The 62,628-nt window shown below is 41.0% G+C and overlaps 1 protein-coding gene across 2 annotated transcripts; it reads right to left on the reverse strand.

Annotated features, from left to right (window-relative positions):
- Positions 1 to 8,418: 8,418 nt before the first annotated feature.
- On the reverse strand, positions 8,419 to 49,917 carry MALT1 (MALT1 paracaspase). 2 transcript variants are annotated; one of them, XM_072992879.2, is made up of 17 exons: positions 49,610 to 49,917; positions 43,399 to 43,565; positions 40,000 to 40,121; positions 37,505 to 37,655; positions 34,854 to 35,032; positions 33,628 to 33,724; positions 33,048 to 33,080; positions 32,656 to 32,682; positions 29,478 to 29,510; positions 26,107 to 26,310; positions 22,527 to 22,704; positions 21,196 to 21,270; positions 19,257 to 19,384; positions 16,257 to 16,406; positions 11,182 to 11,339; positions 10,589 to 10,714; positions 8,419 to 9,759 (listed from the first exon to the last, which is right to left on the reverse strand). In XM_072992879.2, the coding sequence occupies exons 1-17, from the start codon at positions 49,768 to 49,770 to the stop codon at positions 9,304 to 9,306; spliced, it is 2,445 nt and encodes an 814-aa protein (XP_072848980.2). In that variant the 5' UTR covers positions 49,771 to 49,917; the 3' UTR covers positions 8,419 to 9,303. The 2 variants fall into 2 exon arrangements, with proteins under 2 accessions (XP_072848980.2, XP_072848981.2); XM_072992880.2 differs by lacking the exon at positions 33,048 to 33,080.
- Between the last annotated feature and the right edge of the window lie 12,711 nt (positions 49,918 to 62,628).

The following is a 62,628-nucleotide window of genomic DNA, read 5'->3' on the forward strand; positions in this document are numbered from 1 at the left end:
ATTTCAGATCCCTTGACAAGCTGAGGCACCTTTGAAGTGAAGTGATGGTGTTTGACCATTGTAGCAAAAACAACAAATGCAAACATTTTATTAAATAGGTTTGGTGTTTTGATTTGCAACCGACTTCATTAGAAACCTCTCCATATCTGCTCTTTGCTGGCACACAGATCCTGGTCTCTCTTAGATGTTAGCAGCTTTCCAGCATTTACAGTAGTTGAGCGTCTATTCAAGAGTCAGTAGACAATTGTATACTATTCTTGGAACTGTGGCTATTCTTGCAACTATTATAAAGATAAAAGTGGTTGCAAGAATAGTTACAGTTGCAGGAACAGCCATAACGGTAAATCCCTGGTCATTCAATGTATAGAATCACAGGCTGGGCTTTTGAAGAGTCATCACACATAAACTGAAACATAGCACCTTGTGAGATGGTAATGTGATTCTCTAGCTAGAAGTAGAAAGAGCACCACTGAAAATAAAAGACTATTCTGACAGGCATATGCCTCAAGGCATTTTAAGTACAGTAAATTAGATGCTTTTATTTTGCCAATGGCCAATGGTGAGACAGTATGGCTTTGACTGTATGCCTGATGTCTCAGGCATTCTTTCTTAGGCATCCTTCAGTCTTGAAAGACCATGGTAACGTGCTCTGTATGAGTGTCCTCTCCAGCGCTCCAAGCCTGGGTAGAATAATATGGAGGATAGGCTGTTACCCAAGCAGCAAATCCCCCCTCTCCACATCACTGAAATACAGTAGTCCAATGGAAAGGCAAGAGCCAATACAACTGGTTCCAGCGATATCACAGGAGTTGCCAGAACGACACGAACTGCCTCCAGGACTCTGGCTCCAGATTTTGCCTTGAGGTTTACTCCTGAAGCCTTTTCCATCAGTGGATATAGCCACCACAAGGCAATGGAGGTTTGAAATCGGAGTTTTCCTTCTCCTACATGGGCTGCCCTCCAAGGCTGACGAGCCCCACCTACCCGGTGGATTATTAGGCATCTCAAGCATATAGTATGGAAATGTTTGCAGTTCCTGCAAGGACAGCATTCTAAGAGAAAATAATATATGGTCTCTCTATCACGCTAGTGTCATAAGCACCCCAAGTATGATTTCCTAAGAGCTGTGAGCAATTGCACGTCATTGCAAGGAGAGGTCAGACAAAGAATAATTGCAAAGCACTGCTAAAAAGAACAAACACCTGCTGAGTCTAGGTTTCTGTGTAACAGCAAAACTTCCCTTTTAGTGGCCTGGTTTTTCAGAGCAGCTGTGCAAAAGCCTATTGGAGCATCATGTTTCGATGCTCTGAAAAGCTGGAGGATGATATTGAGTATGAGAAAATGATGGCAGTGGGCTGAATTCAGTGCTTGGAAATGTTACTTTTGTGGACTACAGCTCCTAAAAGTGCCCCTCACCCAAGGGAGCATTATCAGGATGAGCCATGCTGGCTGAGCAATTCTGGGAAATGTAGTGTTAAATGTAAGGCTTCCAAGCACTGCCTTGGTTCATGTTTGGGGGAAGGGGATGAGCGCTTTGAATGAACAGGCATTTGCAAAGCAAGGCAACATGACTGGCTGAAATAGTTTGGTCTTTAAAATATATGAAGATCTCTGCTAGATCAGGATGATGGCTCTGTTCCAGTGTCCTGTTTCATGCAGTGTCCAGTCACTTTCCTCTGGAAAGCCTATTGCCAGTGTCTGTTTTCCAAAAGACTTGGAGAGATGCTTTCATGCATCACTATCACAACATGTAGTAGTTTACTTCTAAAATTAACCGTGTTTCGCGTTTGCTTTTATTTTTAATTAAATATACATCCTGCCTTTCCACTAAAAATAATGCTCAAGCAGCTAGCAGTAAAATGCAAATAAAATAAAAATAATAAAACAGCAATATTGAATCCCATCAAATAAAACCAAATCAACCAATACTATGTCATTACAAATGAATTACCCTTCTTTACTTTGCTCGCATACATGTACATACACACAACAAATGGAAATCTATGCCAGTTTCAGTGAAATCATGTAGGTCTCAGTGTCAGACTGCCACTGATTAAGAAGCATCCTGTGGGACTAAGGACAGGAGGTAGTGCTTCATATTTTACACAACTGCATCAAAGATGATTTTAAAAAGAAGAACAAGTAGTACCTGGGAAGCCCATACAGCAATCATCCTTCTCTTTCTCTCTGTCTCTTACACAGTCTCAATCCTAATTGGTGACTACCTTTTTGACCACGAGTATCTGGTGTGGGGCTACTCAGCCTCAGGGAGGAGGAGCTCCTGGCTCAGTCTCATTGTCGTTCAAACAAACATACAATTCACACAAACAACCCTGCTTCAGGCCAGTTTTGCCCATTTGTCTGAAGACAGGTCAGCTGCCTACTTTTGAGAAAACTGTACTGTTCCAAAGTCACAACAGGAAACGAGGAAATCTGAAAAATCACATGGATTGACTTCAACCTCTTGGACTGCAACGTCCGTCAGCAGAACCCATGCTGAGTAAGGTTTTGAGTTGCATTCTAATACTTTCTAGAGAATTGTACTTTGCCCATCCCTGCCCTTGACAAGTACGTGGCCAGGAAGATAACCCTTCAACATTCATATTTCTTTACAAGCAGCAATACAGTTTTCCCGCTCATAATGGGCATCTTTCATAATAATTCAAAGGCCAAACTTGATTGTAAAGTCAACGTGTCATTAGAAGCCGAGATCGCTTAAGAGGAAAAGATGCACACCCAAATCGGCTTTTGGTAAATTAGCCTGTTTTAGTTTTGCAATTGATCAGTTGGGGGACACCATGGCTTCATTTACATGTTTGATGTCTCAGACATGCCTGGAGAAATAAGAGGAGGAAATAATGCATTTCTCTTAACATTTGATCTGACCCCGCAGCCTGAATCCAAGACAAAGATGAACATCGTGCAAGCTTTCTGGAACAACTGATGTGCAATAAGCGCTCTCTAGTGGAAGTACTGAGGAATGTGCCTCATAATGACTACATTGGTACAAATATTATCTTTTAAATGCAAATAACATATGCACACGGACATCAACATTTAAATATATTTAAAATATGCTTTTTATGCATGCATGCGTGTATGTAATTTCCATGCTGCCTTTCTCCTAGTGAAGGGACACAAGGAGGTTTTGTAGTGAAGTGTCGAATAAATGAGGTTTTCTCCTTTCTTGGGCTTAAAAAAAGAAACAGTTTGGAGAAGTTATTTTTGACACTGTTTTTGCATGGGCAGGAAGATGCCAGACTGGCTCCTGGGGTGGTAATCTCATTGCTACTTATGCTGTGCAGAGGCCACCACCCGAAGACCACTGTGCTCAGGAAGCATTGTGGTAGATTCCTCCCAGGGACTGAAGGCTTAGAAGAAGACCTTAAAAAGAGGCCCCAGTCTTGTTCAGGGCACTGAAAGGAAGCTGTCTTCAAGTATATGTTTTATAGGCTGGAACTCCCCGAATTCTGTCTGCAAAAGTCTGGGATTTGAACCGCAAAAATGCCCAGATAACATGCTCCTAGTGAGAACACCCCAAAACAGCTCCTGCTGACAATGGGAAACCCACCACCAGAACAGGGATGTCTTTCCCATTGCCTAGCTGGTGTGCAAGGAAAAGTGGCAGCACAAAGAATGACTAATAACATTGGTTACTTTTGAGCCATTCATTGTCTGATCATGTTTTTACATCAAAGCTCTGCAATATTCCTTTTCTGGACAACAACCCCCAGAACCCTCCAGTTGACATTTCTAATGACCATGGTTTGCCAGGGAGTGTCTAAAAAAGTGACATTGCCAAAACAGATTCTACGATCCAAAATCCTATTCGGTATTAAAAATTATGCTATTTGTAGAAGGCAAACAGCACAACTTGCAGCAGCTTCTTTGTGCTAATGAATAAACCCTTGCATGAATTTTTGGGTGTGTGCTAGTATGGTAGGTTGATATATGCCCCAAAATTCATGTGGGTCCATATTACTTACAAGCGAGAAACTGTGGCAAGTTGTCTTTTGCCTTATGCAGGCATAATAATGCAATAGGATTTCGGCAGCATTTTGTACCATGGGAGCAGAGACCAAAAATACGCCTCATTCAATTGGGAGGGAGTTTGTTCTTTTCAAAATTGATATGTCATATGGTTTTGTGTTAGTTTGTGCATCCCCACGGAAGCTGGCTTTCTCCAACCACTAGGAACTCCATGGAGCTGAGAGGGAGAGTGTTGTGTTTTGGTGATGGGGAGTGTCCAGGAAGTGACATAAATCCAGGGAACAGAGCAAGTTCCTGGCAAGATATGAAGCCCCCTGAGCCCCCTGGCAAAGAAGGCAGACCCAGGGCTCACTTCACTATTGTACCGGTACAAGAATCAAGAGTTTCAGCCCTGCTATGGGAGTGAGAGTGGAGGCAGCAGCCTGTCCCCATTCTCCTCACATTTTTAAATATTAAATATTTTTTGTATAAGTTTTGAACTGGCATAGCGCTAGATTGATTCAGAGCTAAAATAGAAATGATTAGGGGTAAAAGGGAAAGTTTGGACTGAATGTATCCTGCAGTCCAAAACTTGTGCTTGGCACCAATTTCAGCAAAGCCCACAGACCTCAACATAGAATCATAGAATAATGAAGTTGGAAGGGGCCAAAAGGCCATTGAGTCCAACCCTCTGCTCAGTGCAGGAATCCAAATCAAAGGAGATAGTTGTCTAAATTACTCTTGAAGGCTCCAGTGCTGGAGCACTTACCACCTCTCGAGGTCATTGGTTCCATTGCTGTACTGCTCTAATGTGGGTGATCATGGAACAAAAGGAAGGCAATTAGCCTTAGAGAAACTACAAAGAAGAGTCGACAACAGATGTCTGAGCCAGTGGAGCCTCAAGGCAACGCCCTGAGAACTCTTTTGATTAACTTAGCATGATAACATAGAATGTTGTGAGAATTCAGATAGGTTACTAGTTACCTAATCGCCACTAGGATTGGCTGGAGAACCCCTTTGATCTAACTCTAAGCAACAGGGCAGAATGAGGGCTTACCTCCCCCCCCCCAGGAACTATGGTTTTTCCAGTAGCAATGTATGGAAGTGAGAGCTGGACCATAAAGAAGGATGACTGCCGAAGAATTGATGCTTTTGAATTGTGGTGCTGGAGGAGACTCTTGAGAGTCCCCTGGACTGCAAAGAGAACAAATCTATCCATTCTGAAGGAAATCAAGCCTGAGTGCTCACTGGAAGGACAGATCCTGAAGTTGAGGCTCCAATACTTTGGCCATCTCATGAGAAGACTCCCTGGAAAAGACCCTAATGTTGGGAAAATGTGAAGGCAGGAGGAGAAGGGAACGTCAGAGGACGAGATGGCTGGACAGTGCCATTGAAGCTACCAACATGAATTTGACTAAACTCCGGGAGGCAATGGAAGACAGGAGGGCCTGGTGTACTCTGATCCATGGAGTTACGAAGAGTCAGACATGACTTAATGACTAAACAACAACAATCAGTACGTGGATGTGTAGGGTTTTTTTAAAAATTAAGATTTAATCTCTACTTAGAGTTTTCTAATTTCACTAAAAAGCTTCCAGTAATTCTGGAAAAGTCCCCAGTTCCAGTATGAAAAGAAAAACCCATGAAAATAGGAGGCGGTTTTGTGTCAATAATCATCTATATTGTACACCTCCACTCCGGTCTGCTGCAAGCTTTCTTAATACTGGTATCAATTTTCAAGAGCTTCTCTAGATTATTTGTTGAGCATGCATGCAAAATACTCGTGTCTCTATAAGCAACAGCAATTTCTATCCCATGACAGTAAATAAGAAAAAGGCAGTTAATCAACCGTCAGTTAGTCATTGTGAATTATGATGAACCATGCTGAAGAATGGGCAATTAAAAATGCTAGATATACATTTCTCAGTGGATTACATATTAGCACTTGATTTCTTCTTGATTTATCATTCCTTTTTTCTTGGGGCATCCTGGGATTGTGAAGCTTGCCCAAGACCACAACAGGGTGACTGTTCTGGGATGCACAGTGGGGAACTGAACCCCCAACCTCTGGCTCCACAGCTAGATACTGAACTCACTCAACTATCCACCAGCCTCCCTCAAAAAGCTGGACATCACTTTGCTGGAGAAGGCTTCTCTGCCACACCTCTGTGTGTGGAGAGGTCTCTAAAATATTACCCATCCATTTGTGGCTTCTACATTTATGTTTTAGACTAGTCTGGCTCCTAAAGCAGTTTGCAAATTACAACCAAGGTAAAAAAAATCTTGAAAACCCTCAGTTTGCCCAAGCGATGAGCTAATTGCAGAGCTACCTAGGTTTACTCTGTTATTGAGATCAACAGAGACTTGCCAAGTTATTCTAGTGTTTGATTTATTAACAAGTATGGGAATGTAGGTGGATACAATCAGCATAAGGGTTCACCCTATGTTGACGGGCTCACTACTTCCCCAGAAAAAGCGGCATCCACTTCAAGGGGTGTTCAGAGCTCATTGCTAGTTTCCCTCTCCACCTTCAAACTGTACAAACCTTACAAGGCATTTCATTGTTCTCACATTTCAGGGACGACCAAGAAAGTGTTCTCGTAGCACTTGTTTTCTAACTATATCGTGTTTTGGACTCTTGTATTTGTTAGCACAACCCTGGGTTGTTGTTTATCTCCCAAAGAGAAGGGATAGAAGGAAGGATGGTGCTGAGGGTAAAGATGCTAGTCCACAAAAACAGTTCTTCCGTCCTCTTGACTGTTCGTGATATAGTTCAGATTCCAGGCATACACACAGAAGTAAGAATTGTACTACTTGACTTTTCTATCAGTAGGATGGGAATTCAGTGGGTGAGGGTCAGGGATCAGTAGCGCTATTACTGAAATTACCCCCTTCTGTTCAGTAAATGGTACAAATGTAGCATGGAAGAAGCTGAACAATTATTTGAAGACACCTATGGTATGTGAATGATTTATTTCTTAGTCTTTTGCTCAGTTTTTACCTTTCTTGCCCTTCCAACATATGGTTCTCAAATGGCATATGGACAAGTATATGGGACAATTGTGTTCAAAAACGTGTTTTCAGTATTTACATTTGTGACACACCAAGTCCTGTCCTTTACCAGTAAAGAGTAAAAATGAATACAAAATACATTTACCAAAGAGACTCAGCTGACCATGACGTTTACTGGTATCAAAATTCTCTAATTTTCCTACTGAAATAATAATAATAATAATAATAATAATAATAATAATAATAATAATAATAATAATAATAATAATAATAATAATAATAATAATAATAATTATTATTATTATTATTATTATTATTATTATTATTATTATTATTATTATTATTATTATTTAGTCTTACAGGTGTCCCAGTACTTTTGTTTTTGTTAAAGTAGACTAACACTTTGAGAGTCGCTGAAAGATGGCGATTTGATTAATCTCCAAGCCCCAAATGAATTCTTTGGATCACAGCTACCTTTTAGGAAGGAAATTTCATTTCATGGATGACGCATGATGCAAAAAAGCAAAAGGAAAGCAAAGTGTGCTGCTTATATACCGCCCCATAGTGCTACAAGCACTCTCTGGGCAGTTTACAAGTTAATTATGCAGGCTACACATTGCCCCCCCAGCAAGCTGGGTACTCATTTTACCAACCTCGGAAGGATAGAAGGCTGAGTCAACCTTGAGTCGGCTCCCTGGGATTGAACCCCAGGTCGTGAGCACAGTTTTGGCTGCAGTAGAGTGGTTTAACCACTGCACCACAAGGCTCAGGAATTATAAATGCCTGGTTTTGTCTTCAACAAAAATCAAAAAGGGATTGGGCTACCTTACTCCTTAGACACATCCTTACACTGTGATGGCTAAAAGTGGTTGGCATAGCGTCTCCTAGGGAGTGATACATGCAAAGGATATCAAAGCATGAGGAGACCCTTGTGTTGTGGTAGAAGAACAAAGGAGAAAGCAGACATATAGTACAGTACCTGTTTTCCTTCTATACACTACTCCTGACAGTAGATGGGGCTCCATTCATCCCTGACAGTTTCTCAGATCTCCATCGCAGGCTGTGTTGTCTAATTTTCCTCACACAATGTTTGCTCCTGCTTCTCCTTGGTACAGGGCACGTCCGCAGCATCTCACAAACTGTCTGAATCACCTGCCAGTAATAACTCACCAGTTGACTAATGGCTTCTGTGTCATAATTCCCTTATATATCTGTCTCACATCACATCCAATATTCAACAGAACAAGGATAAATTCAGAATCAAGTACCATGATTTCTGACAAATCAACCTCCGTGCTTGCCAGATATTTGTTTTCCTGAGAAATGCAAACAGTGCTCCTTCTTTAGTACACTACATATCGGCAGTTTCAAAAGGACACTGTGGCACATGTGAATGGAATGCACATTTTTTTTTAAAAAAAGATACTGTAGGTTGGATGAGCAGTATTTGCAGAAATATATTTCACTTGCTGACTATTAAAACAGTCTGAAGGTGCATACAGAAATATAAATTAAAAAGCCTCTATAGTTTTTTCTTAACTGACTGCAAACAGCGTTCTTGTACTACACAGCTACCTTCCAAGTTAATAAGGATTAAGAAAATTCCTGCAAAACTTTACATCTAATCACAGGATGTTTTTCTAGCACTTGGTACGACAGCAAGGTTTCAGCATCTCCAGAAAATAGAAATAAGAGTACCATAAGAAGAGTCCCACTGGCTCAGGCTTGTCCAATCTAGCGTTCTGTTTCCCCGGCCCCACCATCGGGACTAGCACAATCTGTCCTGATCGATCCCACAAAGACTTCATTCTGTGCAACACCTTGTTTTTAAAGTGGTCGGCCAGAGGCACAGAAGCAAGGCAATGGCCCCACTTTGTTTGTTTGTCCCAAATACCTGTTAACACGCATGTTAAACGAGGATATCCACACTCATCACCCAGCTACTGAGTCTGCATTCAGGCAAAGAACTGGTTTAGCCCATATTTTTTTCTGACAAAACTATCCAAACCAACATAACCAACAATGTCCTTATCTATAAGTTAACATGGGGGAACATCTGAGAACAGAGCAGTCTCTTCATGTTGCCTAAAGAAGCACTCCTGTTTCTTCAAAGCATAGGCCTGCCTGTAATTCCAACAACTTGGATCCAGTCAAAGTATGAAAGCATGAAGCATTCATTCATTTTAATGGGACCGAAGGCTGGCCAAACTCTTTCTGGATCTAAGCCAATGTTCTCAGCAAATGGCAAACCTAAGATGCCCAAGCAATCACAGATGTCTGCCAGAGGAATGTTACCAACAAGCTGTCAAGTCCAGACTTTGGCTACTGTTGATGAGACAATCTTAAGGTTCTTGAGAAATCAGATTCCAGTTCGTCTGTTGTCTCCACAGGTACATTGCTCTGATTTGAACCGGATGAATATGGCCATGTTGATTGCCATGCCATTAACCTGTTCAGAGCCGTACTGCAATGGCATCTTGCCGGGTGCAAAACATTATCTGATTGAGCAGAGCTTGGCTGGGGAACACCTCCATAGGAATGTGGCTGATGATTGTTACGAGAGGGACAGTATACATTCACTCCTGTGTCAGGCAGCTGGGTAAAGCAAGGCCCATTTGGCACACAACAACTCTGGAAGCCGCTGTTATTCCTGAAACCTTGATGAATGCATAATTTAGCAACGAGAGGTTTGCCAATGTTAACCACTTTCTTTTCATCCACAACTTCATCTACTCCAGTGTATTCATAGTGCAGGCGAACAGTGAAGTTTAAGTCTTCCTGCAGATTAAAAAGAAAAAGAACAATAATGGGCAGCACTTATTGCCTAAACAAGCGGAACAGCATTCAGTTCAAACATAATAGGATGGTTGTGATCAACCACTTTTGTTTCAAATTCATGAAACAGACACGCAAACCTATTTTTAATGTTCATTGTCAAGATGTTACGCCAGATTTTAGAAACAGCTATTAACATCTATAGAGCAAATTATTCCTCATTTGAACGCATAAGAGTTTGTTCTGAGATGTATATGCGGAATGCAAAATAAACACAAATGTATGTATCACAAAGAACAAAAATAATAATTTATAGCGACTGAACTAAGAGCATGGGAAGGACAAGCGACAGTGGGACATGTCTGCCCCAAGTATATTAATTTTAGCACATGCTAGTTCAGTGCAATTTAGGCTAATTTATAAACCAAGGAATGCCACATGTTCTTCAGTATGCAACATATATAAGGCCCTCTATTGCATATTTCAGTGTTGTTATTTGAGCCCCAATTTATTTAGTTTCTAGCCTTGTGGTGCAACAAAAGAGCAAAATAGTCGTTGTTCAACAACCACACTGCTACTTGACCTCACTGCTCATTGAGCTTCCTCTGCAGCTTAGTGAACTTCCTCTACAACCAAAGAATCCATGCTAAAAATCCAACTCAAAAGTTTTCAACCGCTACATCCATAGCAGGGTTTTGCACGTGCTGGGGTATTTCAAGAGTGCAAGTAATAACTGAATGCTACCAATGTTGTTGTGGGCTTGTGAAAAGTTTCCTCCTCATGTGGCTAACTAGAAAAGTAAGCTTGCAAAAGAAAAATAGCATGAAATAACCTTTAGCTTTTGTAGCGAACTTATTCTAGTGTACAGGCAATGCTTGGGCAAGTCTTTTGAAAGCAAATAGCTGCCAGTTTCTTCTGGAGTCCCTTTATTGGCCTCTTTAGGGTCCACATCCAAGTCCTGTGGAAAGCAAGAAAGCAAAAGTTAATGTGTACGTTTACCACAAGTGTGGCAGAAAGGATCTGGACCTACTGACAGATGATTTTCAGAATGTTAACAATAACTTCTCACTCCCGATTATTTAACAGGAATAGCAACAAAATGCATACTCCAACCCAAAATTTATATTGCTGAACCTGGAATGGCAAGAGATAACCAGGGCTGGGTTTGCGTGTGGAAGATCTGCAAACGATGTCCAGTTTGAGTACTCAAAAACAAATCCTTGCACACGTTCCTGGATTCTTCCCTTCCACCAACAGATTCTGCAAACCAGGAAGTCTGGTTCGCCTGGTGTAACCGTAATGTGCTGGGGTTTCTCCCACCAACACCTCCTGCCACCAGAACCTACATTTGTACTTTATTGCCAATATATTGACTTGCACATCTTGTAAAGAAGAAACTCATGAAAACTCCAGTCACCAACTTACAAGGGGGAAATCCGTGACATAAGCTTTGCAAACTGTGATTTCGGGTGGTTTCTTTATTATCCTCGTATAAACGATCATGACATTGGAGAATTCGGCTGCAAAACCAAGCTGAATCTGAACGCCACAGTTAAACTGGAGACACATACTTTCAGGAAGTTCTGGTAAGGGAATATTTTGGTTAGTAGTAGAACAAGACTGTTTTTCTTCGAAACTAGCTGGGCTAATTGCATCCTTCATTAACAGAACATTAGTGAACAAGATTAAAGGAGGCTGGGAAGATGTTAGCTTGTTTTTGTTCACAGGGCAAAAGCATTAAAGCAAGTAAGTTGCCTCCACACTAATTTTGCTTCAGTGGCTGATATCCAGGATTAAAACTGACTGGACCAAGAGTAGTTTAGGACAAGGAGCACCAAAGCACAGGCATGGAAGGAAGGATAGGTTTCAGCTCCTCCTGTTTCCCACACTTTTCTGCTGCAGGATGACCTCTTAAGGGAGGCTGACAGGGGCAGATGCACCCTGTTGGTACTCCTAGATCTCTCAGTGGCTTTTGGTATCATCAACCATAGTATCCTAGATAGGCTCTCTAAGGTTGGGATTGGGGGCTTAGCATTGAGCTGGCTTTGATCTTGCCTCAAGGACCATGTCCAGAGAGTTCAGCTAGGGGAGGAGGTATCAGTACCTTGGACCCTATGGTATGGGCTTCCTCAGGGATTGGCACTATCCCCAATGCTATTTAATTTCTATGTCAAGTTGTTGGGGGAGGTCATCAGGAGTTTTGAAGTAAGGTGTCATCAGTAAGCTGATGACACACAACTCCATCTCTCCATTACCACCTCTGCAGCGGATGCTGTCCAGATGCTGGAGCTTTGTCTGGTTGCAGTACTGGAATGGATCAGGGATAACACACTCAAACTGAACCTGGACAAAACAGAGATTTTGCTCCTGGGGGGGGGCGACACCTCTGACAGGTTAGGGGGGAACGATCCCTAAGGCTGGATGGTACTCCCCTCCAATTTAGGGACCAAGTGCATACTTTGGGCGTTCTTCTGGACCCAGCTCTTTCTTGGGAGTCCCAGATTGCAGCCATGTCCAGATCAGCCCTTAACCAGCTTCGACGAATCACCCAACTTTGCCCCTACGAGGACTCCCTCAGGGCTTTGGTGTAGGCCCCAGCCCTCTCTTGGATTGACTACTGCAATGCCCTCTATGTGGGGCTCCCCTTGAATCTGATCCGTAGAATTCAGCAGGTCCAGAATCTGGCAGCCAGACTGGTGGTTGGTACAAGCAAATTTGACGACATCACTCCAGTTCTGGCTCGCCTTTACTGCTTGCCCATGGCGTCCCAGATCAAGTTCAAGGTTTTGACACTCACATACAAAGCCCTCCATGGTTTGGGCCCGTGTTACTTGTTGGAGTGTCTCTCCTTAATGTCATCTGCATGACCCACAAGATCATCCTAATCAAGGCTCCTCTGGGTGGCCAACCGGAGGGAGGCCCATAAATCCTCTCCAAGAGGTAGGGCGTTCTTTATGGTCGCTCCAACTTTATGGAACCAGCTTCCAGAGTTGCTCCACCTAGCCCTGTCCCTGTGGATTTTTAGGAAGCAATTAAAAGCGCTGCTTTTCACAGAGACTTTCCACATCTGATCACCTTCCCTCTCTTTTTTCTTCCCTTCCTCTTCTTCCCTCCCCTGTTTTCCTTCATCCACTTTAGGATTAGTTGGTGCCATCTAGTTTTTTTAAAAAGGCTATCGCTATTGGTTTTAATAGTTCTATTTTTAATTTTTGTTTTCTGTTTTACAAGTTGTAACCTGCCTAGAGTAGTGCTGTGACAGTAATGGGAGCAAGATAAAAATTGAATGAATGAATGAACAAATGAATGAATGAATCCCCTCCATCACATTTAGTGTTGCCCTTAAATATTAAAAATTAGGTGCTAAATAATGATTTTTAATCTATTATTATTATTATTATTATTATTATTATTATTATTATTATTATTATTATTATTATTATTATTATTATTATTATTATTATTATTATTATTATCATCATCATCATCATCATCATCATCATCATCATCATCATCATCCTAGGGCTGAGTTCAAGTATCTGGCTGCTGAGCTTGAGGCTGGGAGTTCCGTTCTCCACGGTGCCTCCTAGAACAGCCAGCGTGTGTGGCTTTTGGCGAGCTGCTCAGTCCCAGGGTGTTTCCAGAAGAGAACAGTAAACCACTTCTGAGTATTCTGTAAATAGAAAACCCTGAAAAAGATTGCCATGAGGCAAAATTGGCTTGCCAGCACACTATTATTATGATTATGAACATGATTGTGATTACAACTACTACTAGTGGTAGTGAGGGACGTGGTGGCGCTGTGGGCTAAACCGCAGAAGCCTGTGCTGCAGGGTCAGAAGACCAGCAGTCGTAAGATCGAATCCACGTGACGGAGTGAGCGCCCGTCGCTTGTCCCAGCTCCCGCCAACCTAGCGGCTCGAAAGCATGCAAATGCGAGTAGATAAATAGGGACCACCTCGGTGGGAAGGTAAACAGCGTTCCGTGTCTAAATCACACTGGCCATGTGACCACGGAAAGATTGTCTTCGGACAAACGCTGGCTCTATGGCTTGAAGAGCGGGATGAGCGCCGCCCCCTAGAGTCGGACACGACTGGACAAAAATTGTCAAGGGGAACCTTTACCTTTACCTTTACTAGTGGTAGAAGTAGTATTTTCCTAAGGTTTCATTAAACCAGGCTGATGCCAAATGATGGCAGCATTTCATGCACTCTTGTGAACTTCCTTCCAGGAGGCAGTGCCGGCAGCAGCTCCTCCTTCCCGCTGGTTTACTTGGAGGTTGAAAAAAAGGGATACATGGGAAAGCCTCTGAACTTGTATGGAGGTTTCCCGTGGGTTCAGCCTATGTGCCTGCCCAATTGCTTCCTTAGCCAACAGGCTGCCTCTTTGTCTGGTGCATTCCCAGGTGCAGTGGTGACCCAGGGTGGAGTGGCTGTTCGGGGTAGGGGCATGGAGCTCCAGCCCTGAACTGCCCTTTCTTCCCTGATTCTGGGCATGGGGTACCTTTCCCTTGTGCGCGGCTGTCCAAAGACAGGGGCGGCTCATCTTCCTTCCCTAGTTCACTTCCTGCCCTGCTCACCTGTGCCTTCAGTCCCAGGCAGGCAGGTGGGATCCCTCCACCTACTGAACTCCCTCCAGGCTGCAGGACCTTAGAAGGAAACAGAGCCAGAAAGGATGGCTGCCTGCCTCCACCCTGGCAGCTCAGTCCCTTTGCCCGCTGCAGGGGGTAGGTGGAGGGGTGTGGACCTTTCGTGAGAGTTGCAACAACAGTGGTATTGGAGGGAATGGGGACAAGGCAGCCCTGGGGGCAGCCAGGCAATGCAGTAGGCAGCCTGGGAGATAGCTTCCCTGATCCTGGGAGACAGCCTAGCCCACCCACAAGCAAGCAGCTGGGGCAGCACCAGCAGCACCAGCCAGGGTGGGCTGACCAGGCCAGGTGAGAGCAATGCAGCCCAAGGAGGCAGCCACGATCGGGATGCCGGGCAATGCGGAGCTGTGGCCGGAGGAGGGGAGCAGAGACCTTCCTCCATGTTTCCTTCCCTTCCCTGCAGCTTCAGCGGCACACACTTTGGGAAACATTGTTTTTCCATCTTATGCATAGCGTTCACTATTACTGGAGGTTTTCAGCATCTGCAGGGGGGCTTGGGACCAACACCCCACAGATATGCAAGTCCTACTGTAATGCAATCACTAGATAGACAGGGGGGGCAGAAAGGCTAGAAAGGTCGATATATAATGATAAAAATAATTGTGTGATGTCAAGGATACTAGACTGGATAGCTCAGGGGTTTAGGTATGTGGCTATGGAGCCAGAGGTAGAGAATGCAATTCCCCATTATGCCTCATTGACAGGAGAACTGATACAGTCCCTTCTGCAGTTCTAAGAATTCTGACATATGGCAATTCTTTTTGGGGTTTCCAGATAGAGAGTACTCAGAAGTGGTTTACCATTCCTTTCTCCAGGGGACATGCTGAGACTATGTGGATTGTCCAAAAGTCCCACAGGCTTGCTCTTCCAGCATGCACAGCGGGGAACTGAACTCCCAATCATGACTAACTCATTGAGCTAAACAGCTAGTGGATGTAAACACTGCTATAAAAACTGCAAGTATCAGCTTTCTAGCTGTTTTTGGAAAATCTTGCCCTAGATTGGGAAAAGAAATCCTTGGCCCAATTGTCTTGCATATTTGCCACTAAGAAGGAGATTGTTCTGAATAATATTCATAGTTAAGCAAGCACAAAATATGTAAAAGATAAGAAGGATTCTAGGTATAGTCTTAAAATTCAGTCCCAAATGGTCTATGTTAATATTATGTTATCTTCATTATCTCTCTGAAAAGAAACAACATTCCTAATTGCATGTTAACAGATTAAGGATATAGAACAACACACTTTGATGGCCTTCCCCTCTCTTAATTTTCCAGTGAATTATGATGAAATCAGCAAGAAGTTGCATTTGAAATAGAGACAGGGGCAAAAGAGTTAGATAGAAGGTATAGTTGAATTTCTCTGGCCCTTTGAGTTATATTTTTGCATTGTTTTGTGATTACTATATTTTGAAGTTTAGAGATGTCCATAACACTGCATTTTCTCTTCTTGTTACATAGGCCACTATAGCGCCCCTCTGAAAATATACTAGCAGAATATTATACAATATATAGTGTGTGAATCAATAATTTTGATGTGATTGCTCTGAGGGCAGATAAAGGAGTTGGAAAAGTCTTGCTGTGAGGTACCAGTGACATCTCACTAATGCAGGGAAATAAACTGGAGAAAGGGAAGCTAATGTGTTCCCCTTCAATCTGATTTCCTTTCTTCTACCCACAAACATGCACGTTTTCCACCTTCACTCCCCCTCAACTGTCCAAATGCTAATCCATTTCAGAACTGGTGATCTTATTACTTTAATATATGCATAAGGCTGTTATTCATCCATCACCCTGAGACATGAGGGGCCACAGGTTAAAACTAATTAAACTGGTGCATTCACATATTTCCTGTACCATGAGCTTTTGCCCACTGCAGATTCCGTGCCAAGGCCGCTGCTGAGGCAACTGTTTGCTGAATAGGATCAGTTAATGCTCGCTTCTCAGATAAACTGCTGCGAATCTCCAAAGCTTGCTTGCCTTTGGTAAGGTGACACTTGCCCATATCTAAAAATAAAAGATACAAACATTTTCTAAGAATCAAAGCTGCTGAAAATTCTAATTAAAGCACCTACATCCCAGCAGTGTCACTGTGTTGCTATGGTTATAACTGTCAGTGTTTCCATAAGAAACTAGATTTTGAGGGGCATTTAATGTTCAACATTCAGTACAGACTCTAGAACACAGAGTGGAAGTTCTTTTTTGCTTGAAAACAGCCCCCACCAACATTTCTTAAGTATCATGATTAGTTTCTTGCACAATATTTTATTGTATTTCTCTCACATGCATACATAGCCGCACTGTCTCTATTCAATAAAGTCACCTCTTGGATAAACATATTTTTATTCCTATATTTCACTTGGACGAATGTATGTTCTCAATGTTTTATTATAGAGCAAAACCTCAATGATATTATTTTCAAATGGTGGTTTCTTTTAATTTGGTGTAATGCATTTATATTTTCTGATTGAAAACTATTACCGGTAAATGAAGTAGTGATGTATTTTTGTGCTCCAGATGCTCTTTACATTCTTTTAGTTGTATTTTGAAAACTAGCATCTTCCTTTTTACATCACTGTCTCTTTTTTTGTTTAAAAAAAGTCTGTAGTAATAATATTTTTAAAATACTGCACCTACTATAATGAGTTAAAAAACAAAATATATTCTTGGTTACTACTTAAGGAGCTCTCTTAGAATTAACCTGAATAGTTTTGTGCATATTGCTTTCTAGCAGTGTGAAAATAAGTGCATTGATCACTGGCTGCCTAATGGAGAAGATCTGTTGCACAAATCCTTATGCATTGGCAGGATTGTCACCTCCAGGGATTAAGAATGCACTGGGATAACTTGATTTGTCTGCCCTGCCAACAACAGGCATGGGGTGATCTATGAATTCTTAATATGGGCTAGAAAGCAGAGTCCACTCTGCAAATAGCCGTCCAATGGGAAGGGCTATTGCTGGAAGAACATTAATTGGCCATCCTCTGTTTGTCAGAATGCTGAGAGCTCACTATAGGACAAAATGTGTGAGCAAATACTTATCTATCCTTCTGAATGCCAGAGTGAAGTCTTCCTCCAAGCCTAACCCAGAAATTATGGTGCCCTGACATAATTAATGTTGAGAAGTGCCAGCCTATTATCTGGAACCAAGTCTTCCTCAACCCTGCTTCTCAAGAGCTTTGTCTTCCAGGCAGGGAGAGCATGTTAGGGGAAAAGCACATGATAAAACACACATGTGGAATTAATACCATAGATTCAAATGCAGTGCGGCAGTATTTTGTAGCACTGTTGTTCTTCACAAAGCACCTCTTCCTTTTCCATGGATATGAAACTATTAATTTCAGGGAAGAAGACAGCACATATTCCTGCGATGGAGGCAACTGGAACAATAATCATACTTAACTACAGTACAGTGGGGTCTTGACTTGAGAACTTAATCTGTATTGAAAGGCGGTTCTCAAGTCAAAAAGTCTGTAAGTCAAGTCTCCATTGACTTACAGTGCATTGAAAACCGATTAATCCCATAACAGGCCGTTTTTGTTCCATTTTGGTTTTTTTCTGGTCTGTAAGTCAAATCTCAGTCTGCAAGTCAAACCTAAATTTTGCGGCCAGAGAAGTCTGTAAGTCAAGCCGTCTGTAAGTCAAGGGTCCACTGTAGCTCAAAGAAGAAATGGGTGGGCACCCAACTGCAAAATCCATGGGAGGAAAAGCTATGCCCGTGGATGACAACAGGGATGTATTTCCTCTTTGGAGGAAGAGCAGTGGGGTAGCGCTGGCTTGATTCTAAATCTTAGCTGATTCACGACACCAACAGCATCATGTTTACCATGTGTTCTCCAACTATTTGAGATCATGTAGTGAAGAACTTCTTTTAAAATAAAAAAAATGGCACCAGGAGTAGCAGACCAAGGCCATGGTTGTGAATGGATGTGAAAACATATGAAATGAATAAAATAGCAAAGATAAAATTTTAAAGGGCATTAACCTTCCCTTCTCTTAGAACAAAGCCTATCATCAAGAAAATCTAACAAAGTCAGCAGCACTGACGCTCTAGCACAGTGGTTCTTAACCTTTGGTACTCAGATGCTTTTGAACTGCAACTCCCAGAAACCTCAGTCAGCACAGTTGGTGGTGAAGGCTTCTGGGAGTTGCAGTCCAAAACTCCCAAGTAACCCAAGGTTAAGAACCAGTGCTCTAGCGGACTTGTCTTTAATAGTTTTAAAGGAAAAACGAGGTGTGGATTTGAGCAGAGACGTGACTGTCTGTGCACATGCAGATTTAAACATTTTCTGTAAACCAGTTTTGTGACAAAAACTCTTCTATTCTCACCAAGATGTTTTCCGTCATGGGATTTTGGATGGATATTTAAAATATCGTTCTGTTCTCTCTTGTGAAAGCCAGCTCAACATAGTGAATAGGTTGTCAGACTAGGGCCCAAGACCCCTGGGTTCAAATCACCACTGAGCCATGGAAAGGTACTGGGGGGTGGCAATGGCAGACCCCTTCTTGACCATCATGTGCCTCAGAAATCACCAGGGGTGCCATAAGTTAAAAGTGACATGATGGGATGTAAGTACAAAAATATCTTCAAGCAGTAACAAGCTGTTGGCGAAACTGATTCTGAGTAGGAAAAAAACTAGAAAGGAAAATATCAAGATAAATGGGCATCTCTTTAAAATCTCCACCTCCACATTCCAGGGTTTGGTTGTTGGAAATAAGGACACCCATTTCAGGCTGTAGAGATCTTTTTTTTTTTTTTACAGTGAGCTACAGTTCCACGTCAACTGCAGCTAACAACAATCTCAGGTGGGTTTGCACCCGGGAACAGAACTTTTACTCCTTGCATGGTTCTCTCACCTTCTGCCACACCATCAAGCAGCACAGTAATCTTTTTATCCTCTAGCAAACGTTCCTTCAGAAACTTCATAAAAATCCCATTGGCTAATCCAGACTGCTGAATTTCAAACGCTTCTGCTCCTTGGCACCTTTAAAATATGTTAATAACAGAAATAAGCATGCAGGTGAGTGGAATATGTACAGAACAAATGCAAATATGTTAATTTGTTTTTTTTTTAAAAACAGTTCAAATTAAACAGAAAAGTATATAAATAAATGTTAATAAGAAACATTTCTATTTGGTACAAATGTACATTCTGATTCAAGATTTCTGTTTATATACACTCAGAAATTCTCGTATTTGCTGACAAATCTATCCATTAATAGAATGATATTGATTTTCCAAGAAGTAAACCTTTATAGCCTATGAACTTCAATAATTCTCTTTCAACAAAAGGATACTCTATGTTCAGTAGAGTAAATATAGCTGCAATCCTTTTGTATTTACATTGGAGTAAGACTCATTGCATAGGGATGTTGTGGTGCTGTGGGTTAAACTGCAGAAGCCTCTGTGCTGCAAGGTCAGAAGACCAGCAGTCGTAAGATCGAATCCACGTGACGGACTGAGCTTCAGTCACTTGTCCCAGCTCCTGCCAACCTAGCTGTTCGAAAGCATGTAAAAATGCAAGTAGATAAATAGGTACCACCTCAGTGGGAAGGTACGGGTGTTCCCTGTCTAGTCACGCTGGCCACGTGACCACGGAAACTGTCTTCGGACAAACGCTGGCTCTATGGCTTGGAAATGGGGATGAGCACTGCCCCCTAGAGTCAGACATGACTGGACTAAATGTCAAGGGAAACCTTTACTTTTACCTTACTAAGACTCATTGAAATCATAGGTCTTTCCAACATGTTTAGAACTATACTGCACAAAGACTAGTGCTCAACATTGCCATAGAGAGACATAGAAATTATAAGGTCACCGTTTTTAAAATGGGATACAGACATACATCTTCATCAACAAGTCCCATGATGGTTTCTGAGCCATGCATGTTATCACCACCTGGTCCAGCTCCTAGTGTCTATGCCCCCTCAGTCATCTGTACACTCATTTCACATGAGAAGGTTCTTGATGCACACACTAAGGGGAGCATTTCCATGTAAGGTAGGAATCTTGGATCAATCAGAGAATGGAGCAGCTCTCTACCCATGTATGCTAGTATCTATGCAGACTACATGGATCATGGGTGCAAAGAACATTGGCAGCAAAGTTTTTTTCTGGACTTCATCAGCTTCTATGTATATGAGAGGAGAAAACAACTATGTGGCATGCAAAATTTACTGCCCTTATCAACCTAAATTTGCCTTTAGAACTGGACTTAAGCAGTTCTACTCTAATTTGTAGTCAACCATGGTACAGCTCAAGTCTTCCTTCACTTTCTCCTATGATGATATGAAGAGAGGGAGGCATACGTGCACACATGTGCACATGCGCACGCGCGCACGCACACACATACTCTCAGAAGGCTGAAAATCCTATTTATGACTGAAAGAAAGCCCATGGTGCCTTCAAGAGCAGGAAAAATGTAGCACACTAGATGTTTGTATTGCAGTGCCAAGCACTTTTTACCATTGGATATGCTGCCCAGGGCTTATGGGATTTGTAGTCTAGCAACCTCTTGAAGGCCACATTTTGACCACCCTGATTTAAGTGATAACTACGAAAGAACCTACTTTATCTAAAAATGCAACTGTGGATTTTAGTGAAGCCAAGGAAGTTTGTAGGCAATAACAGTCTTCTTGGACAAAAAGTAGATTGTTATCCATATATTACCCACTTGTCTGTTAAAGGACAAGTGACTTTTTTGTTAGAAAGCCAGAACAAACTATTGCACTTTTTAGAATATAAAGAATAAGAAAAAAGACACAAAATCTAGAAAATTAAAATAATTATCCTTACGTGGCATATCCAAAGACAATGTTAGCAGTAACCTTTAAAGCATCCAGGATGAGAACAGTATTGTCATATTCATTCCTTCAACAAACACAAGGATCAAAATGAGAAGGACAGCATGTAAGCAATTTCATTCTTGTGCTCTGCATAGTATTCAACACAACGGTTGTTATTCCTTGCTTTTTTAACCTTCAGGCCTCACTTAAGAGTCATACAGAAAACTATCTGGAAAGATCAAGGAGCTGGAACACCTGGTTGAGGAGTTCAATTCCCCACAGAGCCTTGCTGGTAAAGAGCCATCCTGTGTGATCTTAGTCCAAGAAAAAGGAAATGGTAAACTACTTCTGAGTAATGTATATTTTATATACACCCTGGAAACTGTTATCGTAAGTTGGAACCAATTAGCTGGAACATAATTATAGCAGAACACCTTTTTTCTCCCACTGTATTCAGGTTATATACACGTTTATCCACATGAGTGACGTAATTTAATAAAGTTGACTCTGGCCTACAGAAATTTAAGCAATAAATTTCTTAGTCCTGAACATGCTGTTTTAAGCTTATACAAATTTACAGAATTGTTAGCAATGGTAATGCTGTTACAGTCCTCTGAAAGGCAGTTAGTATGAAATCTGGCACACGAGCCCTATTTAAAAACCTGTTTGCTTGACCTGTCTTTTCAGAAGGGCAACTGTCTATTCACATGAAAAGCAGCTGGCCTTTGCCTGTTCAGAGCTCTGAAGACTGTCCCAATAATATGCACAAAGGGAATGCGCAGCTATTACTGATCTTTACAGTAAATCTTTGCTAGTGATCAGGAGGAGTAAACAAAGGAGTGGTTAGCAGAAGCTGAACAAGAGCGTGACAAGAGATAACAAGCAACAACAAAACAGCAGTCTGCTATTCTCCCTTCCTGTCATTACAATCTCAAGCTTTCATCTTTTGGAAGCTGGCTTTCAAAGTTTTAAACAAACAGCCCACATCCACTTGCATGGGGGTAATCAAAACAGTGTCACATTTGCTCTTTAGTTCTGACAAAATCTCTAGGCAGGAACAAAAGAATTCATATCTGAATCAACACTGCCTGGACAGAGATAATTCTTTTGTTTTCACAGCTCCACAGACGGTACACAAAGTGTATTGCATCTCCGCCTACACTCCCCCCCCTCCAAAGTCAAGAGAAAAATCTTACAAAGACCAAAAGGCTATAACATTTCTACTGAGTTAATTGGATTAGTACAAGCTTATCATGCAGCTGTTAACTGGGTCTCTGTAGAGTCACCAAAACTGACTCTTACCAGGGAGGGACATATAAAGTGATGAAAATATTTTCATACCTTTTCCTGCACATATCTAGTAAGAATACATTAAGGCCGGTTTCCTTTTCCTGCATTAGTTTGAGGATGTTTTGCACACATAGGCAGTCTACAGCTCGATAAGGGTTGGGGGCATCTATAGGAACCATAAAACTATTACCATAGTTCTCATAGCCATGGCCAGCATAATATAATAAGCCTGAGAAGAAATAAAACACACAGTCAAAATAGCATTTAAGAGTTATATTAAGCAAAACCATTAATTTAGTTTAAAGCTAAGAAAAGAGGCAAGCTGTACTTGCCTCTTGTAACAACACCGTTACATTCGAAGAACTGCAGAGTTGGAAGGGGCCTTATGGATCATGAAGTCCACCCCTCATCAGGGAGGCAAAATTAGTGAACTATCCAGCATTGCCAGAAATGGAAAAAGCCAGAGTGTCTTCAACTGACTCTTCACACAGTACGCTTGTAGGAGTATATGCTAAGAGCACTGAAGAAGTGGGCAGCATTGTGTTACACTACAGTAATTGCAGCATACATATTTATCACATAGACATTAGGAGCAGCAGATTCGTTTTGCACTCCACATTTTGAATTAACAGTAAATTTCCTAGCAGTAAAGAACTTACATGATGTCATAATTAGCATCATGAGTATCTGTGCAAGAGGGATGAAAAATATATGGCCTATGTGCAGCCCTTGCATACTCTTGTGACATATTGCACAGTACTCTTGTGAAAGAGAACATATTTCCTCTGCAGCTGAAAAGCTTGTTCACTAACAATTTGTATCCAAATAGCATCTGTCACATACCCCACAAGCATTCAAAAGGCACTAACAAGAAACACACTTTTAAATGTACTTACCAACATAATTTATCCCTGCGGAAGAGTAATGACATCAGGGCCAGGGGGTAACTTTGAGTAATTAAAACTTCCTACTTCTGTCCCATGGCTTTCCCAACTCCTATATAATCCCTTTCATCAGTAATCGCTTTCATCCCATGGAAGTCATGGAAGAAGGAGGAAGTCTTTAATTATTGAAAATCTTGCAGTAACGTTATTTCACAGTACCAATTTTCAGTAATTACATATTTGTTCCTTCCATCCTGCGGCTGCCATAGCTTTCACACAATGCAAGAGATTACAGGAAAGGAGGTAAAGCCATGGGACAGGAGTAACAGGTTTTTAATTATCAAAAATCATCTCCTGCCAATGATATGATCACTCTTTTGCAAGCACTGGTTATGCAATAGGATTTCAGCCATTACACATCCCTGCTCACATTTAGGAGGTTGCTGGAGATGCTGTTTCTTACAGAAGGCAGTCTTGCATGAATCCACTGCTTGATTTGCCTGCCCTATTTATGGGCTAATGTTTGTGGCACCATTGTCTTGTGCTGTCCTTTTTACTATTTTTATTTATTTATTATTGTTATTGTTGATTAATTGCTGTTACTATCTGATAATATTATTCAATGGCCAGAGCAGTGCTTTGCACTAATGGAGCAGTATATAAAACTGTGAAATAAATAAACAGATTAATAAATTCCAGCCCTACACATCTGCTCTTCAGATGTGTAGGACAACACACTGCCTGGAAATGGAATTGCAACCCAACACACAGAGGTGACAAAGGCTGCTCTAATGTCTACACCCTTTTGGCACTTTTAGGCTTCTGCATTTATTTGAACAAGTAAAGGAAGCAGTACATTTGCTTTTATTTTTGTTGTGCAACAATATTTTAACGAAGCCTACTCAATTACAAAAAAAATTTTTAACAGTGGAAGACTTCTCTTTTTTTTAAAAAAGAAAACTCACAGGTAAAATGTTAGCTGTGAAACAAAATTGCTATTATGTACTGTACTAGAGAAACTCTATAGCAGGTGGTGTTGATGGGGAAAGTTCTCTCCTGTAAGTTTACAAGCAGCAATAAAATAACCAGAAGTTCCCAGGGTAAGATGCCAGCAGCTTTTTAAAAACTTTGGAAAGTCTGCAACAGCAAACACGGCTGTGTTACTGCAACTGTAGACGTGGAAAGAATGTTTGAATTCTTTTTTGAAATGCTTATGTGTCACCATTTGGAATTCTCTCCTCCATCACCGAGGAGGGAGAAAAAAAAGAGATCAATAAAGCAAAACTTAATGCCACATACTGTACTTCTCAAAGTCTGACTGTGTGCAGCACCAAAGGGATGGCTGCCCCTAAATGTGCCCTGTAAGCCACCACTACGAAAAGAGACTGGCCAATCAGACTGTCGTCAAAAAGTCTGTGAGAGCTTGTGCTGCTTCCAATCAATCTTCCTGTCGTAGTGACCCTTGTAAAAGGTCATAAAAGGTGAGAGAAATGCTTAATGACAGATCAGCCAGCCTGGCAATAAATGTGCCAAGTATTACTTATCCAATCAATGAGAAAGTTGCATTATGCACGGACGTCATCTCTCGTTCTTGCACCTGCCGCAGAAACACATCCAGTTAAAAGCACTGCTTGCCCCCACTTTAAGTGGCAGCATCAGGTGCTAGGTTAATCCCTCCACCTATCCTTCCAAATACCTGCAGTGGAAGCTTTTATGAAAAATAAATATTAGTGGGCATTGAGACACAGCTTTTTAGCCTGGGAAGGAAGAAAGGAGAAGACTAACAGGTGTGGGCAGGGAGATCAGTAGGTGAGTATGTGCTTTCACAAAGAAGGGCCAGGTGCACCACACAGTAAAATCGCCAAAGCAGAGAAGGGCCACATGCAAACTATGGGTTGCATGTGACCCCCCAAATGTGCCACCTGGAATCTTCCACCATTCTACAAAACATTTAAAAAAGAGACTCCGAAAGTTCACTCATTATAAGTGCTCCTCTATATCCTATACTTTTAAGCATCCCATCACCTCTGGGGAATCCTCATATCCTGAAATATTTTTTTTAATTGGCCACTAGACTGTATAATTGGGTTTTATCATTTTAAAAAACCCTGTAAATTGTAATTTTTTTAAAGGATGGGGGAAACACAATATCCTCCAAGGTCAAAGGCAAAGGTCTCTGGAAATCACTCATCCCTGAATTAAAGGATTAAATGATAGGGAAAAACTAAGATCTCAGAGAGCTGCTACTAAACAGAGCAGATAATACATGGCAAGATGGACTCATTCTAAGACACCTTTGTATATTTTCATAAATTGGTCATGTATAATCCCTGACATCTCTTCTTAAAACTCAGATAGAAGACCTGGAATACACCTTTACACAATGTTTGGAGGATCAGGAAAAGCAGACAGTAGTGGCAAGACAATCAAATGATCTCACTTGGTATTTCACCAAGTATATATCTTCAGTATCAATCATGTTTTGGGCCAATGTAAGATGGATAAGCTTGGCAGTTTCATAATTTCCCAAGTGGCTGGAACATCTTTTTTTGAAATAGATAATTAAATTTAAATTTAATGTCAACACATGCTTCCCAGTTTTCAGCCCGAAGTGCCAATGAAAAAAAATCTATATGAATTATGAGGGGTTTGATCTGCTAATTATTCAGCACAAAGTCATTTGGACAAGGTAAATTTAGAAAATGCATTCTGACAATCAGACAGAAGTTTAAATCGATTGCTCTTACCATAGACTCCTTTGTCCAGGAGTAGTAAGAACTCATCTACTGCATTCCGCATCTCAGGTTCGGTAAGATCTAATAAAGAAACGACTTTGAAGTCCAGCTGCCTCAGCAAGTTTGTCAACTCATAAACATCCACGAGTGGAGCCTTTAGTTTGGGATGACTACGGTAGTTCATGTTGCCCATCAACAGAGCCACTTTGTCCACTGCTGCAACAGCAAAACAAATATAGGACAGCATTTTCATAGTGTGCACATAGCAAGTCGCAAGCAGGATGTTGAAGATATAGGCGCCACACTGCTTTACATTAAGTATTTCCCATGCAGAAAATGTGTAATGTGCATTACCTCACAGAGTTGTTGTATGGACAAAATAAACAGGGTTGTTGTACTGTCAAAATTAAACAAAAGAGCCATGTGTGCCACTTTCAGTGCAAGAATGTATTTGATGGTGGAAGTTATAAATAAATTGAAGATTATATATTATTACAGAAAAAGACCTTCTCAAATCATTGTAAAGTAAAGGTTGCCCTTGACATTTAGTCCAGTTATGTCCGACTCTAGGGGGCGGTGCTCATCCCCATTTCCAAGCCATAGAGCCAGCATTTTGCCCAAAGACAGTTTCCGTGGTCACGTGGCCAGTGTGACTAGACACGGAACGCCCTTACCTTCCCACCGTGGTGGTACCTATTTATCGACTCAAATTTTTTACCTGCTTTTGAACGGCTAGGTTGGCAGGAGCCGGGACAAGTGACGGGAGCTCACTCCGTCCCATGGATTCGATCTTACAACTGCTGGTCTTCTGACCTTGCAGCACAGAGGCTTCTGCGGTTTAACCCGTAGCGCCACCACGTCCCTTATCATTGTATGGATAATTTTTTTAAAAAAAAATTCTCTGCACACTAACTAAGAGATGTAGAAACAGCATTTCCACACCTGAAATGGAACTGCTGCACAAATAGAAACTACATTATGATACTTTCTTAATATATTTGACTGGTAAGGGTCACTATAAGTCAGAATTGACTTGATAGCACATCATTATTATTACTATTAGAAGAATTATAGGCATTGACCACAAGATACCATTAGAAATGCTAAATAAAGGTGAAGCTTTTTAAGAGCTCTGAGTGTGACTTGCTCTTTCCACCTCAATTAACCTCAACAAGCAGTTTTCAGATGGACTTGTCTCCCTACTGCTTCACTTTATTTTCATTGCCTGCTTTTTCCTCACTTCTATATACCTTCCTCATGCACCTTGGATCAGCTGTCATACATCCTTACACCCTTTCTTTTCCCTCTTAGGAGCAGATTTGTTCTCCTGTGTTTAGTGATATGGCATCAACCTTCACCATGGTTAACATTAAGCAGGTTTCTCATTAATCAGGATCTGAAACCAGGTTAATCAGAAAGTAAGAGGAAGGTGCAAAATATTCCTTCATCTATTTCTACACAGAAATGATGGCCTTGATGGGACAAGCAACCTCATCCTCCTATATTTCTACCATTCATACTTGTTGAAAGCAGCCATGACCATAGCTTTGTGTTTGGATGAGAAGAGTTTAACTCAAATGAAAAAAGGAGTCAGCTTCTGGAATTTTGCTTGGTATCACTTTGTGAATGAGAGTGAGCACAAGAAGGTCTCTTGTAGACCATCTTGACTGCTGCCATTGGTGCACTCAACAGTCAGGCTGCCCTTCGCTATGTAAAGCTTGGAATCCTTTTTCCTGCTAGCAATGTGGGTACAATATTCTGCAGTAATATCTAGCCATTTCCTGGTATTTTGAATTGTGGGTACAGAAGTACAATATCCCACATTTATAAACTAGAGGGTTTTTAAAGAATTGAATTATATTAAAATTCATGTCATCTTTTTTTCAGATCAGCAAATGCCTTGTCCAGAAATGAAGGAGTCTGCAATGGAGTTTAGATGCCCATCAACTAGGCTGCTAGATGACCCATGTATAACTAACACATGTAATGTTCCATTTGCCAACAGAGGAAACCAACCTAGCCTCGACTAACTTGCTGAATGTGTATTAACAGGAGAAAGACGGAAAACTGACAAAATACTAAAGCTCACTGTATAGTAGCAAACTGAGACAACTTCATTATACAGATATATCTGTTAGTGTTACAGAAGCAGGTCAACAAGTGTAATGCACATCCCACTGCACTGATTTTTCATTACAGTGGAGTCCCTATTATCATGTAAATGGTTTGCATTCTGCTGTGCTGTCAGAATATACTGGCCTTTTGTTATTTCAGTCTATATTTTAATCTATTTTGTACATAATCTTACTTGGCACTGAACGGATCTGGTTCCAGTGGAACCTTTCCCAGAATGGGTTCAAATGCTCTCCACGTGAAACCAACGTATTTGGCAATGAAGCAAGAAATTAACCTTGCCTGAAAGGAACGATAAAATGTTGCTTAATTTAGACATTAAAACAAAGCATTATATCCATTGGTGCATTGAGGCATAATTTTAGACATCTACAGTATTTTTAACTGATGTGTGCAAAAAACTATGAAGACAGTACAAGATGTAAATGTATTGCTTAGTGGGAAAATGCTGTCTTAAATGGTTACAAAAATACACATTTTGATAGTAGATTTACAATTGTTAGGCAAGATCTTTCACACAAGTACAAGTTTGGACAAGGATAAGTCCAAACTATGCAGGCATAATGGTTTCTGCAGCATCAGAAAGACCATGCAAATCCAACAAAGATCTGGGCTAGGACATAGTGCATACTGGTTAGGGATGAAGATAAGACGTTCTAAGCATGTTTTGCCATTAGCTGGACACCAAAAGGTTACTAAAAGATGACATATTTTAGTTTTACAGGGTTTTAGTTCCTCCAATACACAGTTTATCTCCCCAATGAAAGAAGAAAGAAAAAAGGTTACAGGCAAAACTATGGTGAATCAAACCATGATGCTATCAAAGAGGTACACAACTAAGTACTGAATGCTTGTTGATTTGCAAATGACACACTCTATTTTTCTGTGTTATAAGATGATACTTTTGTCTAAAATATTTAGATTAAAAATTGAGGGCCGTTTTATACACGGAAGTAAGGAAGGGGGGAGGGATCAAAGCGCTTTGATCCTTGCTTTCCCCTTCCACTTTTTGTGAAGAAAGTGGAGGGGGAAAGTACTTTCCGCACAAGAAAGTGGAGGGGGAAAGCAGGAATCAAAGCACTTTAATGATTCCTGGTTTCTCCCTCCTCTTTCTTGCAAAGAAAGAAATTTTGAGTTAGAAAAGTTGGGGGTGTTTTATACATGGGTGCGTCTTATACACTGAAAAATAGTTTTACCATACCTTCTTCTGAATTGTATCTAATTTTCTATAGAAGCATTAAACTACTCACCAGATTGTCTTTCAGTTGACTGCTCTTTAATATCTGTATTTTTAAAAGAAAAAGAAAAAAGTAACTTAGAAACTTTACACTTTAAAACGTCTCCAATTTGAATCCTTCAACTTTTAATTATATTTTAAATGCATTTGGATATTTTCTGTAAGAAGAAAAATATTTACAATATGGTTTCAAAGCTTTTTATATGTAGGAGGACATTTCACATTCCAATTTCTAAAACAATTTAGAACTAAGCAGGCTATAGTGCTGAAAACATGAAACATACAATCCTCCTATATCCACCAATGTTCCAAAGTATAATCATGACACTATAATATTTTCAGAATTCAACATTCACTGTAAGTTAGATTGGTGAGAGGCGGGGATTCTGCTCAAAGGGTGGAGGCAGAAATAAGAAGACCTGCCAGACATATACGTGTCTTTGGATGCTTCCTAGAAGAGATTATGGGAAAATAAATAATAAAGCCAATGACAACCTATAATCAAATATGGCACTCAAAAGTGTTTTGATTGTTGCAGCCTAAGTGTGATAGCCGATGTTGGATGAATTGATGTCACTTGTACATATCTGATTGATTTGATTTCTATGCCACTTTCTCCCAGTTGTGGGACCCAAGACAGCTCACAAACTATTAAAACAAACCAATTACTGTAAAATCATTAAAAATATTTTAATATTAAAACAATATATTAAAATGGTTTAAAACACCTTTAAAAAGACTTAAATATACATAATATGCAGCAGCCAAAATTAAAACTGTCCACTATTGTTTGAACAATTAGTTGTTCAAAGCCTGTCTAGAAAGTATGGTCTTCACCCATTGCTGGGGGGATGAGAGGCAAGGATCCAACCTAGCCTCTTGATGGAGGACATCCCACAACCTGGGAGCAGTCATAGAGAAGGCCCACTCTCATGTCCCCACCAAATGTTCCTGAGAAGGTGGTGGGACTGAGAGAAGGGCCTCCCCTAAAGATCTGGAGGCTCATACGAGGAGATATGGTCCTTCAGATAGCTTGGACCCAAGCCATATAAGGCTTTATATGTCATAACCAGCACTTTGAATTGGGACTGGAAACAGACTATCAGCCACTGAAGCTGTTGTAAACAGTGGAGTTATAAACTCTCTGTAATCAATCCTAGAAAGTAGCATTTTGAACCAGCTGAAGTTTCGAAACCATCTTCAAGGAAGCTCGAGTAGAGTGCATTACAGAAATCCAAGTAGGATATAACTAAGGGGTGTGTCAATGTAGCCACAGTGTAGGCATCTGTAAGAACGAGTGTAGCTGGAGCACCAGCTTTAACTGTGTAAATGCACTCCTGGTCACTCCTGAGACACTGAGCACGCAGGTTCCAGAATTAGTCTAGGAGTGCACTCGAACAAGCTTTAGTTTTCATAGAAAGTGTAACACCATCCATTACAGGTTGAATCCCTAATCCCTGATCTGCCGTTCCATTGACCAGGAGCACCTCTGTCTTGTTTGAATTAAGTTTCAATCTGTTTGCCCTCATGCAGTCCATTAGTCACAACAGACAGTGGTTTAGAACAGGAACAGCTTCCTTAAGTGAGGCAGAAAGGAGAGATGGAGTTGGGTGTAACCAGCATAGTAGTGACACAGAACTCCAGAACTCCAAACTACCTCTCCCAGAAGTTTCATGTATGCCATAAATAGCATGGGAGAACACAGAACCCTGAGGGACACCATAGGTCAGTGGCAAGTCCCCCAGCTCCAGCTCCTGAGATAATCTTTCCAGAAGGGACCAGAGCCACTGTAAAACAGTACCTCCAAGTCCCATCCTAGAAGGATGATCCAGAAAGACACCATAGTTGATGGTATTGAAAGCTGCTGAGAGGTCTGCCAGAATGAACAAAGATGCACTCTGCTGTCCAGTTCCCAGCATAGATCATCCACCAAGATGACTAAAACTGTTTTTATCCAATACCCAGGCTTGAAGACAGACTGGAATAGCTTTAGATAATCAATTTCATCCAGGAACCCTCGGAACTGAGAAGTCACCACGCGCTCAAATGCCTTGCCTAAAAATGGAATATGGGACATGGACTAATAGTTATGTAATGCAGTGGGGTCTAAGGAGGGATTTTAAAAAAACAGGTTTTACAACTGCCTCCTTTAAACAAGCTAGCAGCCTGCCTTGCTGCAAGAACAACATCCATCAGTCAAACAGCTAGCCCTTCCCTCTCTGCAACCTCTACAATTTGCTCCAACTAACTAAAGATCTATCAAAATATTTTCACTGATATTTCGTGGCGCAGTGGTTAAAACGCTGTACTGCAGCTAAAACTGTGCTCACGACCTGGGGTTCAAATCCCAGGTAGCCGGCTCAAGGTTGACTCAGCCTTCCATCCTTCCGAGGTCGGTAAAATGAGTACCCAGCTTGCTGGGGGGGCAATGTGTAGCCTGTATAATTAAAAAATTGTAAACCGCCCGGAGAGTGCTTGTAGCGCTATGGGGCGGTATATAAGTCCAATAAATAAATAAATAATAAATAACATAATTGACTCTAATTAAGTAACCATGTTGGAAACAGAGTTAGGGAGCAGCTTTAAGGATAACATGTCTTGTGGTTGTTGTGGGTTTTTCGGGCTCTTTGGCCGTGTTCTGAAGGTTGTTCTTCCAAATGTTTTGCCAGTCTCTGTGGCCGACATCTTCAGAGGACAGCACTGTCCTCTGAAGATGCCGGCCACAGAGACTGGCGAAACGTTAGGAAGAACAACCTTCAGAACCCCGGCCAAAGAGCCCAAAAAACCCACAACAACCATTAGATCCCGGCTGTGAAAGCCTTCGGGAATACATAACATGTCTTGCTCTCAAGGTTCTGATAGCCTACATGAATCTAAACTGCAAAAAGACTATTAAATGTCCATGCTGGACAACCATCAGCAACAAAGATATAATAGAAATGACAGTTTCAAATTAATGGAGTTATCTCTAGAAGCTGAAAACTTTCCAGCTCTTACAAAGGAAATCAGCATGTACCTGTTTTCCAGAGACAAGTATCAAGTCCTCATGACTATGCTGTGGAACATGGACAGTAGAGGAAATTGCTTTTAAAAGAGTTGATACATTTACAGGCTTAGAAACAATGAAAGCAAATTGCTTCTTGGCAATAAGATCTGGGTAGTTGGTAAATGAAAAGTTACATTGTACTTACCAGGTTCTCCAAGAGTACTTAACTCCTCTGAAACAGAAGAGGGAGGACACATGTATTACAGAAGCCTACAGAGTTGGATTTTGCTACATAGAACAGAAAACTAAAGAAAGATAATGATTAATGGTTAAATGTTATAATGCTCCCTTAAGTCTGTTATACAGACAAAGCAGTTACATAGTCAAAGGAGATTGCCCACTATGTATCATTAGTGGAAGATGTAAGAAGAAATGAGTAGCTCATGCATTATTTTGACCATAATTTACATGAGCATGCAGTATAGACACAGATCCATTCTACCATAAAATTGTGTTTTAAAGATAGATGCCAGAATTGTCCAAGATCTCAGCATGCAGGACTTCTTGATAAGCTCTAAAGCATCTCATTGACTTTACCTTCAGTGCATTCTACTGCAATAGATTTTCCATCTTCAGTGTAAGGGGAAAGAAAAAAGAATGCAGGAATGAAGATGTAGATTTTATTTATGACTGTCGATGAAAACACAAGCGTGACAAAACACAAGCGTGAACAAATATCTTGTTCATATTTTATAAACAGATTTTTAAAATCTTGGGAGGAAGAAATGCAATGTAACTTATTATGAGGTGGCAACCAAGTTAAACGTTCACGGTAGATGCAAGTGCCATGTAGATAAATTATAAATGGTTAAAGAGTTTAAACAAAGTCATAAATGCACAGAAGTAAAAGAGGTCTACGTCAAAATTTGCCATTGTTATTTTTCAAATTGTGACTTCTATGGTGGTGTCCAGATTCAAGAGGCAGGAATTTAAAAGGGGTTATTTGTATAACGTTTTTTGAAATAGACAAAAAGAAAAACGAATAGTCTTATTAATAAGTGTCACATGAAATGTGATTTAATTCTGCTTCTCATTAGCAATTATTGATGTCTATATTCTGCATTGACAGATAAACCACCACATTCTGTTTTTTTAAGGTCATGAAAACGCTTCTTACCTATAATAACTCGTACCTTCTTACTTTCTTGGTTATCTTGGTCATTATATACATGGCACCAATATGTTCCTTGATGCTCCATGTCTACGCAGGGTACCTAGAAGAATATAAAAACATATTCTAATGTAATAGAGTTGCAAATACATTCTGCACTATTTCACTGATATATTCACTGAGATTAATGAATAAAGATCTGAATAGAGAATAGCAACATCTCAGACTATCCGAGAACTCTGAAAGACTGAATTTCAAGGCCCTTAGTTCTACAAGCCCAAGTCATGTAACACAAGGAGGTTGTAAATATTTGTTTGTTTCGCACCAATTTGGACAAAAGGTTTTGAATCATTACATATACCTTCATATGAAACCAATTTTTTTCCATACAGAAAGGAAGATATCAAGGAGAAGAGTCTTTACTCAGTTTGTTTGTGGAAGTGGAGCTGTCCATGAAAGCTCGCATTAAAATACAGCAGTCAGTCTTTAAGGTGCCACCAGGTTTTTGTCCTCTTTTATTTTATTTTTTCTTTTGGTTTTGCCTAATATGCTAGCACAGACTAACACACTACCTCTTCTAAAACTACAATTCTAAGTGTTATATGAAATTAATCCAAGGTCTAAATTTTTAGAACAGTTCGTGACACTAATAATTAATGACTAGATGTCGTGGCATTGGACAGATGCATTTAGTTTTGCACCAAATCTGGAATAGGCATAAACAACTAAAGCCTTTTATATGTGCCCTTTACCAAACCTGTTAGCACTTTCAAAAATAGGATACAAGCAATTAAATCGGGTTTCAGAGTATCGTATCCCAAAGAGATTAATACAGACATCAGCAGCACACTTGTGACAGAGCACTAAGAAGTTTGAAAAATGTTAATTTCTATATAGAACTGCAAAACTACACATGACTCCCCCCCTCCCCCTGATTTCTTGAGAGCTCACTGAATTGTGTTGCTGGCTGCAGAGCCATAAGTTGGGAGTTCAATTCCTCGGTATGCCTCCTGGGAGAAGAGCAAACCTACATAGCCTTGGGCAGGCTGCACAGTCCCAAGGCACAGTTCTTAACCATAAGAAGGGAAGGGTGAACCACTTCTGAGTTTCGATACCTAGAAAACCCTGGAGAGGGCTACCCTAAGTTGGAATTGACTTGGCAGCACTTATGATTATTTATGAATTCATTAGTACAGCTAAAAAAAGGAAAGGAAAATAAAAAGAAAACTTACCATATAGACTTTCTTATTGCCATTAGGCAGTAGAGAGCCATCTTTGTACCACTGGTACTGAGGGAGAGGGACACCTATAGCTCCACACTGCAAAACCAACATTTCCCCTACAATCAAATTCTGGGATTGTGGATGGATGCAAATATGAACTTTCTTCTCAGACAGATCAAGACTATTTCCTAAAATTGAAAATACAAACAGATTTGAGATTCTTTAGCTATTGAAAGTGGAAGGAGTCAATGAATAGCAAACACAGGTTTAGAACCGTCTGAATTGTTCAGTCTCTGCAGCAAACCCACCAATGGAGAAAAACAAGTTTTGCACAGCAGAAGCAGTGAACAGGGTGATGGGATAGACTCATTTCCAATATCTACATACATTCCCCATTTTCCTCAATCACTTTTCCAATATGTTGGGCTCCCAAACATGTATTTGCCACATCAGTATAGGAAAAAAGCTCGGGGCAGATGGGAAGTTTTCAGGAAAAAGACACGGGTGGGAAGACTTCTCTTGCTACTCTGTAGAGGAAAAGCAACAGCCTACTTTTCCAAACCAAGTTTGTTGTTGAACATCCAATAGGAAATAAGCCTGTTTAAAGACTTACTATTTACATTCTACCTTTTCTCCAGGGTAATCTCCAAGACTCACTGGATCACTGCATTTTGCTTTCTTTGGAAGTCGAAGCATTACCAAAGGTAACCCACATAAAAACAGAAACTAATCTTGAATAAAGAGCTAAGTACCACATACTGTAAGGTAACATTACTATCTCCCTTCCTTTGGTAAGAACATCAGATAAATTAAACTTAGTTGAATGTATGCACACCCAATCCATCCTATTTCCTTGCAATGATCTCTATTTATAAGGCACAGAGAAAGAATGTGTAACAGCAGCACAGTCTTTGGTCTCGTACTAAATAACAGTTGAAATTGAACATTTTTTTTAAAAAAGGCTATGTGGTCCTTGCACAAATTTCTAAACAAGAGTTACTAATACCTTTAATGGAGTAGTAAATATTACAAATAGGTAAGCTTTTGAGTCTCTATTCAGGATGATTATTTTTTCACTTTTCTGTTACTTCCACCAATTACCTCAAGATCTGCAATGCCCAGCCTGCTTAAGGTTTCTGCTAGACTCAGACCTGGTTTTAATACCCTAGTAGTTCGATAAAGGTATTCCCCACCTTTGTTTTTAGAACCTGTTGCCAAGTATATTCAAATAACAGAAATAAATAATAATAATAATTTATTGTCATTGTAAGTATATACACATACAACGAAATTCACAACGAAATACCACTGAGGCTAAAATGCTGCAAATTCTTAAGCATTTTGGGGGTGTACGGCACAGCATTGTACAATTAAGGCAGGCTCTCTGGAAGTATCTGTCAGATGTTTCCTATGCAGTTGGTGCAGCCAGTCACTTCAATGTGTATCAATTAAAAGATTTAGATGAGCCAGACAATCATGACAGTTGCTACGTAGCCTGCCAGAGATTTAGGATTAAATGTTTAATAACAACACATATTGCACGTCCTGAAGCTCTTTGGTCTCCCCACTGCCCTGGACTTTCCTTTTATACATAATAATTTTAGAACTGCAGAGCTGGAAGGGACCCTCTGGATCATCAAGTCTAGCCCCTGTTAAGGAGGCACAGTGGGGGATTGAACTCCCAACCGCTGGCTCCACAGCCAGAGACCTAAGCCATTGAATTATCTAGCAGGTCACATAGAACTAGCAGACAGTGTTTAATGGGGTCTAGCAACTGACACATTAATAAACACATATTTTCTTAGGAAACACTTATTTGTACAATGTATAAAATTACTTCAAATTGTGTATTTAAATTTTAGGAATTTAGATGTTCTGATTAGCCAAAGAGCAATACAGAGTTCTTAGTTACAATTTATTCTTTCCTAAGGAGTTATCACCCATTTCTGCTCTAGTTACAACACTTGTATCACTTCCAATGTACCACTTCTACCAGCAGGAACAGTAAACTTTTCATGGATATTTGTGGATGTGTGAATTAGCAGATACTGATCCCGCAGGTATTGGGGGTCTTAATGTGCATCGTCTTGACCTCACATGAAGAGAAATGGGGTATAAATGTAACTAATGAAGCTAACAGATAGGGCAGGTGATGCTCTGGTGATTATAGTTAAGGATAGCTCAGTCAATGATGTAAACAAATTGTCTCGAATCTAGCGATATCCAGAGGTACCAGTTGAGAGTTTCTATCTCCAACTGGTTTGTCCAGTGACTGGGGATGTTGGAAGTGGTAGCTGCCTAGAGTGGCCTTATAGGCCAGATGGGCAGGGTATAAATAAATAAATAAATAAATAAATAAATAAATAAATAAATAAATAAATAAATAAATAAATAAATAAATAAATAAATAAATAAAAAAGAAGGGGAACACTTCCCCCTCATTCTACAACCTAAGTCAATTTTTTACCATCATGATATTTGTTATCTTGACAAGATATATAACATGGAGCACCCACAAACAACCTACCGTACAGATCCAAAAGTATTATCATCACTGCAGATCGCATTTATTGTACTATGTTACTCTGAAGCTTATAAATGGTTATTAACTCCCAAAACCTGCCGGTCGGTAATTTCCACTCTATAAACCTTTAACTCACCACGACAAGATCCTTGTATATTTGAAACATCCAGCTCTGCCCATCGGCTGAATGCATATGAAAAGTCACTGTTCACTCGACATATGTAGAATCCAGCATCATCTGCATTCACCTGGTTGAGTATCAGTTCTGGGGAATTCCCATGTGGAACCTTCATTGGGATGAATGAAAAATGATGGCTTAGCACAAATTGTGGCAACTAAAAACAACAACATAATGACTGTAGTTCTCTATGTGAGAATTACAGTCAAACATACTACCTACCTGACCTTATCAACTTAAAAAAAAACACTTCAAAATGTTCAAGATCTTCAAATTAATTTAACACATTTGTCTCCTCTCCCATCCCCCTTAAGCATACGTATAATGAGCAGTGTTGCTTTTGAGTGGGTGGCCATCAGAGGAGGCGAGTGGGCACTTGCACTGAGGAGGCAGGGAAGGAAGTATGCTTTGCCCAGGGAATTGGTCAGCGGGCAGAGGAGGTGGAACAGCAGAGTGGATGGCATCTATGGAACACCTGTGTTGGCACTGGGCTCAGCTGTGGTTCACTAATCATGGTAAGGCAAAAAAGCATGAAAAATTGGCACTATGACTTAACTCCACAGCACTAGTTTACTAGTTCACAGAGCTAGCCTATTAGTTGAGAAGCAGTATTTTCTGTCAGTGATATTCACTGGCAGACTATATAAACTTATCAAAAACTAGGTAGAAAAGTTTTTCAGCAAATCATTTTAATGTCAATATCAGTTTAAACTCATCTTACTACCACGTTTAACAATTGCTGTCTTCATAAAGATTTACAAAAAGGATAATCGTTTCATTGAATAATAGCTTGGATATAGCCCTTAGGATAAAATGACCACAGCAGCATTCACACTAGAATACTGGAACTTCTGACATGATAGCCTCAAAAGTTTTGATCACGATGAATCCAATATCATTGCTTTTCTACAAGTCTAACTTACTAGATGACACATTACGATTCATGGAACCGTCCAAGGAACTGGATTCCAGTAGCATGAAACTACTCTGATTTATGGGGAGTGGGATATCAAGTTATTAATCAATTAACAAGCAAATATTATATTTCAAATAATTTCTTTAAAATAATTTTATAACTATTACAATTTATAACCATCACATACTGAAGACTGGGAAACTATTTCTTCAAACAAAAACAAAAGTTTTAAAGAGACTAACAATCACAGATAGAGATGACAGAAGCATCATAATCAGGGGGAGGATTTCTATGATATTTCACATTTTCTCTGCCACCTACATTTGAACCCGTAAGCAAGTTCAGATCAAATCAAATCAAGTGTTTTATTATGGTCATTGACCGGCAAAAGCAAGTTCAAACATGTTCATGAGAAATCTGGCCTTTCTCATCAAAGTACTCATAAACATGTTGAAATCCACCCATAAGCTCAAACATAGGTTGCAGGAGAAAAAAATGACAAGTCATAGACACCCTCCCCATAATCAGAATACATTCTTAATGCCCATTTTACATAGCTGACAAAAAGTATTAGAAACAGATAGATTTCTTAAAGCTATATTTATTATTTGCTGTCACCATGATTTTAAGCCATTTTTATTCTCACATTTTGAGGGCATCACTCTCAGAATTATAATCTATGAGTAGGAACTTGGGGAGGTCTCACAAAAATGGTAAGTTTTCTGTTCATAGCGAGCATCATGCCACCCTGAACATACAGATCTTGTCTGATTTCAGAAGTTAAGCAGTATCAGGCCTGCTAAATGGGAGGCCATGAGGGATTTCCAGGTTGAGAGAAATAATCTTCCCTGAAACCCTCAACAGCTGGTGCCAATTAGAACTTAAAATACTGAGCTTGATGGGCCAGTGATATGACTCAACATAAATCAGCTTCCCATGCATCAGCAATATATTGTCAATATTAAGTGTGAAGCAGAAGACAAATCAACAGCATCTTTAATTCAATATAAGAATTTCAGCACTTTAGAAAGTTACATTATACAGTGGTGCCTCGCTTAATGGGCGCCCCGTTTAACGACGAATCCGCATAGCGATTAAGTTTCTGCGATCGCTAAAATGATCGCATTGTGACGATTTAGATAGGAAAAAATCACTTTGCGATGATCGGTAAGCTGTTTTGCTTACCGATCTTCACATAGCAATGTTTTTCTAACAGCTGATCAGCGGTTCCAAAATGGCTGCTGGGTAAAAAAAAGGCCAGCCGCAGTGTTTTCGCGCCGATTCTTCGCTTACTGGGCAGCGAAAATGGCGGCCGTATGGAGGATTATCGCATAACGGTGAGTTTTTTGCCCATAGGAACGCATTAAACGGGTTTTAATGCATTCCTATGGGCTTTTTTATTTCGCATAGCGATGAATCCGTATAGCAATGATTTTGGCTGCACGGATTATCGTTGCTATGTGGGGCACCACTGTAATTCATATTCCACTTGCAAATACTATCCTTTCCCTCAGACCTTTGTAACATATTTATTTACCATTTTATCTCCTTTAAACCACTGATACTGTAGAAGTGGATAACCAGATGCCCAGCAACTCAGTTTCACCATTTGGCCAGATAACACTGCTTGAGATTCTGGTTCTACAACTATCTTTATATCTGTAAAAGAAGAGAGGGGGGGGAGAGAGAGAGAGAAATAAGTCATTTTTAGTGTAGAAGATTGACTCAATTACAAGATATATTTACTACTTAAACATAATGCACCAACATTTTTGAATTTTTTTTCACTCATACGCCATATTAAGATTAAAGTAACCGAAACTTTTGAAGTGCAAAATATGAACAGTAAAAGGCATGCCCTCTGTCAGCTGTTCAATAATAGTAATGATAAAAGTGCATAGATACAAAAATAATTTATAAGCCCAAAAGCTCAAAAACAAAAAGCTAACTGTTGTCTTATGACCCAGGTAAGAGAATGCAATTATATTTTTTGCAAAATCAATCAATAGATACTTTAAATATTCACAGTTCTGAGACCTTGGAGAGATACTGTCAATCAGGTAGCTGATACTAATGTGTGAAGTAAACTAATGGCCTTACTTGTTATTATTAGTTTTATTTATTTTATTTGTATGCCACATTTCTCCCAACAAAAGGACCCAAGGTGACTCTCAGCATTAAAATCCACACAATTAAAACACAGTAAGTCAAACATTACAAGACAAATTAAGCAATATATGTTTTAAAATAAAATTAAAAGATTAAAACATGGAAACATGGAAAAGATTAAAATTATATGCTAAAATGAGGTTCACTATACTTAATATAAGGTGACTCCATAAGTTTATCATAGAAGGCAACTTCATAAGAACACAGATATTTGATATACAGTACTGAATAATTAAGATGTGAGCATTAAATGGGTAATTTAAAATAATAAACATGTGAAGTCTGGTCTTTTGAAAACATATTTTCTACCTACCTCCACCTTAGTACGTTATTTCCAATAGTCATTATCACATTCACATTCCAAAATGTAGGACAAAACGCCCTCCATTTTTAGGTCATCATGCTCCAATATATTCTTGCTGAAGATAATAGGAAAGCTTTTCTACAAAAAGTGGTATGAGGATTTTGAAGGCATATTAAGTGTGGCTGCCTCCACTTTCACATAAACACCAAAGATGAAGTGTTTACTTGAGGAATGGAAAATCATACTATTCTCTGTTAATCAACTACTTTGTACAATCAGCAGGGTGCAAGGGCAAACCAGACACGATCATTTCAAATTATTCAGAAAAATGAAAAACCTCTTCAACACCACAGCAGTGGAAGCCTGAAATAATTTCTTTAAAATATCCATCTAAACGACCAGCTTGAACTTCAGAACCAAAGAAGGCTAATTAAATCAGTTTAATTCTCTCTGCACATCATACCAAATACGGTAACCTGTACTCAGGACTTTACACTAACACAGTAAAATCATAACCATGAAGTATTTACCCCTCTACATTTGGACTGCGTTAGGAGATAGTAATTAACTTCCGTCCGCTCTCAACATGTAGAGATGTGGAACTAAACTCTTTATATTGCCATTTGCGGGAAATGCGCATTTCCTCTGTTACAACACTGCTCAACCTCATTGACGAGGGTGAAAAATCCACTCCACCTGAGGCTCCCAAACCTTCTGGCCTGGGGTTGGCCATAATCTGGGTCAGAAAAGACTCTCCCCATAGGATCTCCCAGGGCTTGTGGTGCATGTTCTGCTCTCGCGCCACTGGGCTTCTATTTTCTGCCAAATTCTGAATTTCTTTCGTGGTTCCCCTCTCTTCAGTTTCTCTCCATTAAGATGGCTTATGGTATACCTGTCTTTTCCACACCTTCTCTGCATAGTCCTTAGGCACCTTGAACTCTGCCCATTCTCCTGGTCAAGGATCCTCTTCCACTACCTCTACCCAGTCTTTTTATCTCTCATCCTTCTCCTCAGTTCCCCAGCAACATGCCACTTCCTCCATCTCTCTCTCTCCTTCCTCCCTTTATTCTCTTATATTCAAAATGCTGCCCCCTACCAGGTCTCCATCTTCATTTCTTTACTTTTCTGTTTGTTTTCTTTTCTACACAGTCCTCTCATGGTCTCTTCCACTGCTGCTGAAATCGGTCTCCTCATATCTTCTGTCAAGGAGCACACTCTGAGAAGTCTCTGTCAGAGGACTCTCAGCCTCACAAGAGTTCCAGCCCTGATTTCGGTGACGGACTTCGTTGTTAGCCCAGCACAGCAAACGAGGACAATAGACTAGAACCATTCCCATTCTACTTATTTGCCTTTGCACCTGCTTATGATAAGCCCTGTGATATTTTTTTCTTCAGTATATTTATAATCCTAACTATACATGGTCTCCAAGAGTGAAACGACATGTTACATTTAATATATGAAAAGCAGCCTGATTCTGCACATGCAGAATTTTAAATGCTCCCTCCCAACAGGCAGAAAGGAGATTGGAAGGGAAAGGGTTTTGACTGGCTGCAAATAACACAGCCGTAGATAAAGAATGGAAGGAGAATGTTGGCCAGACTCCTTGTCAGACTCCTGTAGATTTCTTCACCTGTTGGATTGAAACATTTAAAGTATTTAGCAGGCAGAACCAGAACTGCTCACATTTTATTCACAAGATGGAACCAAACCTTCCACATGGTGCTATCTAGAGCTGATGGAATAACAACTCTCATCATTCCCAGCCATATTGATTGGGGGTGCTAGAAAAAAATAAGGTGGATTAGACCAATGGCGTATATAGTTCAGCATCCTATTCACACAGGAGCTGACCAGCTGCCTATGGAAACTGCACAACTAGGATATGAGACCAACAGCATCCTCTATCTCCTTCAGTAGCAAATGCTACACAAGGGCATTTTGATTTTGATGTACAGCTACCCAGACTAGTAGCTGCAATTAATGACCCTGTTGTTGTTGTTGTTGTTTAGTCATTAAGTCATGTCCGACTCTTCGTGTCCCCATGGACCAGAGCACACCAGGCCCTCCTGTCTTCATTAATGACCCTACTGTCCATAAACTTTGCAAAGTGTGAAGTTAAACTGTGATGCTTACTGCCACAGCAGTAGTTATGGCTGCCAGCTGTGACACCTTTCAAAAAGTAGTTAGATAAATTTATGGACATTAATGACCCTACTGTCCCTAAATTTATCTAACCACTTTTAAAGGTGTCAGAGCTGGCAGCCATAACTACTGCTGTGGCAGTAAACATCACAGTTTAACTTCACACTTTGCAAAAATAATAATAATAATAATAATAATTTTATCTGTCCTTAATCTGCCATTGCCCAGCTTCAGTGATGTGTACCAGGCTGGGAACGTCTGGTGTAATCCACTTTAAGAAAATATTTAGGAAAAGTCATATTCTGAGAAACAAAATCTCACTTGGAGGACTGAGACAGTGGAGTGCCTCTGTGTGTTCCAGGGTCTGTAGCAATTCTGTCAACTCCAGCACGGTGCAGCCTCTTTCACCCATTAATTGGAGCAGACTCCTGCTTGGGCTCCCTTCAGGTTCCAATACTTCGAGAGAACATTGCTCCAATTCCAGAGAACTGCAAAGAATTGCAACATATTAAGATGAAAAGTAAGTTCATACAGGCATGATTAATTATGGGAATAAACGTAGGTTGCTCACACAACACAACACATTGCTATACATCAAAGAGCTTCTCAATACAACCTTCATACAAATTCATGACAAATCAGGTACAAATATTGCTCTCCATAAACAAATTAACTTAAATCTAGAGTCTTTCTGACAACAGTTCAGTTTACTATCAGCCACATTTGTACAGAGAAAAGATTTGTGGATCTTATGTTAAGCCAGATCATCTTTTTAATATTGTGATGTCAGTGGATTATCCAGCATCAAAATAGCATAGCCAACAGATACGCCACCTTGTGCAATAGAAACAAATCAAGTGGGGTGGGGGGCTGCCATCTAGCCTCCACACAACCTGATCATTTGGGAACCATCAAGAAAGTCTCAATAGGATTATTACTGACTCTTTTGCTTTGCCCAAGTCACACACAGAATTTAAGATTGGAGAAGGAGGGGGACATGATCCATGAATTGCATTGTTTCTGCTGCCAATTTCAAAGCTCAGCAGCAGAAGACAATTTTCTCCTGTCATATGTTAAATGCATACGCTGTTTATATATCTGCTCCCCCAAACCCAAATAGCCAACAGTAATGGAAATGAAATATTTGATGGAGGAATCAATAAAGTGTACTTCGTGTGGTTTAAAACTTACATTCAAACACATTCAAAGCTTTACCTGGAAATTATTTCTATACAAATACCTCTAAATTTTTGACTTGACATGCAAAAGTACTATACAGTCCTTTTCATTATTTAAATGGAGGGGTGAGAGCACTAATAGCTATTTTTTTTCCATTATAACATGTTTATGGAGCTATGTACATGAATGAATAACTATATTCTGTAGGCATAGTTACCAAAAAAAGATCAATTATTCCCAAAGAGAAAACACATTTCTGCACCTTAACTTCCATGCCATCACCACAGTATAACGTTACAGTTCAGCACCATCTCATTAGCCATCCAACTGCCCACATAAAGCGCATCATTCCGCTATTATGTGCTGTCACGTCAGAACCAACTTATAGCAACCCTAACAGGGCTTTCAAGAGAAGTGAAATATTTAAGGAGTGGTTTTACCAGTTCCATTCCCCCAGTGAGTTTTCAGGGCTGATCAGGATTTGAATCCTGTTTTCCAGAGTCTTAGTTTCTCACTCTATCCACTATACCACACTGGGAATCACATAGCACATCACCAGTGGTGTGGCAAAGGTGGAACGAAACACAGGCTTTGATAGTGTCAACATCAACACACAGTAATATGCAGAATAGTCCTATCTAAAACAGGACTATAAACTTCACATGCTCAGTCCGTGTGTTTAGTCGTTTAGTCGTGTCCGACTCTTCGTGACCCCGTGGACCAGAGCACGCCAGGCCCTCCTGTCTTCTACTGCCTCCCGGAGTTGTGTCAGGTTCATGTTGGTTGCTTCGCAGACACTGTCCAGCCATCTCATCCTCGGTCGTCCCCTTCTCCTCTTGCCATCACACCTTCCTAACATCAAGGTTTTTTCCAAGGACTCTTTTCTTCTCATGAGATGGCCAAAGTACTGGAGCCTCAGCTTCAGGATCTGTCCTTCAAGTGTGCATTCAGGGTTGATTTCCTTTAGAACTGATAGGTTTGTTCTCCTTGCAGTCCAGGGGATTCTCAAGAGCCTCCTCCAGCACCACAATTCAAAGGCATCAATTCTTCGGCGGTCTGCTTTCTTTATGGTCCAGCTCTCACTTCCATACATCACGACAGGAAAAACCATAGCTTTGACTATTCGGACTTTTGTTGGCAAGGTGATGTCTCTGCTTTTCAAGATGCTGTCAAGATTTGTCATCGCTTTCCTCCCAAGAAGAAGGCGCCTTTTAATTTCAGGGCTGCTGTCTCCATCTGCAGTGATCATGGAGCCCAGGAAGATAAAATCTGTCACTGCCTCCATATCTTCCCCTTCTATTTCCCAGGAGGTGATGGGACCAGTGGCCATGATCTTAGTTTTTTTGATGTTGAGTTTCAGACCATTTTTTGCACTCTCCTCTTTCACTCTCATTACAAGGTTCTTTAATTCCTCCTCACTTTCTGCCACCAGAGTGGTATCATCTGCATATCGGAGGTTGTTGATATTTCTTCCGGCAATCTTAATTCCGGCTTGGGTTTCTTCCAGTCCAGCCTTCCGCATGATGTATTCTGCATATAAGTTAAATAAGCTGGGGGACAATATACAGCCTTGCCGTACTCCTTTCCCAATTTTGAACCACTCAGTTGTTCCATGACCAGTTCTAACTGTTGCTTCCTGTCCCACATATAGGTTTCTCAGGAGACAGATAAAGTGGTCAGGCACTCCCATTTCTTTAAGAACTTGCCATAGTTTGCTGTGGTCCACACAGTCAAAGGCTTTCGCATAGTCAATGAAGCAGAAGTAGATATTTTTCTGGAACTCTCTGGCTTTCTCCATAATCCAGCGCAAGTTAGCAATTTGGTCTCGAGTTCCTCTGCCTCTTCGGAATCCAGCTTGTACTTCTGGGAGTTCTCGGTCCACATACTGCTGAAGCCTACCTTGTAGGATTTTGAGCATAACCTTGCTAGCGTGCGAAATGAGTGCAATTGTACGGTAGTTGGAGCATTCTTTGGCACTGCCTTTCTTTGGGATTGGGATGTAGACTGATCTTTTCCAATCCTCTGGCCACTGTTGAGTTTTCCAAACTTGCTGGCATATTGAATGTAGCACCTTAACAGCATCATCTTTCAAGATTTTAAATAGTTCAACTGGAATGCCATCACCTCCACTGGCCTTGTTGTTAGCCAGGCTTTCTAAGGCCCACTTGACTTCGCTGTCCAGGATGTCTGGCTCAAGGTCAGCAACTACATTGTCTGGGTTGTCCGGGATATCCAAATCTTTCTGATATAATTCCTCTGTGTATTCTTGCCACCTCTTCTTGACGTCTTCTGCTTCTGTTAGGTCCCTCCCATTTTTGTCTTATGTCTTATGCTCAGTCCAACTGGATCATATTTGGAGGGAAGGAGTCTCACTATGTTTAATGTGGTTAATCTTAGCATAGAGTTTTCTCTGTATAGAAAATCAAAGAGTAGAACTCACTTCTTATAGGTTCACACTGGTTCTATCAAAAGCTAGTCTCCAAGGGAGATGGGATGGAGGGGCAAACTTCACTTCATCACTGTTGCTAGATATACATTGTTTGCATGAGGAGAAGGCACAAAAAGAAACCACAGACTCTCAGAAAGTGAAAGGAGTGACAGATAGAAAGGCAGCGTCAGTGAATAAAAAGTGTAAAAAAAAAGATTGCCAAAAGCGCATGACTATTTTTTTTAAAAAAGGAAATCTTCCATTATAAAAAACAGTAGTGGAAAGCTTCCATTTAAAAAGTTTCCCACTTCTTTTGAAACTAGTTCTTGGAAAATCTGGGGAGATTAGATACAGTAATAATATCTATTATTGTGGCATCAAGTCAATCCTGATCTATGGCAACACTTACCAGGGTTTCCTAGGTATAATTTACAAGTAATTTTTTTTCTGGTAGCTTTGTCGGACTTTGCAGCTTGCCCAAGGCTACACAGACTGGCTCTTCTCCTGGAAGGCATAATGGGGAATCAAATTTCCAACCCCACATACCAACCAGGTATCTGATCTCTCCAGCCAGTTTAAATGATTAGGAAAGCCTGATGCCCTTCCTGATTCTGTTCTAACAAAATAATAAAACAGTATCCTCAAGCAATTTTAGGGACAATAATTGTGGAGATGGACTTACGACTGTGCACAAAGATTCAGGGGGAGGATCACCATGTCTTTTAGCACTATACTTATGTTAGGACATTGTTCCACAAATATCTGATAGTGAAATCACTCTTCCCCCCATTAAAACTGGGGATATTTTAATCTTTTATTTGACATTTTTTACAGCAGGAGTTTGAAATCTTTGGTTGCTTCAGATGTTTTTTAACTTTAACTCCCAGAAGCTCCAAGTATGCATTGCCAGAGTTAAGGGATGATGAGTGTCATAGTTCAAGTCACCCGAAAGGCCAAAATTTCCCCAACCCCTGTTTTATTTATGTAGAAGAGCAAAAAAAATATTCAATTTTAGGGGGAGCCCACTTTCTGTGTTTCTGCATGAATCAGTTGTCTGGCCATGCCCAAGTAGCACAACTCATGGTGACACACAAAGAAAACCCTTCTCTACTGGCAGACAAGAGTGAAACTTGCTTCGGGCCAAAACTCAGCAGAATTATCTACCTCCAAGGAAAGAACAACACAGCAGTGTGCTGAGCAGGGAGACAATGTACACATTAGGTTCACAAGAGTATTTAAAATGAATCATAGAACTGTAGGGCAGGAACAAGTCACTGAATCCAGCCTGCTGCCAAAGCAAGAAATCCTCAGCTAAAACAGCCCTGACAGGTAGCAATTTAATTTGTTTAAAAACCTCCAGTGACTGAGACTCCATCACTATCCAAAGCAGTCCATCTCACTGTCAAGAAATTCTTCCTAATGTTTAGGCTAAATTTCCTGTCTTTTTTCCCCCTATCTATTGCTTTGGATCCTACCCTCTCAGCTTCTAGAAAACGAGTGTGCTTCATTTTTATCTATCTATCTATCTATCTATCTATCTATCTATCTATCTATCTATCTATCTATCTATCTATCTATCTATCTATCTATCTATCTATCTATCTATCTATCTATCTATCTATCTATCTATCTATCTATCTATCTATCCATTCATTCATTCATTCATTCATTCATTTATATCCCACCTATCTGGTCGTTTCGACCACTCTTCATCTTCTACCTGAAAGTTTTCCAAGTATTTGAAGATGGCTATCAGATCACCACCCAGTCTTCTCCTTGGTAGCCAAACAGGCGGTATAGAAGAGGAAGGATGGAAGGAAGGAAGTTCTCTTAACTATTCCTCATAGGACTTGGTGTCTGGATCTTTGATCATCCCGGTTGCTAACTTCTGGACACATTACAGCCTGTGAATATCTTTCTTTAAACTGTGGTGTCAAGAACTAGAGACAGCATATGTTTCGCACTAAACTGAGGATTACAGTATAGACCACAAACATGCAGCCACAGTGCAAAAACTTCTACAAATCTTGTTGTCGTGCCAAGTATGACCACCGAAACTCAGTCTTTACCACATACAGAAACAAAGAGTGTGTTTATCAGACCCTAGACACATTTGAATCCAGGGCATTTAGCGAAGCTACTGTAAGCTTTGAGGCACGTGACAGGCTGAAAACATCAGACTTTCACTGCTCAATTCTTCACCTACGGACTTTTTGTAATGTACACTTTCAAAGCCCATTTAATTTTAAATCTTAGTTTATCCAAATGCCAATAAGATGCCTCTGGGAATCCCACAAGCAGGACTTGAGAATTACTGCACTTCTGCAGGGCTGTTGCAGGGCTTCTTAATCTCGAATTAACATGATGATTTTTTTTTTTTTACCTACTACTCATCAGCCCCCACAAGCACACCTAGTATTAGGGGATTGTGGGTGTTGCAATACAAATGCACCTGGACCAACAGGTCCCTGCTCTACATCCGAGGAGCAAGCATTGCATCCATCACAACTAGCAACCACTCACCACCTTACTTACCAAGAATTTGCCATATTTCCCTTTAAAACTATGCACGTTGACAGCCATCACTCTTATCTTGCAAATTTTACCTGTAAATCGTGCACTGTGTGAAATCCTTGTCTGTTCAAACTTTCTGGGCAACACACACACACACACACACACACACACACACACACACACACACACACACACACAAGTAGTGCCGTGCTGTGCTCTCACGCCTAGAAAAACGCCATCCTCTGCACTGCGGCCCAAGCAGCGAGGAGTCCTGTGAAACCCGAAAGTCTCCCACTCTCCCTTAGCGCCGCCACGGCTCAAAAACCCCACTGTCGCCGCCGCCGCCGCTTCCCCCAAAGAAAGGCAAAGCTGTGCCTTGGTCCCAGATATCGCCCAGATATCGCCCCTTACCTCAGCCGGACTCCGCCTCGGCTTCCAGCGAGTTGGGCCAACTCTCTCCAGCCTTTGCCCGGCGGCGCCCGGTCGAGGGACTCGCTGAGTTTCCTCAGCAGGGGCTCAGCCAGGCGGTGGATCGGCGTCGGGGCGGCCGGCGTGGGCACCGACCCCGCCATCCTGAAGCTGAAGGAGGAGACCTTTGAGAGGCTTGGCTTCCTTCCACCCCCGCCGCGCTCAGATTTATTTTAAAAAGGCCGTTTAAACTCAAGAGGTCGGGAGGAAACTGAAAGGAAGAAAGGCAGGCCACCCCCGCCGAGGTTGAAGGCGGGATCAGAGGCGGGCGAGGAAGAAGAAGAAGAGCCAGCCGGCGGGCGGGTGGGGGAAGTCCCCTTCCGAAGAGGAAGTTAAGGCAGGAGCCGTCGGAGCTTCGCCTCGCCTCGCTTCGCTTTGCTTCTCCCTCACGGCGGTGGAGAAGTGGCGGTGGCAGCTCGTCGGAGGGATTTGGAAGCGGTTTTGTCCTCCTTTCACGAAGACCTCGAAAAGGAACCCTTCTCCCGTAGATCCCGCCGCCCGCCCCCCTCAGTGGGATCTCTTCAAGGGTCGTCGGTAGCACCCCATCTCCCAAGGGGGACTTAAGTGAAGTGTACAGTACCGTAGTTTTTCTGCAGAAAAAAAGTTTGCATTCGCTTTTTAGGTAGAAAAAGAGAGACAAGACGCCCAAACAGCCACGTTCCTTTGGGGCTGTGCTGTGAGCTTTTACCGTAAAACACCCCCACGCAAAGAGGCATTACTGGAACTGGTTTGTCACCTTTTGCAGAGTAACCAACAAGCCCTTTCTTTCCTTCCCAGGTGACTTGATCTATCACTCTGAGCCCAAAACCCCATAGGAGGAGAGGAGATTCGATCAGATTTTAGCATGGATGGAGAACAGGACCGTTTGTTTGACACCTGTCACGTTTTTCCTCGCTGTGGTCCCGAAGGACAACTTTCCTCACCCAAAGCACGTTAATGTCACTTAGAAAATGTTTCTCTTTGGATAGAATTTTTATGAAGCAACATCTGTCAGATGAGTAAACTATAATTGCCTTATCATGTTTGAGAAGGACTTTTTTGGGGGCCAGAGGTATTCGTTTTTTATATTTTTTCTAATAAATTTATTGTATTTGTAAAACATCAGCTGTGTTTCTTTCATTCAAAGGCTGCCGTTTGTTCCTGACATAAAAATGTGAGCCTTTTTTTTATAGAGAGATCCAGTTAGGCATCCCCATGTGCAAGCCTTTTTTTGAAAAGGAAATGGTTATCTTGTTTTCCATGTTCCTTAATTAATTTATTTATTTTTTGGATTCCCCCCCCCCACCCCTCTAGACCAGTGGTTCTTAACCTTTGTTACTCGGATGTTTTTGAACTGCAACTCCCAGAAACCCCAGCCAGCACAGTTGGTGGTGAAGGCTTCTGGGAGTTGCAGTCCAAAACTCCTGAGTAACCCAAGGTTAAGAACCAGTGCTCTAGACCATGTCTACTCGGGGCAGCTTAACTCTGGCTAAGTAAAAAGATATTACTTAGTCTTCACTAAGTGCCAGTGATGTATGACAGTATTTAGTTAAAGAGATGGAGAAATAAAATAGGCAGGCCATTAAGACTAATTCCCCACATGTACAACACAATAATATACTACCACCTTGAACGTTAGAATTTAGATCATTCTTTATCACAACAACCCCAAAAGTGTGATTATCAATCATGTTAAGCCTGAAGCACATCTAACACTGGGTATGAAATTGGGTCTACAGATATACATATGTATATGGTTGCCATTGGTTACAGAAATTCTGTGGTGCTAGGCCCAGGAGTGATGTTAATATGATGTCACAACTGAGCAGAATGAAGTGGTCATGTGACTCTATATCTGCATGGAGTGGCTGCCATTTGCCAAGACATCCTCTACTGGGGTCAAAAGAGCAAGGGGGGGTGGAGTGGGGCCTTGAGTCTCCTCTACAGCATGGGCACTGTTGCTCCCTCTAATATTTATCTATTCCTCGTAACTACACTGGTGTCCTTTGGAAGGCTGGATGCAGCCATAGAGCCTTGCCCAACCCCATGTCATTGTACCTTGGAAATCCTCAACTGCAGCAGGACCACCAACCCCCCTGGACTCCACCGTGTGCCATTTCCCAAACCTTATGGACATCCCCGTGTTTTTTTCTTCTTGTAAGTACCTGCGAGTGCTTGGTTGTGGGACCAGCGGTCTGGGGTTTGAATCTTTACAGTGGCTTTGGGAAATAAAATTAGCCCAAATCATCCAGAGCACGTTGCATGCCCTGCCATCTGCTCTAACATTAGGCAGTTTGCGAAGTCCCAGAACACTACCTACAGGAGTTGGTAAACCATGTCTGAATTCTTTACACATTAAGGGAGGGTTACTCTAAGTCAGAATCAACTTGATGGCACATACATGTTATTAGTATCTGGGCTCCAGTTACCCCACTCTCAGAACACCGAAGATGAAATCTCTCTACAAATTTGGCTTTTTGTTATTAAATATGCAGGTGGGGTAGACAGACCCTTGTCCAGCAGGCTGAGGCAAAGAGGCAGTTACGAAAGCAGCAAAACCAGGGAGCTGGACAGGGGACAGATTGGATTTGTCTTCAGTGTGGAAGGGATTGTCACTCTCGAATTGGCCTTCTCAGCCACACTAGACTCTGTTCCAAGTCCTTGATACAGAGCACAATACCATAGTCTTTCGAGACTGAAGGATGCCATCAATCGATCGGTCGGGGTAGACAGGGAAGACACTTTATTCTTAAGTATCTGGAAGGATTCTAGAAGAAAATCTGTTTTATATATGTCAAAAGCTATACAGCATGTATATCTGCCTTTAAAAAGTATTCACCCAGGTGACATGGTGGCGCTGCGGGCTGAATCGCAGAAGCCTCTGTGCTGCAAGGTCAGAAGACCAGCAGTCGTAAGATCGAATCCACGTGATGGAGTGAGTGCCCGTCACTTGTCCCAGCTCCTGCCAACCTAGCAGCTCGAAAGCATGTAAATGCGAGTAGGGACCACCACGATGGGAAGGTAACGGTGTTCCATGTCTAGTCGCACTGGCCACGTGACCACAGAAACTGTCTTCAGACAAACGCTGGCTCTACGGCTTGGAGACGGGGATGAGCACCGTGCCCTAGAGTCAGAGACAACTGGACTAAATGTCAAGGGGAACCTTTACCACCCAGTTTAACACAACCAAAGGGAACAGGGCCCAGTTATATTAGAAACATGGGGATTTCTAGTACTATGAAAGCAGTGTTTGAGCTGGTACTGCTTGGTTAACAAGAACAAGGATGTTAGCTTCTATGTTCTCTCTCATCATAGCTGTAAACCTCACAGAAGCAGAAGGCAAAGGATATTTTTCTTCTGCAACTAAGTGCCATGGCTCTTTGATATTTTGAGGTGACTTGATATTGAATAGACGGCAAAGACCCATTTGTTGCACAAAGTACTCCTGCTGGCTTTGAAATGGCTGGAATGGGTTTGTTGATATGGCTGAACAGAGCTGCCCAAACTTTTTGAACTCTTCTGTTGTGGGGCTTAGCTGTGGGGGGGGGACTATTAAAATGAACTCCTCCACTCTATTTAACATGAAGCAACTATCTTCTTCCACCAGAGATGACACAAACATATATGCTTCATAAGGCAATGGTATTCAAAACATTGTACCCGTTGAGATCAACAGTTGGGGTTTTGCCTGTTGTGCAGTTGTTAATGGTGAAGGAACCATGGCAGGAAAAGATTGTTATCCATATCTGTTCAATGAAGAAGCAATGGGATCAGAGGGAGACAAAGGAGTTTAGAAGAAGTGGTCTGGATCACAGCACTACTTCCTTCTTATGATCTGATTTTAAAGACAATACTAAAAATGAGAGACCTCAGCATGCGTGGAATCCATTTCTTCTAAAATAACTTCACCTTGTCTTCACAAACCTAAGAATACAAGTGGAGGGTTCAATGACTGTACCTCTAGAAATTAACTGCTTCCAGTGGGTCAAAGAAATGTAAAACACATGTAATAGAAACTGGATTTGCTCAGTAGCAGATCTGGAGCCCATTGGGATGAATCACACAGACGTTTTGATGGTACAATTTGCTACTTCTTCTGAGTTTCTTTGGAACTTTCCTGCAGTGCTGACAGTAGTGGGGATGTGGAATAATAGCAATAATCTTTGTTGCTATGCCAGGTAATTTGGGATGTCTTGGTTTTGTACTAACAGTTAGGAACCATTAGCTTTACAAAATACCAGCTTGTGGAAATGGAAACTGTTAGAACTCATTTATTGATATGGATCCACTCAAATATTTACTTTTTAAAAAAAGCTCTTCTTGGAAGGGTGGCCAGAACAGAGTGTAGGAAAATGGCTTTTTCAGCCTAAAATTGTCAAAAATCTTCCATCTACAAATTTTGGTAGACTTTGTAAGTTTCTTTCTAAGAACATAATCATTCCAAGGTACAGAGATTGCCATTTTAAGCACTTCTCCGTCATGATTTACAAGCACAACACTGGTTTCATTGGGTGCCTACTTGAAGTTAATCCTACATAGGAGAATCTCCTTGATCTGTATCACTCTTAATTTGTTTCCTCAGAGACTTCACTGATAATGCAATTTCTTCCATTGGAAAACATGTGTGGAGAGCCTACCCTTGGGCTGAGTACTTGTGAGTATTATTTACTCCTGTTTGGATTCTATAGTATGTACCAATTTCTGGCTTGGTTTTGGGCCAGTTTCCCTAAATCACTGGGAATTTATTTTTATTTTTTAAATGTTATTGACAATAAGAATAATCGTGAGCTGTCTAGGTTAAGGTAAACACTGTCTGGGAGAGTTAGTTGTGTGGCAGATTAATTGAATATATAGTGGAAGGTCTTCTTGAGTGCTTTCAGAGCTTTGGAAATTAATAAATTCAACTACATTTTAACTATATTCGGAACCTAGTTCAGAAATAATTATGTTAGTTTCTCTTCCAGATTGCTCAAGATGTTCCTATATCTAGCTTTGCCTAGTAGTACTAGTAGTAGTACAACTTTCATAGCATGGAGAGTATTATGCCATTGCAATGGTGTAATGAAAATGGGTCAAGGTGCAAATTAGGTACAGGGATGAATAACATCTCAACAGGCATGTTTGTGTTTACATTTAAAGGTAATGTCATCTCAGCCTACCACTAGGGGTCCATACAAAGAAGCACTTTCTGCTTCTGTTTACGATGTGGAAGAAATAATACCTTCCCCGACTCTATTGTCAGACAAATTTGGGCCAATATCAAACTCATGGAAATATCTTCTCACACGGCAGGGAGATAAATATCTCTACTTGGGGCTACTCTTTGCACAAGAATGCAGCTGGTCTGAAACAACGTTTGATGGTGGTGGGATTACTTTTTGGGCTACAATTCTAGGAGTCCCCTAACTCAGTAGTCTCCAACCTTGGGCCTCCAGATGTTCTTGGACTTCAACTCCCAGAAATCCTGGCCAGCCAAGGTGGTGGTGAAGGCTTCTGGGATTGGTAGTCCAAGAACATCTGGAGGCCCAAGGTTGAGGACCACTGCATGGGCACCTGGGAGTTATAGAACAAAAAGTAACTTTTCCACAATCTGGTCTGGAGTTTATGAATGCAAAAGGGTAAGGAGGGTGGTTATGTCCAATCTGTCAAGGCAGAAGTCTCGTCTTTAAAGTGCTCAGAATTTCCTCCACCACTCTAGGGTTCTCAAGGGCAACAGATTGAGCGAGCTGAAGAACACTTCTCTGGACGGACTGCTTTCACTCACACACCTGTAAGTTTCACTTTTTCAGCAGCACCTTATTTGAATTCTAACTGGCAGTTCAGAATTATATTTATAGCTAGTTATATGACTCTGTATGACTCTATGACTCTATATGACTCTATATGACAGGGACGTGGTGGCGCTGTGGGCTAAACCGCAGAAGCCTGTGCTGCAGGGTCAGAAGACCAAGCAGTCGTAAGATCGAATCCACGTGACGGAGTGAGCGCCCGTCGCTTGTCCCAGCTCCCGCCAACCTAGCGGTTCGAAAGCATGCAAATGCAAGTAAATTAATAGGGACCACCTCGGTGGGAAGGCAACAGCGTTCCGTGTCTAAGTCGCACTGGCCATGTGACCATGGAATATTGACTTCGGACAAACGCTGGCTCTATGGCTTGGAAACGGGGATGAGCACCGCCCCCTAGAGTCGAACACGACTGGACAAAAATTGTCATTTACCTTTACCTCTATGACTCTGTTAAATAATGATGCTATAATGTTTGGCTGCTTCTCATAAGGAAAAAGAAAATATTTTTATTGTACAGGCAGTGATAATACTTTACACTTCATTGCTGAATCTCTCTCCTTGATTATAAAATTATATGTAATTTAATGTAATTCATGTGTTGCAGTGTAATAATGTACTAATAGGGATATTAGAGCTTCAAAAATGTATGTTTATATATATATATATATTATACCCCCGCCTTTCTTCTTAAAAAGGACCCAAGGCAGCTTACATCATTAAAAGGCAATGTTTAAAAGCTAAAAACAGTAAGAATACAAATATTTTAAAAGAATTAAACAAAAAGCACATTAAAATGGTAAACAAAATCACTACCAAAAGCACATTCAAAGCAACAAGAAACAAGACTGCATTTAAAAAAACTCCTCCCAGGCAGCCAATCAGTAAGAGAAAAAGGCTCTCTTCTGCTTGCCTTATAAGCCAAACTTATTTTTTAAAATTTTCATACTGGCTTATGGCAATAGTTTTAAGTATATATAAAGACAGATACACAGACTGATCTCTAATCCACTCATTAATTCTCTTAATGTTTTTGGGTGACTCTTGGCCTTAGCTTTCCTCCTTATGAAAGAGGAGTTTCATGGTTTGTGTGGCCACAGTGACAAAAAACATTTGGGAGTCAAGGCCCATGAGTTGTTCAGTCACTCATGCCTGGTACTTCAAAAATACAACCACAGCCATACTCACTAAGGATTCTGGGAACTGTAAGCCAGAATTCTCAAGAACTCAGAATTCTTGCCATGATGTGTGAATACTCTACATAAGGGGTTCTGTTCTGTTGTCATGGGAATACTGTTGCAATGGTGTAAATAAAAATGGGTCAAGGTGCAAATTAGGTACAGGGATGAACAATAACGCTAGCCTGTCTGTTATGCATGGCAGTGAACGGACAGAGTTATCAAAACATTTTGCTTTCTGAGGGGAGGAACATGATGATGATCATGTTGCCCTTCCTATTCCATTTTTTAAAAAAAGCTAGCTGGATTGGTAATTTAATCTTTCTGCTACACTCTACCTAATAGTAGGGCTGACCCCACAAGCTCACGTATGGTGGCACTTTGTGTTGTACCAATTGCTGCCCTGTATCAATGGTGAATGACCAGGAGGACTTTCATGTGTGTTTTTTTTTTAAGGAGGCAAATCACATGCCGGGAAGGGCAAGGATAGCCACTAATCTCATCTCTAACTTTAAATCTGTGCATTATTTTTTTTCCAGGGACTTATCGTCTAATAAAATCAAGGTCATTGAGAAGAATGCATTTGAACCTGTCCCATTTCTGCAATTTATGTAAGTTGCTAGGCATGAAATAACTGAAGTGGGGATAGCTGGGATGGAATGGTTTTCTGTCCCAGAGTCTTGAATCTATCAAAATCCCACCCTGGAGATCGTTTCTAGCCTTTCTAAAAATTGGGGAAGATAGGGTTGATGCCTGCAAGGAGATCTATACTCTGTAGAAACCTTGCTTCATGACTCTAGAAGGGAGTTTGTTACCCTTGAGGGTCAAATGCCCTTTGTTTATATTCAAAAAATACCCTGTCATGTGCAATTCTATGCTCTAGTCTATAACATAATTCTGGGCTGAATTCTGATGTACCAAGGCAAGATGAAGACTCAGGATTATCAGTGCCAGAATACAGCCTTTGTGAATGAAAAAATATATACGCAAGTGCTTCTGACATCTATATTATATAAATGTAGATTTACGGAGGTTTAACATAAGCTTCCCCATCACTGGAGTTAAGAGAAAGTTGTTACCAAGTAAATGTGAGCATTGGAATGCCTCGAAAATATGTGCAAGAGCTTCAGTGAGGAGAAAAGTTGGTAACTGAGTGTGTCATAGTCAAAACAGAATCATACACTTAGCATGGGTTTAGAAGAGGTGTTCCCTGATATGTTGGAAAATGTCTATATGTCATACCATTAGATTAGTAATTGGTGTGTGGATGAATGTTTCATTTGCCCTGATAGTTAAGGCAAGTTTCTTTAAAGAAATCCCAATGTGGGATAGAAAAATTAGTTAAATGGAGGACACATGCATTCTCTTTAATAGCTAGCTTGGACCATAGAAGCAGGTTCTAATGATAAATGTTTAACAGCACACTGTTCCATCAAAGAAAAATAGAAGTCTGCTGCAGTGATTCCTTATGGCAATTTCATATCCATTATCTAACATAGAAACAAAAACTGAATTACCGTATTTTACTGTGTATAAAATGATAATTTTCTCTAAAATATGTAGATTAAAAATTTAGGGTCATCTTATACATAGAAGTGAGGAGGGGGAGGGATCAAAGCACTTTGATCCCTGCTTTCCCCCTCCACTTTTTGCGAAGAAAGTGGAGGAGGAAAGGACTTTCCTCACTAGAAAGTGGAGGGGGAAAGCAGGAATCAAAGTGCTTTGATGTTTTCTTGCGAGGAAAGTGCTTTTCCCCTCCACTTTCTTCAAAAGTGGAGTGAAGAAAGTGGAGGGCGAAAGCAGCAATCATCAAAGCAATTCATCAAAGCCATTCCTGCTTTCCCTCTCCACTTTCCTCACTAGAAAGTGGAAGGGGAAAGCAGGAATCAAAGACCTTTGATCCCTGCCTTCCCCCTCCACTTTCTTGTGAAGAAAGAAATTCTGGATTAGAAAAGGGGGGTGTCTTATACATGGGTGTGTCTTATACACAGAAAAATATGTGTGATTGGGTTCATTTAAAGCTTGGAGCAGTTCCACAGTTTTGGCGGGAAATGATGACTGAGAGCGGTTCGAAAACTTTTGGCATCTCTACAACCACTTCAGTCGGGTCGAAACAAGACAACTCCGGCAAAAGTCCGTAACTCAATGATGAAAACTTTTCTTGTAGGTTAGGATAATTCACTGAGGGGCTGGCCCAAATCGCTCCCGATCCATGGGATTCCGAAGAGGGGCACTCCGTACTGCACATATTGTGCTGCAGCATGGGTGTCGAGCCCAGTCCCCTTCCTTCGGGGGCTGGTTGTATGTTTGATCTGGCCGGATCACTTTCCTTCTGCACCCTCGTCCCCTTTGGGAAAACAATAACTGTCCATTCTAGAGTCTCATATATTGCTTCTCCTTCACCTCTGGATCAGGTAACACACCACTGAACTTTAGGATAGGGAAGTCCTTCAAGAGTCCGCGTGCCTTTTCATAAGTGGAGTCTATTCCTCTCCCATCTTTCTTCTCCTCTTTCATCACCATCCTCTTTTCCTCTTACTCCCAAACCACTGTTCCCTCTCCTCCTTTATACTTTCCTCCCATACTGATACTTTTAACTCCTCTTTTTTTTCTATCCCTTCTTTCTCCACTAGGCAAACTTCTGTTTTACCTCCTGTCCCATCTGCCCCTTTCCTTTCTTCTATTGATACATCTTTTTGCTCATTCATCTCTCCTTCTTTTATTCCCTTTTCTGTTTGGGCTGTTCCTATAGTTGAGGACGGCTCGCTATCCTCTTTCTCTTCTTACTTTCTTTCCCTCCTCTTTTCTCTCTCTGTGAGTTTCTGCGTCTCTGTATGTTTTGTAGAATGCTGTATACATAGTTCTCATTTCTGTTTCCCCTCCCAGAAATCTCAGTGGCAACCTTATTGGACGGATCACTCCGGGGGTATTTCAAGCATGGCATGGAATGCAGTTTTTGCTAAACATGTAAGTGAACCCATCATCTTTCTGGCAAGCAGACAGCTTCCAGTGTCAAGCCAAACAATTGTATCAAGAATGATGATTAAAAACAAATTAAAGAAGTTCAGTCCATTTGTTTTAAAATGGCAACCTAAGAATATGTGGTGTGTATCATTGCCTCTAAAGTTTTGGGTATGTGTAAAAAAATATCTGTCTCACTATTAAATACTACGTGAAAAGTATTGTATGAACCTATATTGTAAATTTTCTACAAGTTCATATTCCACTTTTCTGAATAGCCAAGATGCCAAGAGGTCTGAATGGTTTTCTCAGAGCTTAATTTCTTTGGAATGAGGTTACTGAATACTGACTGGCATTTTATGATATATGGATTATTTACCAGAGGTTGCACAGTTGATTTTTTAACAAACGTGTAATACACATACATCAGTAATTTGCTACTATTAGTATTGCCCCCTCAAAAGTCAATTGCTATCCACTTGGTATGTTTCTCATTACCTTTGGAGAAAAAGGCTTAGAATTAATAAGAGTATAGCATAAAGGGAGCAAATTCTGCTTGAAATGCTTTTTTAAAATGCCTTTTAAATTTAATGTTATTAGTAAATGGAAAATGTGATTTGTTACACCAAAGATGTATAACACAATTTCTACACATTACCTTTGAAATCTGAAGTAGTTACCTCCTCATTACCCCTTTCAGTAATGAGTTACAAGTACCTATGTTATTTAAGCCAGAGAGTTCCAGAGAAACATCTACTTCTGCTTCATTGACTATGCAAAAGCCTTTGACTGTGTCAACCACAACAACTATGGCAAGTTCTTAAAGAAATGGGAGTGCCTGACCAATTTACCTATCTCCTGAGAAATCTATATGTGGGACAAGAAGCAACAGTTAGAACTGGTCATGGAACAACTGATTCATTCAAAATTGGGAAAGGAGCACAACAAGGCTGTATATTGTCTCCCTGCTTATTTAACTTATATGCAGAATACATCATGTGAAAGGCTGGACTGGAGGAATCCCAAAGCGGAATTAAGATTGCCAGAAGAAATGTCAACAACCTCTGATATGCAGATGATACCACTCTGATGGCAGAAAGTGAGGAGGAATTAAAGAACCTCTTAATGAGGGTGAAACAGGCCAAAAATGGTCTGAAGCTCAACATCAAAAAAACTAAGATCATGGTCACTGGTCCCATCGCCTCCTGGCAAATGGAAGGGTAAGATATGGAGGCAGTGACAGATTTTACTTTCTTGGGCTGCATGATCACTGCAGATGGTGTCAGCAGCCACAAAATTAAAATACGCCTGCTTCTTGGGAGGAAAGCGATGACAAACCTCGACAGCATCTTTAAAAGCAGAGACATCACCTTGCCAACAAAAGTCTGCATAGTCAAAGCTATGGTTTTTCCAGTAGCAATGTATAGAAGTGAGAGCTGGACCATAAAGAAGGCTGACCGCCAAAGAATTTCTGCTTTTGAATTGTGGTGCTGCAGGAGACTCTCGAGAGTCCCCTGGACTGCAAGGAGAACAAAGCTATCCATTTTGAAGGAAATCAAATCAGTGAGTGCTCACTGGAAGGACAGATCCTGAAGCTGAGGCTCCAATACTTTGGCCATCGCATGAGAAGAGAAGACTCCCTGGAAAAGACCCTGATGTTGGGAAAGTGTGAAGGCAAGAGGAGAAGGGGACGACAGAAGATGAGATGGTGGGACAGTGTCATCGAAGCTACCAACATGAATTTGACCAAACAGGGAGGCAGTGGAAGACAGGAGGGCCTGGTATGCTCTGGTCCATGGGGTCACGAAGAGTCAGACACGACTTAACAACTAAACAACAATAACATGTGATTTGTAACTTGGTGTTTCCAAACTGTCTCACTCACACATACATAGAGGCAGGACAGAGAAGGAGACACACAGGATCAAACCTCCATCAGATACTTCAAAAGTCACTGCTTCTGCTGAAGGGGTGGGTGGAGACACTGTGGTGTCATGGTTTATGTAAGAGGGACACTGGCTCTGGACTTGCCTTTTGCCAGTCCAGGTCCACCCACCAGTGGCTCAAGCCATCCACTGCCTGTTGACACCACCCCACCTCCTGTGTAACCCATGAGGGCAAAAGACTGCAGCTCTAAGGGCAACAGGAGATGTCTTTGAGATGGTCAATTGGGTTAGAAACGGCTGGTCTGCCACTTGTACCGTGGTCTTGCTACATTCTTTGCTGCCTACCCAGAAATCTGGTAACCAGTTGCTTCCTTCTCTCCCTCCCTTCCTTCTACCTTTGCCCTGCAGGATTCTCAGCCACAATCCCCTCACTGCTGTTGCGGATGATTATTTTTATAAACTGCCCTCACTGAAGTTCCTGTAAGTAGATGACACACTGACTTGCTTTTACTTTCATTAGAGATGTTTCGGTTGGCGTGTCAAATCTAAAGAAGTCAGCGTGATAGAATCATTGGGAAAATTACATTTTTTGGGTGGCAGTTCCCAGAATCCTAACGTTTTTGCAGTTGTAGTCCAAGACAGCAAATGTACTAACTTTAAGATCAATTTCACACACACACACACACACACACACACACACACACACACACAACCATGGGAACCTTATAAATGTAAACAGCTTATTGGTATGTTTTAACAAATGAAGAGCAGCTGTAAATTGTCCATTCAAGACCGAACCACCATTCCGACAATAGGTTGGACATATTGTATCAGGGAAAGTCAATTTTCTTCCAGTTACTGTAATGATTGCAGCTAAGCGCAAAGGGGCAGGTAAGCTAGGAAGGTGCAGGTGATATGATAGTTTCTGCTACTCAGAAAGCCTCAGGGCTTCAACCTGGCAAGCCTTGGCTCCATTATAGCACTGGCATGAAATAATTAAAGAAGGAAGATGGGATTTACTCTGAGTTTGTGCGGGCTGTAAAGTCGGGTTTATTTGTTCCAAAGTATTAATGCATAGAATTTGTTTGATTGTACAGTATCTTCATACTGCTTCACCTCCCTTCAAAGCAGCCTTTCAACCTTTGGAGACCTGGCTTTATTCCCACTGCCATTGA

The sequence above is a fragment of the Pogona vitticeps genome, chromosome 2 (assembly GCF_051106095.1).
Source record: "Pogona vitticeps strain Pit_001003342236 chromosome 2, PviZW2.1, whole genome shotgun sequence".
Taxonomy (NCBI): domain Eukaryota; kingdom Metazoa; phylum Chordata; class Lepidosauria; order Squamata; family Agamidae; genus Pogona; species Pogona vitticeps.

Bases quoted from the DNA above. Each gene is read 5' to 3' on its own strand.
- MALT1 (XM_072992879.2), bottom strand. From the start codon at position 49,770: ATGGCGGGGTCGGTGCCCACGCCGGCCGCCCCGACGCCGATCCACCGC. The intron at 43,566-49,609 runs GTAAGGGGCGAT...AATTCTTTGCAG, and splicing joins CGAGGCGGAGTCCGGCTGAG to TTCTCTGGAATTGGAGCAAT. The intron at 29,511-32,655 runs GTAAGTACAATG...TTAAAAATACAG, and splicing joins AAGTACTCTTGGAGAACCTG to ATATTAAAGAGCAGTCAACT.